This window comes from Spinacia oleracea, chromosome 5, assembly GCF_020520425.1.
Source record: "Spinacia oleracea cultivar Varoflay chromosome 5, BTI_SOV_V1, whole genome shotgun sequence".
In the NCBI taxonomy this organism is placed as follows: Eukaryota; Viridiplantae; Streptophyta; class Magnoliopsida; order Caryophyllales; family Amaranthaceae; genus Spinacia; species Spinacia oleracea.
In genome coordinates, this window is record NC_079491.1 from 58,751,200 (window position 1) to 58,823,288 (window position 72,089).

General features: G+C 37.3%; 2 protein-coding genes across 8 annotated transcripts; one reads left to right on the forward strand and one right to left on the reverse strand.

The window, feature by feature from the left end:
- The first annotated feature begins 23,853 nt into the window (after nucleotides 1-23,853).
- On the forward strand, nucleotides 23,854-27,926 carry LOC110787739 (uncharacterized). Its single transcript, XM_021992383.2, has 3 exons — nucleotides 23,854-23,967; nucleotides 26,094-26,541; nucleotides 26,638-27,926. Exons 1-3 carry the CDS (start codon nucleotides 23,854-23,856, stop codon nucleotides 27,924-27,926), a joined length of 1,851 nt encoding a protein of 616 aa, XP_021848075.2.
- Nucleotides 27,927-28,207: 281 nt separating this feature from the next.
- On the reverse strand, nucleotides 28,208-39,177 carry LOC110787712 (uncharacterized). 7 transcript variants are annotated; one of them, XR_008921520.1, is made up of 6 exons: nucleotides 38,618-39,177; nucleotides 37,646-38,373; nucleotides 30,771-31,122; nucleotides 29,721-29,785; nucleotides 28,796-28,885; nucleotides 28,208-28,559 (listed from the first exon to the last, which is right to left on the reverse strand). XR_008921520.1 is itself a non-coding variant. In XM_056829102.1 (5 exons), exon 5 carries the CDS (start codon nucleotides 35,369-35,371, stop codon nucleotides 34,688-34,690), a length of 684 nt encoding a protein of 227 aa, XP_056685080.1. In that variant the 5' UTR covers nucleotides 35,372-35,379; nucleotides 36,498-36,510; nucleotides 37,646-37,705; nucleotides 38,332-38,373; nucleotides 38,618-39,177; the 3' UTR covers nucleotides 34,522-34,687. The 7 variants fall into 7 exon arrangements, 4 of the variants coding, with proteins under 4 accessions (XP_056685080.1, XP_056685079.1, XP_056685078.1 ...); XR_002533155.2 differs by lacking the exon at nucleotides 30,771-31,122; XM_056829102.1 differs by lacking the exons at nucleotides 28,208-28,559; nucleotides 28,796-28,885; nucleotides 29,721-29,785; nucleotides 30,771-31,122 and adding exons at nucleotides 34,522-35,379; nucleotides 36,498-36,510 and having other exon boundaries at nucleotides 37,646-37,705; nucleotides 38,332-38,373.
- Nucleotides 39,178-72,089: the final 32,912 nt, after the last annotated feature.

Genomic DNA, 72,089 nt, shown 5'->3' on the forward strand with positions numbered 1-72,089 from the left:
TTGCCTTTATAGCCTCCTTTTACGGTGCGACGGTTGGTCAACGTCAAAGCAACCAGTTCTCAAACAAGTAATCTCAAATCACTCAGGTATTGAGGATTTAGTGTCTAATAATTTAATGAAATTTACTTATGACAGATTTTCATCTCTTACAGTAAAGTTTCATAGGTCTTGTCCGATAATAGTCTTCCCAAAGTAAGTATCTATGCAAATGATTATGACATTGCCATGTCCACATAGTTCAAGAAACAGAACTACTAGTCATCTTGCTTTCTAATCGTCTAACGTTTTCTATGCGTCCAATTTTATAGAAAACTCCGATTAGGGACCATTTTCAACTTTTGACATTCAAGTTCACTTGATAGACATTTCTTAGTCACAGGACTGGTCCTGACAGTCTATCTTGAATATATCGTCAAATTGAAGGGACTCATCATTTAATAAACCACAAATTAAATGGAAAAATGAATTCATTTCATTTATTGTGAATGATTAACCAATAATGTTTTACAAAGATTTAAACTCTAAAACTTTAAAACATTAAACAGAGACATCAAAGCCATTCTCCAATATGCTTGATTCCCATAGCTGTAGTGTGCGAGTTGTGCTTCGCCTGCGGCAGAGGTTTAGTTAATGGATCTGATATGTTGTCATCAGTTCCAATTTTGCTTATCTCGACTTCTTTTCTTTCAACGAACTCTCGTAGAAGGTGAAATCTACGAAGTACATGCTTGACTCTCTGGTGGTGTCTAGGCTCTTTTGCCTGTGCAATAGCTCCGTTATTATCACAATACAGGGCTATTGGTCCTTTAATGGAGGGGACTACACCAAGTTCACCTATGAACTTCCTTAGCCATATAGCTTCCTTTGCTGCTTCATGTGCAGCAATGTACTCCGCTTCAGTTGTAGAATCCGCAATTGTGCTTCGCTTAGCACTTTTCCAGCTTACTGCTCCTCCGTTGAGGCAGAAGACAAACCCAGACTGTGATCTGAAATCATCTTTGTCGGTTTGGAAACTTGCGTCCGTATAGCCTTTAACAATTAATTCATCATCTCCACCATAGACCAGGAAGTCATCTTTGTGCCTTTTCAGGTACTTCAGAATGTTCTTGGCAGCAGTCCAATGCGCCTCTCCTGGGTCTGACTGGTATCTGCTCGTAGCACTGAGTGCGTACGCAACATCCGGGCGTGTACATATCATAGCATACATTATTGAACCAATCAATGATGCATATGGAATCCCATTCATTCGTCTACGCTCATCAAGTGTTTTTGGGCACTGATTCTTGCTTAGAGTCATTCCATGAGACATGGGTAGGTAGCCTCGCTTGGAGTCCGCCATCTTGAACCTATCAAGCACCTTATTGATATAAGTGCTTTGACTAAGTCCAATCATCTTTTTAGATCTATCTCTGTAAATCTTGATGCCCAATATGTACTGTGCTTCTCCTAGATCCTTCATCGAAAAACATTTCCCAAGCCAAATCTTGACAGAGTTCAACATAGGAATGTCATTTCCGATAAGTAATATGTCGTCGACATATAATACTAGGAAAGCAATTTTGCTCCCACTGACCTTCTTGTATACACAAGATTCGTCTGCGTTCTTGATGTAACCAAAGTCACTGACTGCTTCATCAAAACGTATATTCCAGCTCCTAGATGCCTGCTTCAATCCGTAGATTGACTTCTTTAGCTTGCATACCTTTTTAGCATTCTTTGGATCCTCAAAACCTTCAGGTTGTGTCATAAACAAAGTTTCTGTTAAAACGCCGTTTAAGAAAGCAGTTTTGACATCCATCTGCCATATTTCGTAATCGTAATATGCAGCGATTGCTAACATTATTCGAATAGACTTTAGCATTGCAACTGGTGAAAAGGTTTCATCGTAATCCACACCGTGGACTTGCCTGTAACCTTTTGCAACCAATCTAGCTTTGAAAACTTCAAGTTTCCCATCCTTGTCCTTTTTCAGTTTGAAAACCCATTTGCTTCCAATGGCTTGGTAGCCATCTGGCAAATCGACCAAATCCCATACTTGGTTTTCAGACATGGAGTCTAATTCAGATTGCATGGCTTCTTGCCATTGCTTGGAGCTAGGGCTCGTCATAGCTTGTTTGTAAGTCGCAGGTTCATCACTTTCAAGTAATAGAACGTCATAGCTCTCGTTCGTCAAAATACCTAAGTACCTTTCCGGTTGAGATCTATATCTTTGCGATCTACGCGGGGTAACATTTCTAGATTGACCATGATTCTCACCAGATTCTTCTAAAGATCTCTGAGTTTCATCCTGAATGTCATCTTGAGCATTCTCTAGAGTTTGTTGTTCGACTCGAATGTCTTCGAGGTCTATTTTTCTCCCACTTGTCATTTTGGAAATGTGATCTTTCTCCAAAAAGACACCATCTCGAGCAACAAACACTTTGTTCTCAGATGTATTGTAGAAGTAATACCCCTTTGTTTCCTTTGGATAGCCCACAAGGATACATTTGTCAGATTTTGGATGAAGTTTGTCTGAAATTAATCGTTTGACGTATACTTCACATCCCCAAATCTTAAGAAAAGACACATTTGGAGGCTTTCCAAACCATAATTCGTATGGAGTCTTTTCGACAGCTTTAGACGGAGCTCTATTTATAGTGAGTGCAGCTGTATTTAGTGCATGTCCCCAAAATTCTAATGGAAGTTCGGCCTGACCCATCATTGACCTGACCATGTCTAGCAAGGTTCTGTTCCTCCGTTCCGACACACCGTTCCATTGTGGTGTTCCAGGAGGAGTCAACTCTGATAGAATTCCACATTCTTTCAGATGGTCATCAAATTCATAGCTCAGATATTCACCGCCTCTATCAGACCGCAGTGCCTTAATCTTCTTGCCTAATTGATTCTCTACTTCACTCTGAAATTCCTTGAATTTGTCAAAGGATTCAGACTTATGCTTCATTAGGTAGACATAACCATACCTACTGAAGTCATCAGTGAAAGTGATAAAGTAGCTGAAACCACCTCTAGCATTTGTACTCATTGGTCCACATACATCTGTATGGATTAAACCCAATAGTTCATTTGCTCTTTCTCCAACTTTAGAGAAAGGTTGCTTTGTCATTTTGCCAAGTAAACATGATTCGCATTTACCATAATTCTCTAAGTCAAATGGTTCTAGAATTCCTTCCTTTTGAAGTCTTTCTAAGCGTTTCAAGTTTATATGGCCTAATCGACAATGCCATAGATAGGTGAGATCTGAATCATCCTTTTTGGCCTTTTTGGTATTTATGTTATATACTTGTTTGTCGTGATCTAATAAATAAAGTCCATTGACTAATCTAGCAGATCCATAAAACATCTCTTTAAAATAAAACGAACAACTATTGTCTTTTATTAAAAAGGAAAATCCCTTAGCATCTAAGCAGGAAACTGAAATGATGTTTTAGTAAGACTTGGAACATGGAAACATTCTTCCAGTTCCAAAACTAGCCCGGAGGGCAACGACAAATAGTATGTTCCTACAGCTAATGCAGCAATCCGTGCTCCATTTCCCACTCGTAGGTCGACTTCACCCTTGCTTAACTTTCTACTTCTTCTTAGTCCCTGTGGATTGGAACATAAGTGTGAGCCACAACCTGTATCTAATACCCAAGAAGTTGAATTAGCAAGTATACAGTCTATAACGAAAATACCTGAAGATGGAACGACTGTTCCGTTCTTCTGATCTTCCTTTAGCTTCAAGCAATCTCTCTTCCAATGCCCCTTCTTCTTGCAGTAGAAGCATTCGGATTCAGAAGTGGGTTGACTGACCTTCCTCTTTACAGATTTGGCGTCAGTTTGCTTAGTTGGGCTGGCCTTGTTGCCACCTTTCTTAGCATTCCTCTTCTTTCCAGATTTCTTGAACTTGCCCCCACGCACCATAAGCACATCCTGCTTATCACTTTTGAGCGTCTTTTCAGCGGTCTTCAGCATACCGTGAAGCTCAGTGAGCGTTTTGTCCAGACTATTCATACTGTAGTTCAGTTTGAACTGATCATACCCGCTATGAAGAGAATGGAGGATGGTGTCTATAGCCATTTCCTGAGAAAATTGCTGATCCAGCCGACTCATATTCTCAATGAGTCCAATCATTTTGAGAACATGTGGACTTACGGGCTCGCCTTTCTTAAGCTTGGTCTCAAGAATTTGCCTATGAGTCTCGAATCTTTCGACTCGAGCCAGATCTTGGAACATGTTCTTCAACTCATTGATGATTGTGAAAGCATCTGAGTTGATGAACGTTTTCTGCAGATCCGCACTCATGGTGGCGAGCATTAGACATTTCACATCCTTGTTGGCATCAATCCAACGATTGAGGGCTGCCTGAGTGACCCCGTCGCCTGCAGCTTCGGGCATCGCCTCATCTAGGACATACTCCTTTTCTTCCTGCATAAGAACTATTTGCAAGTTCCTTTGCCAGTCAAGGAAGTTTTTCCCGTTCAACTTCTCCTTTTCGAGAATTGATCGAATGTTGAATGAATTGTTGTTTGCCATATTAAAAACTACAATTGAAAAGAATAAACAAATAAATAACCATTCACAGTTTCTCTTAATAAACTTAAATTCTAGCATACATGCATAATTCAATGTTTATTAAGCATTTTATTCAAGTTTTGTGTTCCGGCAGGTGTGAATAAAATGATTCCAAGATCCTAAAATCATTGAAGAACTAAGCACAGTTTGTCGACTTAATCCTAGAACATCTTAGGTAAGCAAAAGCTTTTTGCTAATAGTCTAGAAACTATTCTTGGTTGATAGGTACGTCTAAGAACTTATTAGGTAAACCTATCGAATTTGCCACGACATAAAAGGACTCCTTACTTATATCGTTGAGTTTCACCAAAACTAACATGTACTCACAATTATTTGTGTACCTTGCCCCTTTAGGACCAATAAGTAACACCTCGCTGAGCGAAAACTATTACTAGATTGATGTAAAGGATATCCAAGCAAGTGTATATTTTGGCATGGCACCTTTTAACTCAATTTTTAAGTTTGGAACTTAAGGCTCTTACTATGTTGGTTAGATTTTAAGTGAACTAAAATCCTTAATCATGCAACATAATCAAGCTTTTGATCTCATGCATTTTAAGACATATTTAAAAGCAATAAATAACTTAAAACATGCATAAGATATTTGTGATCTAGTATGGCCCGACTTCATCTTGAAGCTTTAACTTCAAAGTCCGTCTTGAAAATCTCCGTGGGAGGCACCATTTTCTTCAAATAGGATAAGCTATAACTAATTACAACTATTTGATGGTACGCAGACCATATTTGAATTGAAAAATAACTTTGGTACTTCAGACCAATTACATTCAAATTAATGGTACGCAGACCATATTTTCTATCCTATTTGGGCCATACTAGTCACTTCATAACCTGCAAAACAGTACATATACAATATATACCATTCACCCATTCATTATCATGAATGGCCCACATAGCTGGTTAGTAAAACACATTATGCATCACGTAAACATTTGCAGCAATTAATCAAGGGCACCAATAATCTACCAATTATTCAGTCCTTATTAATTCTAATCAAGTTGTTTTAACCTTAAGGATTTGTAGACCTAATCAAGAGTTTATGACTAAAAGCGCTCCCACTCAAACCAATAAATTCATATGCTTTACTAATTTTAAACATAAAAATGTATTTCTAGTCTAACCGGAAACATACAATTTTAATTAAAATTTAAAGCTCATATAAATTTATAATTGAATCCAAAAAATTTAATTTAATTTCAGTCGTTATTTAAATTAATTCATGATTTTAATTTTAGTAAAATAATTAGAATAAATAACATTTATTATAATTACAATATTAAAAATTAAAATCCAAGAAAATAATTTAAATTATTAATTTTAAAATTAATTAAAATTACGTGAACTGAAATTTTCAAATTAAACATTCAAAACGATCTAATCGTAACGCAAACACCCTACGCATTGCACGCCCATGGGCCGCACGCATACAGCCATTGCTGGCCATATGCGCGCAGCCCATGCGCTCGTCGCATAGCTGCTGCTCTACCTATCGCAAGCCATCGCACGCTGTGGTGCTCGCTGCGCGCGCGCCAGCGCTCATCGCATGCGAGCCATCGCTCGCAGTGCGCGCGAGCCATCGCTCGCAGTGCGCGCGAGCCATCGCTCGCTGGGCGCGCGACATCGCTCGCTGTGCGCGCGACATCGCTCGCTGGCGCGCGAGCCATCGCTCGCTGTGCGCGCGAGCAACGCTGGGCGCAGCGCTCGTGGCACGCGAGCTTGCGCTCGCTGCGCGCGAGGCTGCGCGCTCTTGCGCGAGGCTGTGCGCGTTGTGGCGCAGCTCGCTTGCTGCCCACACGCGACTGCCTTGGCTCGCCCTTCGCCCATGCCCATTCGTCCATTGCTCGTGGCCCACGACACAAGGCAGGGCTGCTGCCTTGTGCTCGTGCACTACGCCCTTGCTCTTGCATTTATGCCGCACGGGCGACGAGCTCCCTTGCTCGTCGTCGCATGCCCGCATTATGCAACACCCCTTAAGGGTGACACGAAGCGTCCATTGCTTTGTGCGTGCAAGTTATATGAACGAATCGCATAAAAAATTTAAATTTTATAAAATTAATGACAAATTAATAAATATTATTAATTTCATAATTTTAGGGCGAAAAATCGAAAATTTATTATCCAATTGATTTCCGATTGTTATGGATTCAAGTCTAGGTCATAAAAATTTAAAATTTATCATAAATTTACAATTTTTTTTGGTGGTTTTTAATCATAGGTTTCTAATTAAATTATAATTAATTATGAAAATCAAATTAATTCTAAATTATTCTAATTTTCAACAAATTAATCATAATTACAAATTAGATTGCATAATTAACAAGGCTAGGCATTCAAACTTGTTAAACATATACAGTAGGTCAATCAAAAATTCAAGATTTATCAACAAGAATCGCAAATATTTAATTTAACATCTTAAATTTACGAAATTTTGCATTCGAAAAACTAAAACCTTCGAAAAGTCATAGTTAGGCTTCGAATTTGAGAATTCTGGGTTCGGCAGAAAAATACTTTTTTTGTCAAAATTTTAGAATGCCTTTTACATGCGGAATTGACACAAAAATCACTCGATTTGGATGAGTAACGAAGAAACTGCCGAAAAACTGCGTACGTATAATTAAATAAACGCAATTTGCAATTAATTAACAATTACGAAAATTAATCACCCCTTTTAATTCTTGCAAATTTGTAATATTTAACCATGTTCATGCAATTTAGATTATGAAAATAATAAGGGGCTCGTGATACCACTGTTAGGTTATGATACATATGATATTACATAAATCATGCGGAAACAACCATTAACCCAGGAATACATATTATTTACACATAATCATATAGCATAATTTAGATGCATACTCTTTGTTGCGTGCCCTCCCTAGCTGCGCCCGAACCGAACAAGAACAAGTCTTTAGGACTCCAAGTGTCGTCCCTCCGTAGATAGTCCACAGCACGTCCGGATCCGCCTTAAGATTGACCAACTAGAATCGCCCTTAAGGTACTAGAATTTTCGGCACTTTTGAGCAAGATGTGTGGCTGAATTTTTCTCTCAAAAACTCACTTTGAATACTTTGAAACTCGTTATAAATTGTGAACCCAGGCCACATATTTATAGGGGTATGGAAAGGGAATTGGAATCCTATTCAGATACAAATTAATTAAACCTAGAATCCTACAAGAACTCTAATTAATTAATTTATCTAATAGAATTAGGAATTTAATCATTAACCGAACTCTGCATGTTTTAGGAATCGTGCATGAACACAAACACTTACGCACACACAGACGGCAGCCACGATGGGCCACCCATGCGTGCGTGCGAGCAGCAGCCCACGCAGCGAGGCCTGCGCGAGCCACAAGCCTACGCAAGCACCTGCGCGCGCTGCGCGCGCTGTGCGCTGCCACGGCCTGCTGGGCCTGGCCTTGCGCTGGGCCTGGCGTGGCCTTGGCTGTTCGTGTGGCGCGCTTGGCTTGCTGGGCGATGGCCTGGCTTCGTGCTGGGCCCTCGTCCGGCAGGCCTCGTCCGATGCTTATTCGTACGATACGCTTCCGATTAAATTTCCGATTCCGGAATTCATTTCCGATACGAACAATATTTAACATTTCCGATTCCGGAATTAATTTCCGTTTCGAACAAATATTTAATATTTCCGTTTCCGGAATTATTTTCCGATTCCGATAATATTTCCGATTCTGACCATATTTCCGTTTCCGGCAATATTTCCGATTCTGGTAATATTTCCATTTCCGGTAATATTTTCCGATACGTACCATGTTTCCGTTTCCGGCAACATCTACGACTTGGATAATATTTATATTTCCGATACGATCCATATTTCCGTTTCCGGTAATATCATCGTTTCCGGAGTATTCATTTCTTGCCTGTGACGATCTCAGCTCCCACTTAAACCAAGATCCGTCGATTCCGAATATCCATAGATAGAGTATTTAATGCCATTAAATACTTGATCCGTTTACGTACTATTTGTGTGACCCTACGGGTTCAGTCAAGAGTAAGCTGTGGATTAATATCATTAATTCCACTTGAACTGAAGCGGCCTCTAGCTAGGCATTCAGCTCACTTGATCTCACTGAATTATTAACTTGTTAATTAATACTGAACCGCATTTATTAGACTTAACATAGAATGCATACTTGGACCAAGGGAATTATTTCCTTCACAGCGCACCAGCAACAACACAACAGCACAACACCAACAGCAAGGCGTGCTAGCTGGGCGGGCTGCGAGCAAGAGAAGTGGGCGAGAGTGTGCGGGCAACGAGGGCACAAGGCACGACACACAGGGCACGCGAGTGCTCGTGTGCGGGTGTGCGGGTGAGGGTGAGCCGGCACAAGAGAGGAGAGAGAGGAAGAGTGTGGGGCAAGAAAAAGAGAGAGGCTTTAATGAAAAACAAGGGGATCATTTAATGAGGAGAATCTTATTTATAGGCTCTCAAATCCCTAGTGGGCTAGGCTTGGAAATTTGACATTGGGCTTAGCAATTAAATGATTGGGCTAGCCTAGAGCTTAGAATTAATTAAATTCTTTTGATTGAGCTCGTTTAATAAAACGAGTTGGACTTTTATTTAAAAACCCAAACCTTTAAAATTACTTGCAACCCATTAAATTTCCCGACTCGAAAAGTGAATTCGTTTCGTAATTAATTAAAATAATAAATATTCTAATTAATTAAAACACGTTTAAATAATATGTAAATGCGAAATAAATTCTAAAAATCATAAAATGTTTTATAAATATAATAAAATATATTTAAAATTATTATAAAAATACGAGGTATTATAGTCTACCCTCCTTAAAAGAAGTTTCGTCTCGAAACTTGGGTTCGGAAATCAAAATTCAAACTCAAAACTTGAGACTTTATGAAACTTTAATGCGTTCAAATTTTAAGTTGTTGTACTCTTTACATGATTAAACAGGACAATAATGAGTGCAAATTCAATAGAAAGCACTAAATTGAGCATAAAATAGGGGAAAACAAGGTAAAAAGCACGAAATTCTACCGCACTCTACCCCCCTTAAAAGACAAGAGTTACGACCCCGTAACTCAACTAACCTCGGGAAAAAGCTCAGGATATTTCTTTCTCATTTCGTCCTCAGCTTCCCAAGTTGCTTCCTCAGATTCTTGATTAGACCACAACACTTTGACAATTTTCACATCCTTAGTACGTGTACTACGCACTTTACTATCCAGGATTTTGACAGGTCTTTCCTCGAAAGTCAAACTTTGGTCTAATTTTATTGTTTCAGGTAGCAACACATGCGACTTATCCGGAACATACTTTCTCAACTGAGATATGTGAAACACATTATGCACTCTATGCAAGTCCATAGGCAAGGCTAGTCTATAAGCAACCTTTCCAATTCGTTCTAAGATTTCGTATGGGCCTATGTACTTATGGCTTAACTTCCCTTTCTTTCCAAATCTCATAACACCTTTCATTGGTGACACTTTGAGCAACACCTTATCACCTATGTTGAACTCTTCATCCCTACGTTTCAAGTCTGCATAACTCTGTTGGCGATCCTGCGCCGCTTCAATTTTCGATTGGATGGTTCGGATTTGGTTCATGGTGTCCTCTATCATTTGAGGTCCCAACACTATGGTTTCACTAATGTCATTCCGACATAGTGGACTTCTACATTTCCGTCCATACAGAGCCTCAAATGGTGTCATTCCTACGCTAGCATGATATATATTGTTGTATGAAAACTCAATCAAATCCAGACTATCTTCCCAACTTCCTTGAAAATCGATGACGCATGCTCGAATTGAAGCATGTCCTCAAGGGTTTGGATGGTTCTCTCAGTTTGTCAATCTGTGGCTGGGTGGAAGGCTGTACTCATTTTCAATGTCGTACCAAAGCTCTTCTGCACACTTTTCCAGAAGTTCGAAAGAAACCTTGAATCCCTATCTGATACGATATCCTTAGGAAGTCCATGTGATCTCACAACATTCTTAATGTAATCTTTGGCAAGTTTATCCATTTTCCAGGTTTCCTTCATTGGTATAAACACTGCCGACTTGGTCAACCTATCTACCACGACCCAAATTGTATCATTCCCGGTTTTCGACTTGGGCAGACAAGTGACAAAGTCCATTGAAATACAGTCCCATTTCCAGATCGGAATCTCTAAATTTTGGACCTGTCCTTGAGGTCTCCTATGTTCTATCTTAACTTTCTGAGAAGTCAGGCATCTAGCCACAAATTCAGCCACAAATTCTTCATTCTTGGCCACCAATAGATCTTCTTCAAATCCTTATACATCTTGTCACCACCTGGGTGCACAGAATATGGCGTATTGTGTCCTTCTCTCATCAATTTCTCCTCCAATTCACCACACTTTTGAGGCACGCACCACCTGCCTTTGTACCTCAGACTTCCATCATCATGGATATTGAAATCTAATTCCTTTCCTTGCGAAATCTTTTCCTTGATTCGCTCCAACTTTACATCACCAGCCTGATTCTCCCTAATTTCATCAATATCGACGGCTGGATGGTTAAGGCATTCATCATTCCCTCAAGACATTCACCACTCACTATTTCAAGGTTCAATCGATGCATGTCCTTACACAGCTCGTTAGCAAGTACTAACGCATTAACACTATGACTTGATTTCCTACTCAAGGCATCCGCAACTACATTGGCTTTTCCTTCATGGTACTGAATGTCCAGATAATAATCCTTGATTAACAACAACCACCTTCGTTGGCGCATATTCAAATCTTTCTGTGTGAAAATGTACTTCAAACTCTTATGGTCCGTGAATATCCTACATTTCACACCATACAGATAGTGTCTCCATATCTTCAATGCAAACACTATGGCGGCTAGCTCTAAATCATATGGCTTCAACTGCCTCGATGCATATGCAATAACCTTTCCGTTCTGCATCAATACACACCCTAAGCCATTCTTAGAGGCATCACTATATACATCATAGGTACTACTCTCATCTGACAAAGTTAACACCGGCGCGGTTGTCAATCGCGTCTTCAAGGCTTGAAACGCCTCCTCACACTGGTCATTCCATTCAAACTTTGCTTCCTTATTCATCAAGGTTGTTATTGGATTGGCTATCCTAGAGAAGTCTTGCACAAAGCGTCTATAGTAACCAGCTAATCCCAGAAAACTTCGAATGTCAGTCACACTCTTGGGTGTAGGCCATTCACTAACAGCTTTGATCATAGCAGGGTCTACTGCCAGTCCTTCTTTAGACACAAAATGTCCCAAAAATGCAACCTTTTCCAACCAAAATTCACACTTTAAGAACTTGGCATACAACTGGTTATCTCTCAGCGTACTCAATACAGATCTCAACTGTTTAGCGTGATCCTCTTCACTCTTCGAATACACTAGGATGTCATCTATGAAAACCACTACAAACTTGTCCAAATAAGCATGGAACACACGGTTCATCAAGTCCATAAATATTGCAGGTGCATTAGTTAACCCAAAAGGCATAACGGTGAACTCATAATGTCCGTATCTAGTCCTGAACGCGGTCTTTGGTATATCGTGATCAGCGATTCTCAATTGATGATAACCTGAGCGCAAATCGATCTTTGAAAAGATTCCTGCTCCTTTCAGTTGGTCAAATAGGTCATCTATCCTAGGTAAAGGATACTTATTCTTGATCGTGACCTTATTGAGCTCCCTGTATTCTATACAGAGCCTCATACTTCCATCCTTCTTTTTCACAAACAAGACTGGTGCTCCCCAAGGCGATGCACTTGGCCTAATGTAACCTTTCTCTAACAGATCCTCCAATTGGCCTTTCAACTCATTCATTTCTGCTAGAGACATTCGATATGGTGCTTTCGAGATAGGCGCGGCTCCATGCACTAAGTCTATGGTAAAGTCAATAGGTCGATTGGGAGGCATCCCCGAGATCTCTTCCGGAAACACATCAAGGAATTCATTCACTACTGCAATGTCCTCAGGTTGATCTTTGGTCACATGCTCTAGGTTTCTCACATTGCATAAGAAGACCGGGTTCCCTTTACTGACTAGCTTCACGAGTTCCATTGCCGTGATAATCCCTATTTTCTTAAGTTTAACAAAACGACGATACAACACTACTTTGCCTAAGCTAGACCTCAAGTGAACCTTCTGCTTCTCACAATCTATTTTGGCTTTGAACATGGCCAACCAATCCATCCCTAGAGTCACATCCAGCTCTCCTAACTCAAACTCGATTAGGTTAGATAAGAATGTTGTCTTGGCTATGGTCAAAGGCACATCTCTATGGATTTTGGTACACTTCACTATGCTACCAGTAGGTATGACTATAGGTACCTCAATTGCTTCAGGCTCTTTCAAACATAATTTTCCCAAAACGTCTACTGAGATAAAAGAATATGTTGCACCAGAATCAAATAGTATTTTAACTAAAACAGAGTTAATAGAGAAAGTACCAGCTATGACGTCAGAGGAAGTTTCTGCTTCTTGCCTAGATATCACATTCAGCTTCCCTTGGGAAACTCCTTTGTTATAGCCACCTCCATTGGTGTTTCCATTGTTGTTTCGGTTCCCATTCTGCTGTTGGTTTCCTCCAGGCTTTCCATGGTTCTGGTGATTGCCATTGCTATTGTTATTGTTACCACCTTGGTAAATCCTTAGGTTTCCACCTCCATTTCCTCCATTTCGGTTTTGATAGATTATTCCGATTATTGTTTTGGTGGTTACCTTGGTTAGGATTTCCATTTTTAGAATAGCATTCGTACCCCCTATGGCCTAACTTCTGACAGAATCTGCAGGTCACTAGGTTTCTGTCACAATCCTTTCCAGGGTGATTCATGTTACAGCGCCTACAGTCGTAGGTCCTTACTCCATTCCTCCCAGACTGGTTTCCACCACCTTGGTTGTTGCTATTTTCCACCATTGTTAGCCCTAAACTGGAAATTTCCATTCCCTTTGTTCTTCTTAAAATTCCCTTGATTCTGTTGGTTACTCCCCTGATTCGAGTTCCCAACATCCTTTCTTTTCTCAGCACCTCCATTCTTCCTTTGCTGTAACCGATATAGGTGAGCAGCTTTTTCGTACAGGGTGTCCAATGAGGTAAAGGTCTCTCCGGACAACAACAACTATAAGTCCATGGTCAATCCATTCTCAAACCTTTGAGCTCTAAGCTCTTCCGTTGCCACCACTTTAGGTGCAAACCTAGACAGCTCTATAAACTTGGAATAGTACTCCGTTACAGACAAACCCTCCATTTTGAGTTCGATGAACTCCTGCGCCTTTTTCTTCTTCAGGTAAGGTGGGTAAAACTTGTTCCTTAATGCGGTTTTAAACGCTTCCCACCCAAAGTTAGGTGTGGCTCTAAGGGTATTCTCAAATCGTTGCCACCATAAATCAGCTTCACCTCAAAGGTAATACACAACACTATTTACCCTAAGGTCATCGGGGCAATTCACAGCTAGGATAAGCTTATCAAATTCTCTCAACCAGTTTTCAAGTACACTTGGTTCAATCTCCCCGTTATACAGTGGAGGCTTGCTTTGAGCTATTTTCTTAAACATTCCCCCAGCCGGATCATGCACTGGGTTGGCTCTAGTTTGAGCTAGGTCTCGAACTACCTCAGCTAGTTGTCTAACCACTTCAGAAATTTCTTGGTTAGCCATATCCCTTCTCCTGAATAGAATAAAAGACTAACTTTAATATTAGTTGGACAGACATCACTAAGGAACTAGTTCAACAATGAACACACTCACAACAAGAACACAAATTAAACGCGTCCTAGGGGAAGTTGGCACCTCTTTGGGGCCTTCTCTCCCACTTATTCTGTAATACCTCGTATTTTTATGTATTTATAAATATATTTTATTATTATTTATAAAGAATTTTTATGATTTTTAGAATTTAAATCGCATTTAAATATTATTTAAATGTACTTTTTTTAATTAAAATATTTTTTATTTTAATTAATTACAAAAAGAAGAATTTATTATTTCATGTTGGGAATTTAATTGGGTTTCAAAAGTAAAACGATTTTTAATTAATCTAGCCCAATTCAATTCCAAGTTCAAGTCCAAACAAATTAAGCAAGCCCATCTTACGTTTAATGAAGCCCGAAAGGGAATCCTAAAGCCTAGCCCATCTTGGAGTTTCCTAAGCCTATAAATATAGGTGCTCACCCTCAAAATCCCTCACTATTATTCATTAAACCTAAAAGTAAAACCATAACCCTAAATCCCTCTTTCTTTCATCAAACTTATGTTTGGCCGTTTTTCTCCAACTTCCGTTCGTTTTCAGAAGAAGGTTTCTTCTACAAAGTTGTAGATCTCGAAAAGTTCTTGAACTTTTCCCCAAGAATCGATCAACTCCGAATTATAGATTAGAAGTAATGAGCGTTCTAAAATCCTGCTGCAGTAATTTCTCTCTCTCCTCCCTTGCGGCACTCTCTTCTCCTTCGTCCGCCCTTGTCTTCGGCCGCAAGTGTAACACCCCGACAATTCTCTCTTTTCTAAAATAATCTTTTAATATAAAACGTAGAGTCAAGGCATTATCGCCCGTGTGAAAACGTAACGGCTTATTCAGAATTTTGCAGCGGAAAACATAAAACTAACTTTAGGTTTATAAATAATCGATTACAGGTTTCATCCCTAAAACCAATCAAAGAAAATAAGGAAATATAAATAGTACGACAAGTTTAAAGTCCAAATTAACAAACCAAGTCACTTAGCAAAACAAAACTAAATACAAGCTCTCTAATCCCGATCCCCATGATGCATCATCTTCAAACCGTAGATGGACAATGCTTATTGATCCTTAGAGACTGCTCACCAAAGATTGGGTCATCACAGGATCAATAAGGCATAGCCATGATCAACATGCACAAGCAAAAGCACGTAATCAGCAAAGCTGAGTACTACATACTAAAACAAAAACAATCTTAACATGATACTAATAAACGATAAGTAAGGGCAAACAACACATATTAATTTGAATACCACACTTGACTAGACTAGGCTAGACTGGACTAGACTTTTATAACAATAACATTATTTTAATTTAAATAGTCAATGGACCGAGTTGCTACTAGAAACTTCTTCTTCTTCACTAAGGAAGACGAGGTACGGGCGCGACTCCGTAAACCCCAATGACCTGCGATATCGAGGGACTTTTGAATAAAATAGAACCGGTGATCAATCCGGCCCCAGAAAAAGCCATAGGCTACCCATGACCCCAACTCCTGATTGTCCGTCACTTTAAACGTGCACAGTCTAAAGCTATTGCTACTCAGTTTCACTTTACATGATTTATAAATTAAACTATGTTGTGACTCAACAATTACATAAGGCATAAAAACAACATTTATTCACGACGGTTTTTCTCTTGGAATTAAGTAAGTGATCACTCAGATGTCAATCAAGACTTATTCCAATTAATTCAACCTTTCCTTCAATACTGATCAACCCTCTATATGGGCATAAGGTTTAAACTTACTAAACAAGGTCCTCGGCCCTCATAAAGTAGTGAAAAACTAAAAGGGAACAACGATCAATCGATCTGAATCAATGTATATAAAATAAAGTTCCCAATTGACATGCTTGCATCAATAATCCATACTAACATGTTATAATTCTCATAACGAAATATATATGATCAACATGTCCATCCAACAATATTAAACATGCACTTTCAACATAACTAAGTTCATCAACAATTTCAACATGGTTTCAACAAATCACACACATTTCAAGCACACAGGTATGTACGTACCTTGTGTAAACAAACTGATAGGCCGCTTTAACGAATTCAAAAGTCGCCTACAAAGAATTCTCCGCCTAAAAACAACCAATAAAATTCCCACTCAATATCCAACAATTTACAGCAATACTAAAGTACTCTAAATAGACCCTAAACATATTTCGAACCATCCCAGATATGGAAATTTAACTAAATGTCCTCCAAGCATAATAACTATTAACCTAATGATCCCAAATCGTTCTAAACTCCAATAAAACATCCCTTTTAAAATTTCCAGCAATATAAAATAATTTCAAACGTCCACAAAACATAATCAACGTTCTTAAAATCATAAAATTAATAGCTTTAATAATATAAAGTCATTCTATTATGATTTAAATCATTAAAAACCTTAAAAATTCACACTTTAATAATTAAAATCATTATTTCATTTCAATTACCTAATCTGAAAATTAATAATTTAATTATGCAAACCTAAAATTCTGAAATCCACAAATAAATCATAAAACTTATAATTTAAATTCAAGAAACTCAATTTAAATTATTAAAACGTTATTAAATTCATTAATTAAACATAATATTTAAATCTGAAAATTCTAGTTAAATCATAAAAACATATAATTTAAATTCAAGAACGTAATTTAAATTCAAGAGCATAAATTCAAATTAATAAACTTAATTAAAAGATTTCAATAATTTAGGGTTTAAGAAATAACCAAAAGTGAGGGAGAGAGAGAGTTGGCCGGCGGCAGGGGCGGCGGCAGCGAGGAAGTTGAGCGGCGGAGGAAGCTGGGCGGCAGAGGGAACAGCGGCGGCGACTTCTTTGACCGACGGTGGTGGTGAAGCAAGCAAATAAGGGAATATTGTTTGCGCGTTGATGGGTTACGGAGATTGATGTTGGTTGGTCGGCGTCGACACAGGATGGTGGTCGTTGCGGCGAGTTTCGTAGGTAGATGGCCGGTGGTTGCTGCAACAGAACCACGAGCTAGGAGGAGAGGAAAACCAAAGGGAAGAAAACGAAAATAATAGGGGAGAGAAGTTACCGGCGATGGGAAAGCGCCGGCGGTGGCAAGGGAACGACAATCCGCGAGCAGTGGTGGTGGTGCGCCGCTGGTGGTGGCTGAGCAAAGAGAGGAGCAAGATTTTGGGTTTCCTGGTTCACGTGAGGGAGAAAGGGTGAGGAGGGTTTCTGAGTTTTGTTTTTCACGTGAATGTTGAAACAAGGGTAGGGAAATTATGGGCTTATTTGTTTTGGGTTTACCAAGTTGGGCTAGAATTAGGATTAGCTTTTATGATTCGAATCCAAAGCTGAATAGGATCGTTTTCTAATTCCAATTGATTTTCGTAATTCAAATTCTTTTCAACTTAAAATTCTAAAATTATTTTTGATTTCGTAAATCATTAAAAACATTAAAAATGTAATAAATAAATATACGTTAATTATATATTTATTTCTAAAATTCATAAATTCTTATTTAAATATATTAAATATACGTTAAAATATATAAATAACGTTTATAAATTTACGGGGGATTGCAATCTACCCCTCTTAAAAGAAGTTTCGTCCCGAAACTTGATACGAAAATTCTCATATTTTCCCCAAAAGCGTTTAACTTATTCTTACTAGAGAAGTAATTGTGCCACCTATGTGCACTCTTTTGCCAACTCAAAGCTGTTTGTATTACTCATGAACACCTTTTCTTATGCGGATCTATTTGCTTTGCATCAACTTGTAAAATTTGCTAAAATAAGCATAAAAATGCATAAAAATGCCATAAAATAGGTAAAAAGCGCGAATTTCGATCGCATTCTACCCCCCTTAAAGAAAACGAGTTACGCCCTCGTAACTCACCTTAGGGAATAACTAACCAAAAATTTCTTTCGACGAATTCTATCCTCAAAATTCTTGTTTTACTAAAACTACTAACTTTAGACTTTTCACAACAGATGACGAAACAAAAGAACAAGTCACCACGAATTAAATAATGCTTAACTTGCGCGGAGTTATTAGAAAAAGTACCAGAATCTATATTGGCAGATCGTTCATCCTCATTCTGATTCATCATGTACAACTTTCCTGGAGCCTTATTCGGGTTGTTGTGGTCATTTGCAGGCTTATTATAGTTCTCTTGATGGTTTTGTGCCCCTCCAGGCTTTGAATTTTGACCTCCAAATTGGTTAAACCTCACTTGGTTTCCACCTCCGTTACTATTTTGTTCCTTTCTGTGCTTAGTGAAGCACTCATACTCCCTATGCCCCCTTTTCTGACAATAGTTGCAGGTCACTAATTCTCCTTTGCAGTTCTTACCAGGGTGATTGTTACTGCACATCTTGCAATGATGCACTCTCTCAGATTGGTTCGAGTTGTTGTGGTGCCCCTGTTTGTTTCCTCCTTGGAAATTTCCATTTCCATTCCCATTTCCGTTTCTATTCCTTTTAAAGTTTTCTTGGTTACTCCCAGCATTAAAATCTTTTCTCTTTTCCCCAATTACCACAGTTTTCTTGTCCCTTCTAGACTGCAGACCATAAATATGAGCAGCTCTCCCATATACTATGTCCAGGGATGTAAAGGTTTCCCCACCTAATCCCAGTTGGATCTCATCGATCAACCCGTGCTCAAACCTCTGAGCCTTTAACTCCTCAGTAGCTACCACCTCAGGTGCAAACCTCGACAAAGCTATAAACTTGCTATAGTATTCAGCAATAGTCATATTCCCCATCCTAAGGTTGATGAACTCCTGCGCTTTCTGCTTTCTCATAAAAGGAGGATAAAACTTCCCCCTCAAGGCAACAATAAATGAATTCCAATTGAATCCCTCAGTAGCACTTAGTCTAGTTCCATTTTCCTTCCACCAAAGGTCGGCCTCATCTTTCAGGTAAAGGACAGCTTGACTTACTCTCATATTCCTAGGGCAACCCACAGCCTCAAATAGTTTCTCAATTTCCCTAATCCAGTTTTCCAGGAAGGTTGGATCTGCTTGCCCCTTGAAATACGGTGGCTTGACCTTAGAAAGTCTTTCAAATATTTCCCCTACAGAATCAGGGCGCTCAGTTCTCTCCTGGGTTAGCTTTTCCGCCAAGAGGCGAATCGCAGCAGCTAGATCATTGTTGTTGGCCATTCTAGAACGCGACCTGCAATTAGTATACTCTACTTTAGGTTTGAAACATCACCTATACGTTATCCCATACAATTTAATACTTGAATTGACCATAAAGATCGCCTCAACTAACAATGTTCACATTAATACACGTCATTTACGAAGGCACGACAATCGTTTACGAAGGTGCAACGATCGTCTACAAGATGCAATAATCATTGAAAAATAATCATCCTCAATAATTCACGAAAGACATTCACATACTGCACATAAGGCATAACATTTTGAATCATATTGGTCATGAGGGTCTAGATTGGCCCTCACTTCCTTTATGTACTCAAATCATTTAATTTTATTTTTTTTGTGGCAATTAAATTGATCCACAATTCATACTGAGTATGCAACCAATAGAAAAATTAATCTATGACTTGTTACCTAAAGGTTGGGGTATTATGGAATCCTCAAAATAAAATAAAGAACAATTCCTTGAAAACTTTAACTTTTATTGCTAACTCCATAAAGGTTTATTACATCCTTGAAAATAATAAAGAACATTTCAAACTTCAATAAACTTTAACTTTAAACTGTTGTAGCTTTGCTACTTATTCTTTAAAACATAAAAGAGCTAATTAACTATTTATGACTTCAAAATATTTGTGGCCTCTTGCCTATCCATTGCTCCTGAAAGCTTTCGGAGTGAACTTTAGATCTCAAGATCATCGAACTCTTCTTCAGGGTCTTCATCGGGGTCTTCCTCGGGGTTTGCATCTTCTCCCATGTCTTCATCTTGATTAGGCTCACTTGCCATCTCCTGTTCACTTTCGAGGTCTGCATCTGAATCACTAGAAATCTCAATGGTTGGCTCATGGCCGCGGGGTTAGGATTCTCTTCCTCAACACCTACATTCTCATTCTCCACAACTACATCATTTTCCTCTAGGTCATTATTTACACTTATTCCCATAGGTTCTTCTGTAACTGAATCCCCAACATGACTCCCTACGATTTTACCGTCTCTAAACCCACTTTCTGCCGCCTCAATAATGGTGGTTAGAATTTCTGAGTCATATTTCCATCTACCATCCCAAGTCCCATACTTAGGCAAGTTTGGAGTTCCATTATCAGAATGCATGTCTTTAAACTTTTCCTTGAGTTCTAGGTATGGAAATTTTTTAGGTAAGCAATTAATAATAGTGGCTGCTATGGTATCCTTTCTCATTAAGATAGGTTGCCCTTGAACTTTAGCATGATATTCACATCCAAACACAATTTTATTCACGTAAATGTCAGGGGTTTCTATATCAAGTTTCTCGAAGGATCCTATATTGGTGTACTTGGAAAGAAACATTTTATTACTGAAATAAACAATTCCGGGTCTCACTAACGATTTTCCAGCCAAATCATAAACAAATTTCAATAATGCAATAAGTTTGGTGGAAGCAAACAATTCTTTATGCACATTTAAATGTCACATTAAACAATTAGCACACGCACGTACATAACAATCAATTTCTTATGCTAGCCTTGTCTAGCTACTAATGCAAATATAATTCTATCTTATATGCCCTTCTTATACTACTCATCTCTCATAAACTAAAGTATTGAAATAATTTAAATAACAAAGTAAAAGGACGATAATATAAGAAAATTATAACATAGAATAATAACATAAATAAAAATATAAAATAAATAAAGTAAATAAATTAAGGAAATGCGTACCGAATAAATTCGAAAATAAAGTTATTAATTCGAAAAAGATTTATATTTCCTAAATAACGAATTCTAACTCTTGAAACAACTAAAGAAAAACTTTGAACTTCTCTTTTAAAAAAAGTGTACTCATTTTTATTTTTTTATTTTTTTTTTGAATAATAAATAATAAGAAAAATAAAAATGTTGAAACTATACTTTAACTTGAATAAATAATTTGATTTCGAACTTAAACAAGAAATATTATATACTTTCAAACAAGATAAAAGGAAATCGGCCCCCCCAAAAAAAAGTACCAATTTTTGAACACTATAATACGTAGAAGCTCGATTTTTAAGAAATTTATTTTAAATAACTAGATAGTTAGGCGCCTAAATATATATTAAAGTAAAACCTTAGCTTCTAGATACCACTTTGTAACACCCCGACAATTCTCTCTTTTCTAAAATAATCTTTTAATATAAAACGTAGAGAATTATCAAGGCATTATCGCCCGTGTGAAAACGTAACGGCTTATTCAGAATTTTGCAGCGGAAAACATAAAACTAACTTTAGGTTTATAAATAACCGATTACAGGTTTAATCCCAAAAACCAATCAACGAAAATAAGGAAATATAAATAGTACGACAAGTTTAAAGTCCAAATTAACAAACCAAGTCACTTAGCAAAACAAAACTAAATACAAGCTCTCTAATCCCGATCCCCATGATGCATCATCTTCAAACCTGTAGATGGACAATGCTTATTGATCCTTAGAGACTGCTCACCAAGGATTGGGTCATCACAGGATCAATAAGGCGTAGCCATGATCAACATGCACAAGCAAAAGCACGTAATCAGCAAAGCTGAGTACTACATACTAAAACAAAAACAATCTTAACATGATACTAATAAAGGATAAGTAAGGGCAAACAACACATATTAATTTGAATACCACACTTGACTAGACTAGGCTAGACTGGACTAGACTTTTATAACAATAATATTATTTTAATTTAAATAGTCAATGGACCGAGTTTCTACTAGAAACTTCTTCTTCTTCACTAAGGAAGACGAGGTACGGGCGCGACTCTGTAAACCCCAATGACCTGCGCTATCGAGGGACTTTTGAATAACATAGAACCGGTGATCAATCCGGCCCCAGCAAAAAGCCATAGGCTACCCATGACCCCAACTCCTGATTGTCCGTCACTTTAGACGTGCAAAGTCTAAAGCTATTGCTACTCAGTTTCACTTTACATGATTTATAAATTAAACTATGTTGTGACTCAACAATTACATAAGGCATACAAACAACGTTTATTCACGACTGTTTTTCTCTTGGAATTAAGTAAGTGATCACAGAGATGTCAATCAAGACTTATTCCAATTAATTCAACCTTTCCTTTAATACTGATCAACCCTCTATATGAGAATAAGGTTTCAACTTACTAAACAAGGTCCTCGGCCCTCATAAAGTAGTGAAAAACTAAAAGGGAACAACGATCAATCGATCTAAATCAATGTATATAAAATAAAGTTCCCAACTGACATGCTTGCATCAATAATCCATACTAACATGTTATAATTCTCATAACGAAATATAAATGATCAACATGTCCATCCAACAATATTAAACATGCACTTTCAACATAACTAAGTTCATCAACAATTTCAACATGGTTTCAACAAATCACACACATTTCAAGCACACAGGTATGTACGTACCTTGTGTAAACAAACTGATAGGCCGCTTTAACGAATTCAAAAGTCGCCTACAAAGAATTCTCCGCCTAAAAACAACCAATAAAATTCCCAATCAATATCCAACAATTTACAGCAATACTAAAGTACTCTAAATAGACCCTAAACATATTTCGAACCATCCCAAATATCGAAATTTAACTAAATATCCTCCAAGCAAATAACTATTAAACTAAGGATCCCAAATCGTCCTAAACTCCAATAAAACATCCCTTTTAAAATTTCCAGCAATATAAAATAATTTCAAACGTCCACAAAACATAATCAACGTTCTTAAAATCATAAAAATAATAGCTTTAATAATATATAGTCATTCTATTATGATTTAAATCATTAAAAACCTTAAAAATTCACACTTTAATAATTAAAATCATTATTTCATTTCAATTACCTAATCTGAAAATTAATAATTTATTTATGCAAACCTAAAATTCTGAAATCCACAATTAAATCATAAAGCTTATAATTTAAATTCAAGAAACGCAATTTAAATTATTAAAACGTTATTAAATTCATTAATTAAACATAATATGTAAATCTGAAAATTCTAGTTAAATCATAAAAACATATAATTTAAATTCAAGAACGTAATTTAAATTCAAGAGCATAAATTCAAATTAATAAACTTAATTAAAAGATTTAAATAACTTAGGGTTTAAGAAATAACCAAAAGTGAGAGAGAGAGAGAGTTGGCCGGCGGCAGGGGCGGCGGCAGCGAGGAAGTTGAGCGGCGGAGGAAGCTGGGCGGCAGAGGGAACAGCGGCGGCGACTTCTTTGACCAACGGTGGTGGTGAAGCAAGCAAATAAGGGAAGACTGTTTGCGCGTTGATGGGTTGCGGAGATTGGTGTTGGTTGGTCGGCGTCGACACAGGATGGTGGTCGTTGCGGCGAGTTTCGTAGGTAGATGGCCGGTGGTTGCTGCAACAGAACCACGAGCTAGGAGGAGAAGAAAATCAAAGGGAAGAAAACGAAAATAATAGGGGCGAGAAGTTACCGGCGATGGGAAAGCGCCGGCGGTGGCAAGGGAACGACAATCCGCGAGCAGTGGTGGTGGTGCGCCGCTGGTGGTGGCTGAGCAAAGAGAGGAGCAAGATTTTGGGTTTCCTGGTTCACGTGAGGGAGAAAGGGTGAGGAGGGTTTCTGAGTTTTGTTTTTCACGTGAATGTTGAAACAAGGGTAGGGAAATTATGGGCTTATTTGTTTTGGGTTTACCAAGTTGGGCTAGAATTAGGATTAGCTTTTATTATTCGAATCCAAAGCTGAATAGGATCGTTTTCTAATTCCAATCGACTTTCGTAATTCAAATTCTTTTCAACTTAAAATTCTAAAATTATTTTTGATTTCGTAAATCATTAAAAACATTAAAAATGTAATAAATAAATATACGTTAATTATATATTTATTTCTAAAATTCATAAATTCTTATTTAAATATATTAAATATACGTTAAAATATATAAATAACGTTTATAAATTTACGGGGGATTACAACAAGAAAGCCACGAGCTTGGCTCGCCCCTGCCCTTGACGAGTTCTCCTTACCCCACACGCAACACACCCGTGTTGTATGTGTGGTGTTGTTGATAATCAAACTCTGTATACTTTTTAACTTTTCCTAATTCCGTTTTTAAAAATATTTGATTATTTAATTATTTTGGATTATTTAAATTGCTGGGAACGGTTATGAACACCGTATTTTATTAGTGTCGTATTTAAATTTATGAGATTGATTTTAATGTTTGAAATTATTATTTTCGGATTTAATGAAATAATAAAGTGTCAATTTTTAAGGTCAAAACATGGTTTTTATGATAACCTATTATTAGGATTTTAATTCCAATTGTTCAAGAGATTGATTCACATAATTTAATGACGATTTAAATTATGGGAATCAACTTAAATTTTCAGATTTGTTATTAAGCTTTAAAGAGTTGATTTTAATGATTTTAAAGCTAAAAAGTCAATGTTTTTATACTAGGACTTGAGTTGACTATTTGAGACTATTAAATTGATGAATAACGATTAATTTCTAATTAACCCAAGGGTTTTAGTTTCTTAAATAGTTGCTGGAAATTTAGTAAACATGATTAATAATTAAGTTCCTCCTTTGTGTGTATAGGAGTTGATTTCTAGTGAGTCGTGATTCGTACAGTGGCCCCCGTACTTAGGTATTCCAGGTACGTACAAGACTAGGGTGACCACCCATCCCTTGAGGACTTTGTGAAGTGTATTGAATGCGAATCATGTGAACTTATATGTTTGATGATTGAGAATGAATATGTTATTATGGATTCATGTTTGATTTTGGGAACGAGCATGTATTATTATTGTTGAATCTATGTGAATGAGCATGTTATGAATGGAATTATGCTTTATAGATTCTATTGAACTATCATGTTATAGACTTTTATAATCATGGAATTATGTCAAGCATGTTGTTCAAGTTGATTTGCATGTATGAGTATTGCGCATGCAAGTTGTTAGTATTGTTATGCTATAGTACAGGATATCTAGCATAATTATTGAGCCAGTCGAATATTGCCAATGAGCAACATATATTCTATGTGAATTGAAGTAAGGATAATTCGTGCTAAGGGCACACCTCGCTTGTTAATAGGCAATGTCGGGTTATCTCAAACAGTGTTTTGAGAAGGAACAATGGGAGTAATTTCACTTGAGTCTATGTTTGATCATAAGTCCTAAAGGATTAAAAATGAAGTGTCATTGTTGAATTGTTTAATTGTTTAATTGTTTGCATGTTATGTCTTGTGTAGAGTCTTGAGTCGCCTTGAACATAACATACTAATTAACGTAAAGTGTAACCCGAATGAGCTTCAAAACTCTTGGAACGTATATACCTTGAGTATGAACAATGGGGGGAGTCTTGCCGGAAAACTTGTACTCCTTCAATGATACAAGACGTTGTTTCATTCTTCTTTTTATGCCGTTGTGCATAGGAATTCCGTCGGTATGGCCCGACTGTCGGTAGGAGTCCGACTTATTATTATTTGGTGTATGGTTGGCTCCCATCACCCTTTTCTTTCCTTTTGAGGATACTTTATTTTACCCGTTCGAAGCTACTTCTTTATTAAACTGTGAGTCAAGAGTCGTGTCAAGTGTCGAGTCTTGTCTCCATGTTTACTTGTTTATTATATGGCTTTTGCATGTGGATTATTTATTCGTCGAGTGAAGCATGTTAGGATAAGGTGAAGTTGATTATTTATATGGCTTTTGCATAAGGTGAAGTTGCCTAATCTAGGCAAGCTTTACCAGAAGATTTTTCAGAATTGGTGCTTCACTACTAATGCTAGCTATCACAGTGGAGGTAGAATTGTTGTTGCTTGGAAGTTAGGAAGTTTCAATGTTAACATAACAGCTGCTTCTAGCCAGTTTGTTCATTGTCATATCAGTCCAGTGAGTGGTATGACCCCTTTTCATTGTACTTTTATCTATGCTTTCAATGAGAGTCATATGAGGAAAGAGCTATGGAGAGATTTACAATTGCTGAATGTCCAAGGACCTTGGATATTATGTGGTGATTTTAACTGTGTTATGCATATGGAAGAGAAGATAGGTATGCCTGTAAGGCAAGCTGATATTGTGGATATTAGTAATTGTATGCATGTGTGTGGCATGGAAGATATAAAGAGTGTTGGCAATTTCTTTACCTGGAACAACAAACAACAGGGTAGTGATAGAGTTTTTTAAAAGTTGGATAGATTTCTTGCCAATCAAGCTTGGCAGAATGAGTATCCAAATGCTGAAGTCTGTTTTCTGCCTGAAGGGCAATTTGATCATTCTCCTGGACTTCTCACTGTCTATCCTAGAAGTGATGGAGGAAGGAAACCATTCAAGTATTTTACTATGTGGAAATCTTCCCCCATTTTTCTTGATACTATACAAATGGCTTGGAATTCCCAGTGTTTTGGCAGCAAAATGTATGTTTTGACCAACAAATTGAAGAAAGTTAAAGCTTCTCTTAAGGAGCTGAATAGAGTTGGGTTCACTGATATTCAGGCAGCTTATTTGAAAGCTCATCATGGCATGATTGCTGCTCAGGAGGCAATGCATCTGAATCCACATGATAAGGAGTTAGCAAATATGGAGCTGCAAGCAATTCAAGAGTATAGAACCACTCATAAAGCCTATCTAGACTTTCTGAAACAAAAAGCTAAAGTGGAGTGGATTAAAAATGGGGATGAAAACACTTCATTGTTTCATCAGAGTATTAAAAGCAGAAGACTGCAGAATCAAGTGTATAGTATTTTTGACAAGGATGGGGTGTGGAGGGATAAACCTGATGAGGTGTCAGGTGCTTTCTTGGATTATTACACAGAACTTCTGGGAAGTGTTCATGATAATAGAACACATGTTATTAAACAGATAGTTCAGTCTGGTCCTATCTGTCAGAATCATCACAAAGATATTCTCAATGCTCCATATACTGCTGATGAAGTTAAAGCTGCCTTGTTTTCTATTCCAGGAGTCAAGGCTCCAGGTCCTGATGGTTTTGGTTCCTATTTTTACAAAGATGCATGGTCCATAGTGGGGGATGATGTTGTTTCAGCTGTATTAGATGTACTTCAGCATGGCAAGCTACTCAAGGAGCTTAATCATACTGTAATTACTTTGATTCCTAAGGTCAAATGTCCAAGAAATGTAAGTGAGTTCAGACCCATTTCATGCTGCAACACACTGTACAAATGTGTTACTAAAGTTTTGTGTGCAAGACTTAGACAAATTCTTCCTGATTTGATCTTTGAGAATCAAGGGGGGTTTGTTCATGGGAGGTATATTGTTCATAATATCATGGTTGTCCAAGATCTTGTTAGGCATTATGGGAGGAAAGGAGTGAAGCCAAGCTGTTTAATGAAGATTGATCTCCAAAAGGCCTATGACACTGTTGATTGGAACTTTCTAAAGGATATGTTGACTTATCTGGACTTCCCTGAGCAGTTTGTTAACCTAGCACTACTACAGAAATACCATTTAACAGCGCTTGTTTTTGCATTTAACAGCGCTTCTAAGAGCGCTGTTAATCGCTCCGCTGTTAAAAGAAAAAGGCACATTTAACAGCGCTTGCTAGAAGCGCTGTCAAAGGTCCCTTTAGGATAATTCAAATTATTATTTTACAGCACATTAGAAGCGCTATTAAAGGTATGCTGTCAAAACTTTAACCGCCAACTTTTAAATTATTTTGTAATAGCGGATATCCTAGAAGCGCTGTTAAAGTGATTTTTATCATTTTTAAAAATATTTTTTTTGGTTATGCCATATATTTCATTTTATGATACCACAAAACTATACCAGGTTCATAATAACACCATGTGAATAATATAGTGGTTAAACATTAATTTCAAACCTCCAATAATTTTTTTTTTGCAATTGTCATTATAATATAACTGATTACATAAATATGTTCTAAAATCAGACCACAACATTAAACTATGCAAAACACATTAATTAATAGAGTTGTACGGAGTATATTTTTGATTCCTTCAATGCAATCTATCTACGATACATTTGTTGAACAACATAGCGCACCCAATGAGTTCTTGCTTCTGAAGTGAGATGAAATTGTTGTATGACATGTGTCTGATTTATTGGATTCCAACACATAAACAGAAGAGTCTTCACTGGCTGAGATAATGTGTTTCCCATCTGATGTAAATGATGTAGAGATCTGACTTCTTGCATTTCGAAGACCTGATAACAGAAAATAACATAACAGAAATTAGGACAGAAATAAAATTCACTGAGCAACTTTGTACAAATAAAACTGCATAATGTTCAACAACTTTCGGGAATTTGAATTTGCAAAACTTCCTGGAAATGTGATTTGTAACATGCAACCAAACAACTATTATACTTTCAATACTGATTAAGTGAAGATGACTCAGAAGAAGCCTCAAACAGAATTAACTCAGAGATGAGTAACCAACCTTTATATTTACATATTACATTAACCCCAGTATCCGGACCTGGGAATCAGCAATAGTAACCATGAACTTGCTTGGGTCACCAGGGGAAAACTGGGTCAATTATACACAAATCAAAATCAACATTACGAAACACTAGGTAGATAACATAGGAGTTGAACAGAAAAAGGCAAAAGATACTAAATTCTAGATAACCACCTGAAAACCAGGTACTCTTCTCATAGACGCCTTCTTCTTACCATATAACGATATTTGATCAGTCAATTTCAGTCGATTATCTAAATTAAGTTAGATATGTTATTATTTATTATTGTAATTGTAAACATAAATAAAGAGTCTTTTGGAGGTTCTTTTGGGTTACCTAGGTCCATTTTGAGTTATTTGCAAGCATATAGAAATCATCACAGACTGCATCAATATCATCACTTCCGTTTATGATCCAACACAAGCACCCTAGAAGATACACATAATAATAGAGGACATACGATCTGTTACTCTTAATTTTGATTATATTTTGTGTAGGAAAGTGCGTCGTTCTTTATTAATTCAGGCCCATAGCCTAGCTACAACCGCAATACTTTAGCCCTTTTGTTGTTTGTTACGTTGTCAAAACAAAAAATTAAGTCAGATTTAAAACATAACTAAACAACAAGAGCTGCCTGCATTTCACCAGGAAATATACATAAGAGCTGGCTGTAAATTATAGGCAAACTTTTCTAACTAACTTCTAACTAACTGAAGCTCCATTTCTCTTAGTTACGTTCATTTTTAGTTCTTTCCATTAAATTTTACGTCCTTTAGGTCTGATGCATCACCGTATCTTTATATGCATTTAGACTGATCAATTAAATGTTAGGCAGAAGAGGTTATAAATCACGGCAGCAAATATGTAAGGATGTATACTAAACAAACAATGAAGAGGAAGTACCTTCATGAAGATTGCATCACCAGAAGGAATCAATTTGAACATGTCTCCACCCACATGAGTCACACCTACACTTACAACAAGAAAGTATCACATTTTCACCCTTAAAACCAAACCAACACTTGAATATCGATACAAACATAAAACATCATTGTTGAGGCCTGAGGGAGATAAAGTGTAAATCTACTCTGTTAAATTTCACAGTGCAATATATAAGTGAGAAAAATGAAGAAGCTACTGCAAGCTTGGGTTATAGTTGCTGTGGCAGAACTGCCATTGCATCTGAACCTCTTCACTGATTACTATTGGGTTATAGTTGTCTTTTGTGTCAGCATAAAGAAGCTACTGCCAGCTTGAAAAAGAAAGTAACTTCTTTATGCTAACAGAAGAAACTATAAGGGGTGGGTGTAGGGGGGGGGGGAATCTCACTAGTCCCTCTGCAACATGGCAAAGCCAGCCTATAAGGCTCTTGTTAGAAAAACATAACTAAGTTAACTTCCTGATCCGTCTAAACATGGAGTACTAAGTAACTCAAATTACTATGTACTAAATTAACTTCCTGATCCGTCTAAACATGGAGTACTAAGTAGCTCTTGCAACCCTTTTCTTTGTATGTAAACTGGTTGTTTCATTCTTCGTACTTCATTTGGGTCGTTCACTCAGATATTTTTGTAAGTAGGACATTGTTGTTTCCAGAGTTGGGGGAGGTTCTTTAGCTGCAGCCATTGGCCAAGTTGTGTGCATTAATCTCAGCTCCTCTAACTGTGAAAGATAGAGCAGTTACCAGTTGTGCGGCTCGATTTAGTTGATGCAGTCTATATACATGTTTCATGTCAAAGCACTAATCGTCAATTCCCAAAAAATGAATCAAGGGAAAATTTTGGAAAACGAACCATAATCTGGTGCAACTAATATCAATAAGCTCACATACATTACAAACACAAATCAAGTATATTTCTCACAAAAGGTATAAAAAGGCAAGCTAAGGGAAGAATATTAGTCTATAGTTAAATACTTTGTACTAATCAAAGGAAACATTTTAGAGTACTTCACCTGAAATACAACTAGAATGACGGCCCAGGAAGGTGATTTCGTATATTTTACATACTGCTCGAATGCAAACTGTACAACAATACCAACCAAGTAAGGAGCTAGAGAAGCTGATGCTGCAGGACCAGTCCACGGCCAAACAAAACCATTGTCACCATTGGAATAATAAGACTAAGCTGTCTAAGCATCAAAATAGCAACTGAAGATATACGACTCCCCATCTGAGTGGTTAGCTTTCCACAACTGCTGGCAACAGGAACACTTTTAGCGGGGCTACGCAGAGAGTGAATAAGGAAAAGAAAAATTGCGACACCACAGTAGAAGAGAGCCTCTGTGAAAAATAGTATGAGAAAATCTGCATTGAAAGGATGAAGAGAACTTAATAGTGTACCAGACAAACATAAATAGAAACTTTGACTGATTATGCAACACTGGAAATTTGGATGGAGCACTAATGGAGTGGTGCTGATATTTTCAGGACAAGTGAATACTATGAATAGATAAGAGAACTTACTTATGAGCTTCCATAATTAACTTGGATATAATTATCCCAATTCCTAACCCCTAACGACCTAATGGACAATTCATGTGCAAAACCTTGCATATCAATTAGTATATTCAGACTAGTGCAACGAAATAAGAAGAAATGACTAGAATTAGAGTTTTCATTACAAATTCGGGCTTCAAAATTTAAACCCTTGCCCAACAAATTGAAACCCCAAACCCTAGTTTTTATCAACGAATCAAAGAAACAATGTAGATAAAAAGGAGGAGAGGGAAAACGACCTCGCCCTGGGAAATTATGCGACGGCATTCGCGAAGAACGACGGGAGTGAGGAAAACCAAAACCTAAAACCCATAATTAAAACAATCGTAATTGAATTCAAACCCCCTTCCCAACAAAACCAATTCAAGAAAATTAATTAACTATAATCGCACACTTAAAACGCAAAATTAAAAACAACCCAAACATAAATTAGCAAAATTCATTGAACTCTATGGAGTATACCTTCCAATTCGATTATTCAATCTTGCCGTGAGAAGGGAAGCGCCGCCAGGCGAAGGGAAACACCGCGTGAAGGAAATCTCCGCCGTGGGTTTCGCCACTCCGGTTGTGATCGATTGAGATTTGAGAGTATTGACAGTATAAGGGTTTTGCAGGGAAGAAACGAGGGAGGAAAAAGCGGTTATTTTATGTTTTGAGAGTGTGTTAGGTTTTTTTTCGTATATTATTTGACAGCGTTGGTTGTTGGAGCGCTGTTATACATCTGCAAATATGACAGGGCATATCGAGTAAGCGCTGTAATATGAGCATTTATGATAGCGCGTTTATTATAAGCGCTGTAATATATTATATTTGATATCTTTAACGGCATAAGGGTAAAAAGCGCTGTTAAATTAACGCTGTTAAATGATATTTTTGTAGTAGTGTAGTAATGGAGTGTGTTACTACTCCAATGTTTTCTCTCATGATTAATGGTTCAATGCATGGCTTTTTCAAGTCTAAGAGGGGACTGAGACAAGGAGATCCAATCTCTCCTCTCCTTTTTGTGGTTTGCATGGAGTATTTGTCAAGGATATTGCATAAAATGGGTAATATGAACCAATTTCAGTATCATCCAAGATGCAAAGAGCTTAAACTCACACATTTGTGCTTTGCTGATGATCTTATTCTCTGCTGCAAAGGTGAATTTCCATCTGTTTATCTTATTTTGCAAGCTTTCAAGTTGTTCTCTGCTTCCTCTGGTCTGAAGGCAAATCAACAGAAATCCTCCATTTATTGCCATGGTATGAGTAATGATGTCATTCAGAGAATCATTGATGTTTCTGGTTTTACCAGAAGCCAGTTGCCTTTTAGGTATCTTGGTGTCCCCATTTGTGCCAAGAAAATTTCTGTTGCTCAGTGTGGAATGTTAGTTGACAAGATGACAGCTAGGATCAAGATGTGGAGTTCTAGGAATCTGTCTTATGTGGCTAGAATGCAGCTTATTAATTCAGTCCTGTTAAGCTTACATATGTATTGGGCACAAATATACATTTTGCCTAAGAGTGTGTTGTTGGAAATCACTAAGATCTGCAGGGCCTTTTTATGGAGTGGTTTAGCTTACAGCTCTAAACCTAGCAATGTTTCTTGGCATAATACATGCAGTAGTAAGCAAACAGGTGGGCTAGGTTTTAGAGATGTTGTTCTCTGGAACACTGCAAGCATGGGTAAATATGTGTGGGCTTTAGCTACCAAACAAGATAATGTTTGGGTTCGATGGGTGACTTCTGTGTACTTAAAGAATGGGGAATGGTGGGGATACCAGCCAGGCAATAATGCAAGTTGGTATTGGAAGAAAATTTGTGAAGTAAAAGAAATACTGAAGCAAGTATATTCTGAGAATGAGTTTAGTAATATGCCTCACTACTCTGTGAAACATGTGTATGAGAAGTTATCAGTTGATAAACCTAAGGTTCACTGGGACAAATTAGTGTGGAATAGGCTCAATACTCCTAAACATAGATTCATTGCTTGGCTTGCTATTCAGGCTAGACTGCAGACTACAACTAAGCTTGCAAAAATTGGGATTAGTGCTTCTGCTACTTGCCTGATTTGTGGTCAGGGGGATGAGATTCATGATTATTTATTCTTTGGGTGTACCTATAGTAACATGTGTCTGACATAAATGAAGAAGTGGTTGGGTTTGCAGTGTGGAAACAAGTTGCAGCATATCTTCAGCAGCATCAGTCACAGTAGAAGGTCCAAGTTCAGAAAACAGGTTGTTTTTGCAGCTGTTGTGGCTCTTGTGTACTTGATTTGGAGATGCAGAAACACTAGTTATTGGGAGCAGACTATCCCTTCTGTCAATAGTACAATCAGTAGTTTGAAACAAGTAGTAAAAGCTAGAATTCAGACAGTGTTGCCTAAGAGTGTTAGTAGGGCTGATAGCCACTGGTTTTTGGCTTTATAGGTTGTAATTGTGGTGTGTGTATGCCTGTTGGCTAGTTTGTTTGTGCTAGTTCCTTGGTGAGATGGTCCAACCTAGTTGGTTTGTCTCTCTTGGTTCTAGTTTAGCTTGTATCTTGGTTTGAGCTTAATAACATTATTCTCTCTTGCTTAGCAAAAAAAAAAAGCATGTTAGGATAGAATGTTATTCTAGCTTGTTCGTACTTAGCTTTTGCTGACTTCGTGCTTCATGTCTTCTGGTCATGGCCTTCGCCTTAATGACCCTATGATGATCCACCATTTCATTTGCGTTCTTGGGGAGTAGATTTTTAATAAAGCAGGTTTGTAGAGATAACTTGCGGGAGAAGTTATCATGGGAATCGTGTTGAGAGTTTAATCTTTCGTATTTTTATAAACTCTACTTTTATTTAGTCATGACTACTACTATTGCTACTATTTATAGTTAGTGGATTTTTAAATGGTTTAATACTTTTGTTTTGGGCCTCAGTGGTTCCAACTTGTTTTAATAACCATTAACTATAATTATTTAATATGCTTTGAAAGTTAGTTAAATCCCGTTGCGTAATTCCGGTAAATAACCTTAGCCGTTATCACGGTGGCGGTAATATCTTGGTAATTCCTGTGTTTTAAGTCGGAAAATATTTTATAAAAAGCAAGTAATTATTAGGGTGTTACATATTCGATGCATGTTATTTAGATGGTTGCTAATTTGACCACCTTCCACATAAAATTTCATTGAAGAAATAACAATTAATCCCTTTGCGATACTCACGAAACTTATAATCGAAAATTGAACTTAAGAGATAACAAAAAGAAAATTCGATGTTTTTATTAATACTTCAATGATAAAGTCTTACATCCATCAATAACATTACTTTTACTTCTCCAACCATAGTTGAACTAATAACCATAAATAGTAGCTTTGCCACTTTATTATTCAACGAAATAAATAACTAAGGATTACATTTCTCTAAGGACTAATGTCATCACGACGATCATTCCTTTCTTTGTATTGCTCTGGAGTAAAGTCTTGATCATTAGGATCATCCAACTCTTCTTCCACATCAAAATCTTCATCCATAGCCTCATCATCCTGTTGTGGCTCACTATCAACCACATTGTACTCTTCAAGCTCATCCTCAGATCCACTAGATATCTCAATTGTTGGTTCAGGAACTACAGGATTAGGATTTTCAATCTCAACTACATCATCATCATCCTCCTCAACATCATTAGCTTGCTCATCATGAATCATGCCATCTTCACCATCACTTTCTTCTACTCCATAGCCCATACCTAAACCCGTAGAGTATTTTCCATCCTCATAGCTATTCCCCGCAACCTCTAAGATAGTAGTGAGAACTTCAGTATCATACTTCCACCTACCATCTCCAGCCCCATACTTGTACCAATTATGGGTACCATCATTATAGTGCATGTCACTGAACTTGTTCTTAAGGTCTATGTAAGGGTTATTATGGGGCAAGCAATGAATAACCATACTAGCCATCATATCCTTTTGCCTAAGATGTGGCATATCCTTGGTTGAAGCAAAGTAGTAGCAAGCAAACACAATCTTCTGAACATACATATGAGGAGTCTCGTTATCCAGTTTCTCTAGATATCCTAGACTTGAGAACTTAGAAGGTGGCATCTTAAATCCTGAAAATTCACAACTAAAAAGTGTTACTAACGCGTTCCCAAAGAAATTCCAACCCAAAAAGGATACAATAAATAGTTCGTGGAGCCATACAATTTCAATGCACAAGTATATGCTCAACATGAATTATGATGCAAATAATCACACAAAGCAAGATAAAACATGGTCAAAACATATACATGGCAATTAATAAAACACATAATCACATAAAATGCATACTTAAACTAATATGTCCTTCTTAATCTACCCATTCCTCACTTGGAAGTAATATTAATTTTCGAAATTAATTAAGAAATAACTCCTAACTTAGTTGAAATTATTAAAATCGAAAATTAATAAGAATTATAAATTAATTAATTTCGGATATTTAATAATAAAAAGAAAATCCGAAAATTAAAAAAAATCGAAAAAAATTCGAATAAATAAATAAATAAAATAAAATCGGATATTTAAATAAAAGAAAATCCGAAAATAATAAAATATTTCGAATTTAATTCGAAAATTTCGAATAAATAAAAATTTCGGAAAAATTTAATTAAATTAAATAATAATCCAAACTTTTCAACTCATTTCAAACGACCCAAAATAATTGGTATTTGACCTTTAAAATATTGAGTACTAAAAATAATACGTTTTGACTTTAGGAAAATAATATTTAAAAATCCTAAAGTTCCGCAAATACCACTTTGTAGTATGAATTACTACAAAGAAGCATTAGTCTCCGATTACCACGTTGTAGTATTGCTTACTACAAAGAAGGAATGAACCTAAGCTCTAGTATACCACTTTGTAACACCCTAATAATTTCTTGCTTTTATAAAACCATTTTCCAACTTAAAATAAAGGAATTACTAAAGTATTACCGCTACCGTGATAACGGTTAAGGCTAGTACCAGAATTACGCAGCGGAAATTAATGTCAACTAACTTTCAAACCAACATAAATAATAATTATTGATGCCTCCTACAAGTTGGAACCATAACGGCCCAAAAACCAAAGTATTAAAATCCAATAAACCCAAAACATAAGTATAATTTAAAATTAGTTTCAAAGCACAAAGAATGCAACTCTCTCAACCATCCCAAGCTACATGATTTCGTTCGTACTTTGATCTACCAACCTGCTAAATTAATCTACTCCCCAACAATGCAAGTGCAAATGATGGATCATCATAGGGTCATTAAGGCAAAGGCCATGACCAAAAGACACAAAGCACGTAGTCAGCAAAAGCAGAGTACTTACAAGGCTATAGTGAAATAAAACTATAAACATGCATCACTCGCTAAAGTACTAATCAACATGCAAAAGCCATTTAATAAATAACAAGTAAACCATGAATACAAGACTCGACTCTTGACTCGACTCTTGACTCACAATTTAATTAGAATAAGCTTCGAACGGGCCAAAAGATTATTCCATAAAGGAAGGGTGTTGGGAGCCCACCAAACACCATAATAAATAATAAATATCGGACCATACTGAGTGTCGGGCCATACCGACGGAATTCCAGCGCATAAGTTAAATGAAACAACGTCTTGTATCATTAGTAGGAGAACGAGCTTTCCGGCAAGACTCCCCCCATTGTTCATACTCAAGGTATATACGTTCCAAGAGTTTTGAAACTTGTTCTGGTTGCACTTTACGTTTATTAATATTTTATTAATGGTGACCTCGAGACTCGAACACACATACATACATACAATAAATAAACGACAACCCAAACAATCTCATTTTAATCCTTTAGGACTTGTGATCAATAAATCAAGACGTATTGAAATTAATACCAAGTTCCTTCTCACAAAAAGGTGAGATTCCACATCATGCCTATTAACATGAGGGTTGTGTCCTTGCACGACAAATCCTAATTCATTTCATATAAAATATTCCCAACTGAACCCTACATGTGCGGTGGCTTACGTGAGCTAACCTTTCACATGTGGTAAAATAAATAATACAACGAGGTACGAATAATTGGCTCAAAAGTATGCTAGACATCCCGTACAATAGCATAACAATAAATAATTCATCCCTTGCATGTGAAACAAACCATACATGCATAAATATTGAACAACATGATTGACAATGAAATCCATAGTCACAATAGTCCCAACATGCTTGTTCAATCAACAAATCCATAATTCCAATATAATAGTTCACATGATCGTTCACCAAAACAAACATGAATCCACCAAGTTCACATAATAAAATTCACATCAATAACAATCATGTAATGTCACTTGACAAATAATGTGGTCGCCCTGTACGTACCTTGGATACCTAAGCGTAGGGGCCACTTTGCAAAACGATCACTTACTTGGAAATCACTTCCTATCATCAAAATAATGAAACTTTAATTATTTCCATGTTCATTAAATTTCCAGCAACTTTATAAAATATAAAACCTTGTTAATAATTAGAATTCAATCGTTCTTTAATAATATAATCGTCTCAATTTGCAAAACTAATCCCTAGTATGAAAACATACTTTTTCCATCCTTAATATCAATAAAAATAAACACTTTAAACCTTTTTATAAATCTGAAAATATAATTGATTATCATAATTAAATTAATCACCTAATTATGCTAATTAATTGACTCATTAGCTCTAGGTTAAAACCAGGGCCGGTCCTGAGAATTTGAGGGCCCTAGGCGAAATTGAAAAAAAGGGCCCCCTAATAAAAAAGACTAATTTTTTTTCCAATCAACATAGTAGTACATAATAAATAAACTTAGTTTTGCGAATGATTACTCCCAAAAATGACAATTACATATTTTCTCGCTCATTCACTACTTATCAAAACATAAAAATTGATTTCTTCGAGCATTTTGGGATGCAAAATCGTTTACGATCACGTCACATCAATGTTTTCCAACATATCTTTCCAGATAACATATTCAATAAATTAAATAAAACACCAAGTAATAAATCAAAGATTCAAAGAACAATAGCACCTCCTTGAATCTCCAAAATCCAATTGGGCAACGATTCTCAATCTGTTACAAAATATGAGAATTGAAAATAATAATTAGAATAATATTAACTAAAATTCAGCAAATAAAACATCATAATTCACAAATCCTCAATGCTTGAATCTCTAGATTAAAACTGAAATTAAAAGAATCGAAAATCTGAAATTAATTAATTAATTAATTAATTGAAAGTAAAAGAATCAAAACTGAAATTAAAATAATTACTAATTAACTAAAATTAAAAAAGAATAAGGAAATGAATTCATACCTGATTGCTGAATCTGCATTCTGGAAAAGCGGAAACAAGAAACAAGCCTAGATTTTAGATTATTGATTGAATCTTCCGCAACCCGCAGTGTCGTGGCTGGCGGCTGCCGTCTACCCTTGATGCATCACTCCTTCTCGCACCCCACCTCTGCGTCGCCGGCCGTCGCGCCGCCGCGAAAATAGAGAAAAAGGCAGATAAATTGAGGTCGAAAAAACCACTACCAAAAATAAAAGAGGGGAGAAGGATTGATGATTGATGTATAATTTCCCCTATATATCTTGATAAAAAAATCAGTTGCCATTGTTGTTTTAATTAGAGAGCTTGAAAATTGAAACTAGGGAATTGGAGAAGAAAGTGAATCAATTGATGATTCGATTTATGAATTATGACTTAGCTGTTGAAAATTAATTGATTCCATTTTCCAAATTGATGATTGAAATTTGGAAGGAAGAACAGAAGAGGAAGGGGAACGATGACTGGTAAAAAAAATTCCCGTGATTTTAGCATTGGAATTTGGAAAGGAGTAAGTGATATTTTTGTGGTCTTCCCGTGATCTTTTCCATGACTTTTTAGCTTTCCCAGTACACTAAATATAGCAATCTATTACGGCAGTAAGTAAATTTTTTTTTGGCCCCCCTTTTGGCTTGGGCCCTAGGCGGTCGCACTCCCCGCCTACCCCCTAGGGTCGGGCCTGGTTAAAACCCTAACTTGAATTTCCCAATAAAACTAATTTAACATCACAAAAATCAATTCTTTATTACATAAACAAATCTGAAATTTCATGCTTACGCCTCATGAATTAAAACATATAAATCCTCAAAATACGGTGTTCATAACCGATTGCCAGCATTTTAATTATTCAAAACAATAATAATAATATGATTTAAAATACGGAATTGAAATAGAATAGGTAAGGAAGAAGATAATTATACCAATCCGGCCTATAGCACGGAACAACCACGAATTAATTGTGATTGGGCGAAAGAATTGAGCAACGAGCAAGAACACACACACACACACACACACACACACACACACACACACACACACACACACACACACACACACACACACACACTCGTGAGTGTAAGCGCGCGGCAAAGGGGCGACGAGCAGGGCAGTAGCGCTGCGGGACGAGGGACGAGGGGCGCGAGGCTAGCGCGCAGCAAGAGGGACGAGGGCTGGCATTGGGCGCGCGAGAGAGACGAGAGCGAGAGGTGTGTGTGGCTGGGCGAGAAGCAGCGCACCAGCAACAACACAACAGCACAGCACCAGCAGCAAGGCGTGCTGGTTGGGCGGGCTGCGAGCAAGAGGAGTGGGCGAGAGTGTGCGGGCAACGAGGGAACAAGGCACGGCACACATGGCACGCGAGTGCTCGTGTGCGGGTGTGCGGGTGAGGGTGAGCCGGCACAAGAGAGGAGAGAGAGGAAGAGTGTGGGGCAAGAAAAAGAGAGAGGCTTTAATGAAAAACATGAAGGAAAAAATGCCCTTGGTTCAAGTATGCATTCAATGTTAAGTCTAATAAATGCGGTTCAGTATTAATTAACAAGTTAATAGTTCAGTGAGATCAAGTGAGCTGAATGCCTAGCTAGAGGCCGCTTCAGTTCAAGTGGAATTAATGATATTAATCCACAGCTTACTCTTGACTGAACCCGTAGGGTCACACAAATAGTACGTAAACGGATCAAGTATTTAATGGCATTAAATACTCCATCTATGGATATTCGGAATCGACGGATCTTGGTTTCAATGGGAGCTGAGATCGTCACAGGCAAGAAATGAATACTCCGAAAACGATGATATTGCCGGAATCGGAAATATGGATCGTATCGGAAATATAAATATTATCCTAGTCGTAGATGTTGCCGGAAACGGAAACATGGTACGTATCGGAAAATATTATCGGAAATGGAAATATTGCCGGAATCGGAAATATTGCCGGAAACGGAAATATTGTCAGAATCGGAAATATTATCGGAATCGGAAAATAATTCCGGAAACGGAAATATTAAATATTTGTTCGAAACGGAAATTGATTCCGGAATCGGAAATGTTAAATATTGTTCGTATCGGAAATGAATTCCGGAACCGGGAATTTAATCGGAAGCGTATCGTACGAATAAGCATCGGACGAGGCCTGCCGGACGAGGGCCCAACACGAAGCCAGGCCATCGCCCAGCAAGCCACACGCATCCAACAACACGCCAATGCCTCGACCAGGCCCAGCGCAAGGCCAGTCCCAGCCAAGGCTGGCGCGCGCGCACAAATGGGCTGCGGGCAGTGGGCCTATGCGCCGTGCGCACAGCGTGGGCCGCAAGGCTTGCGCATGGGCGTGCGATGCTCGTGTGGTGCGTGTGTACGTGCTATACGAATCCTAAAGCTATCAGAATTCGTGCATAGATTAAATCCTAATCCTAAAAGATTAAATTAATTATTTAGAGTTCTAATAAGATTCTAATTAATTAATTAGTATTCTAACAGGATTCGAAATCCTTTCCAAGGTTCTATAAATATATGCCTAGGGTCATAAATTTATACACAAGTTTTCAAGTATTCAAAGCTAGGATTTTTAAGCAGAAAAATCAGCCATAACTCTTGCCCATTTAGCCGAAAATAAGTAGTACCTTAAGGGCGATTCTAGTTGGTCAATCTTAGGGCGGATCCGGACGTGCTGTGGACTATCTACGGAGGGACGACACTTGGAGTCCTAAAGACTTGTTCTTGTTCGGTTCGAGCGCAGCTAGGGAAGGCACGCAACAAAGAGTATGCATCTAAACTATGCTAAATGATTATGTGTAAATAATATGTTTTCCTGGCTTTATGGTTTTTCCGCATGATTTATGAATTGTCATATGTATCATAACCTAGTAGTGGTATCACGAGCCTCTTATTATTTTCATAATCTAAATTGCATGAACATGGTTAAATATTACAAATTTGCAAGAATTAAAAGGGGTGATTAATTTTCGTAATTGTTAATTAATTGCAAATTGCGTTTATTTAATTATACGTACGCAGTTTTTCGGCAGTTTCTTCGTTACTCATCCAAATCGAGTGAATTTTGTGTCAATTCCGCATGTAAAAGGCATTCTAAAATTTTGACAAAAACAATATTTTTCGGCCGAACCCAGAATTCTCAAATTCGAAGCCTAACTATGACTTTTCGAAGGTTTTAGTTTTTCGAATGCAAAATTTCGTAAATTTAAGATGTTAAGTTAAATATTTGCGATTCTTGTTGATAAATCTTGAATTTTTGATTGACCTACTGTATATGTTTAACAAGTTTGAATGCCTAGCCTTGTTAATTATGCAATCTAATTTGTAATTATGATTAATTTGTTGAAAATTGGAATAATTTAGAATTAATTTGATTTTCATAATTAGTTATAATTTAATTAGATACCTATGATTAAAAACCACCATAAAAATTGTAAATTTATGTTAAATTTTAAATTTTTATGACCTAGACTTGAATCCATGTTAATCGGAAATCAATTGAATAATAAATTTTCGATTTTTTCGCCCTAAAATTATGAAATTAATATTATTTATTAATTTGTCATTAATTTTGAATATAAATTTTAAATTTTTATGCGATTCGCTCATATAACTTGCACGCACAAAGCAATGGACGCTACGTGTTACCCTTAAGGGGTGTTGTATAGTGCGGGCATGTGACGACGAGCAAGGGAGCTCGTCGCCCATGCGGTACGAATGCAATGAGCAAGGCCATGGTGCACGAGCACAAGGCAGCACCCCTGCCTTGTGTCGTGGGCTGTGTGCAATGGGCGAATGGGCGAGGGCGAGAGCAAGGCCGAGCAGTCGCGTGTGGGCAGCAAGCGAGCTGCGCCACAGCGCGCACTGCCTCGCGCAAGCGTGCGGAGCCTCGCGCGCAGCGAGCGCAAGCTCGCGTGCCACGAGTGCTACGCCCAGCGTCGATGCCTCGCGCGCAGCGAGCGCCAGCTCGCATACTGCTGCCTCGTGCGATGAGCGCAAGCTCGCGTGCGGGAAAGGCAGGCGCGCAGCGAGCGATGGCTCGCATGGATCGAGCGCTGGCGAGCGCGCGCAGCGAGCGATGGCTCGCATGGATCGAGCGCTGGCGAGCGCGCGCAGCGAGCGATGGCTCGCATGGATCGAGCGCTGGCGAGCGCGCGCAGCGAGCACCAGCTCGCGTGATGCCTTGCGAAGGTGAGCAGCAGCGATGCGACGCAGCGCATGGGCTGCGCGCACATGGCCAGCGATGGCTGTGTGCGTATAGCCCATGGGCGTGCGTTGCGTGTGATTTTTGCGATGCGATTAGATCGTTTTGAAATTTTAATTTGAAATTTTCAGTTTACGTAATTTTAATTAATTTTAAAATTAATAATTTAAATTATTTTCTTGGATTTAATTTTGAATATTGTAATTATAATAAATTTTATTTATTCTAATTATTTTACTAAAATTAAAATCATGAATTAATTTAAATACGACTGAAATTAAATTAAACTTTTTGGATTCAATTATAAATTTATATGAGCTTTAAATTTTAATTAAATTTGTATGTTTCCGGTTAGACTAGAAATACATTTTTATGTTTAAAATTAGTAAAGCATATGAATTTATTGGTTTAAGTGGGAGCCCTTTTTAGTCATAAACTCTTAATTAGGTCTACAAATCCTTAAGGTTAAAACAACTTGATTAGAATTAATAAGGACTGAATAATTTGTAGATTATTGGTGCCCTTGATTAATTGCTGCAAATGTTTATGTGATGCATAATGTGTTATACTAACCAGCTATGTGGGCCATTCATGATAATGAATGGGTGAATGGTATATATATTGTATATGTACTGTTTTGCAGGTTATGAAGTGACTAGTATGGCCCAAATAGAATAGAAAATATGGTATGCGTACCATTAATTTGAATGTAATTGGTCTAAAGTACCAAAGTTGTTTTTCAATTCAAATATGGTCTGCGTACCATCAAATAGTTGTAATTAGTTTTAATTAAGCTTATTCTATTTGAAGAAAATGGTGCCTCCCACGGAGATTTTTAAGACGGACTTTGAAGTTAAAGCTTCAAGATGAAGTCGGGCCATACTAGATCACATTTATCTTATGCATGTTTTAAGTTATTTATTGCTTTTAAATATGTCTTAAAATGCATGAGATCAAAAGCTTGATTATGTTGCATGATTAAGGATTTTAGTTCACTTAAAATCTAACCAACATAGTAAGAGCCTTAAGTTCCAAACTTAAAAATTGAGTTAAAAGGTGCCATGCCAAAATATACACTTGCTTGGATATCCTTTACATCAATCTAGTAATAGTTTTCGCTCAGCGAGGTGTTACTTATTGGTCCTAAAGGGGCAAGGTACACAAATAATTGTGAGTACATGTTAGTTTTGGTGAAACTCAAGGATATAAGTAAGGAGTCCTTTTATGTCGTGGCAAAATCGATAGGTTTACCTAATAAGTTCTTAGACGTACCTATCAACCAAGAATAGTTTCTAGACTATTAGCAAAAGGCTTTTGCTTACCTAAAATGTTTTAGAATTGAGTCGACAAACTGTGCTTAATTCTTCAATGGTTTTAGGGTCTTGGAATCATTTTATTCACACCTGCCGGAACACATAACTCGAATAAAATGCTAATGACTTGTTGCATGATTGCTTTAATTTTCAAGTTATTATTCATGATAAATGTTTAGACTTTGCATGCTTCAACGTATGTTTTAATTATTGTTTATAATTAAATATCTTGCACTGCAATAAATCCTTTTAGAAAGGTAACAGTAAATTTCCTCGATTGGTAGTGAATCCAAGAACGATTCACGGAAATGAGAGAAAATGAGCAATTTAAAATGTACGTTTCTTATAGCGACTTTTATGGTTGTTTTCGAGTATCAAAATCGAATGGCAAACCAATTGGTGCTTGTGAATTCAAAATACACTGTAGTTTTGAGATCATAAAGCATTGATCTTAAACGCTCAGGTTTACCAATGGTTAACAACCTAAACATCTTTGTCCATTTAATTCTCGAATGAGTCTAGTCCCTAGACATTCGAATAGATCGATGCTTAGAGAACTTTAGAAGCTTCTGGTAAGATCATCTAGTTGAAGCAAAATATTCAACATAAATTAAAATGGTAAAAACCTTGTTGGTGACATTGGACATGTCTAACAAAGTATAAAAGTCAACACTAAAGAAATCAATTCTTAAGACTATAAGAAAGGGTACAAGAAATAGGAAAACGAGGAACAAATGAAAGGAATTTACGATTCCGTTTCTACCTATAAGTTTATGTTTAAAGAGAAGTGACCTAGCAATCAAACTTCCTTGGTATCATATACCGCTTGAGGTTCTTACTTCGGTAATAACTCAAACAATGGAAGCTAGGATACACTAATGACCTACAAGTGGGAAATGAAGCATGGCAATGCTACATTAGTTGTAGGGTCATCTAGTTTGTTTTAAGTCCTTTCAAAGGCTGGAACTTAATGGCTATTTTGTTCCATAATCAACATACCTAAATTTCTGTTTTCAAACACAGAAAGACTCACATTCAAGAGAAACAAAAACAATGTTTGTTTGTTTATTTGAATGAAATGGTCAATTACAGGTTGAGTCAATATGCTTGATTAAAACAAACAACTCTTTAAAGAACTTTACTAGGTTCAAATCAACCCCTTGATTTGAGTTCCACTAATCTTTGGCATTGTTGCTTAGACCATATCAACAAGTTAACATTCAAAAGCTCTATTTTAATGGACTTTTGAAAGTTCATTGATTTCTAGATCAATTTAAGACGACTAGTCTTACTTGTTGAAAGTAACAAAAGATATGAACTATTGTTAGAACGCCTAGACAATAGAGTTCAAAGCTAAAGAAAGATTTTATGACTTCATTATTTCACATGGATTTGAGTGAATATAGGTTTATTGACTCAAATGTGATATAAGTTGAATCTGTTTGGCTAGTTCAAAGATTCAGAAGTATAAATTCCACTTGGCAAGAAATCATAAAGATCTAGGTTAATCATGTTGATGATTACTTGAGACCAAATATGTTGATGATTACTTGAGACCAAATATGATCATCAATGATTGTGTGTTGTAATTTCACAATCTAGGTCCATAAGATATGGCATATCTTAGTTGGAATAATCGAAGTCAATTAGTACTTGATTCGATCAATGAGGGATCATAAAGACTTTTCCTATAATTTCTAAAACAAAATGCTCAACTACCACCAAACTAAACCAAATTCCTCAAAGCTATTGAAAATTAATTTCAAAATATCTTTTCATAATATATCTAAAGAGTTCCTAAACTCAGTGGGAGCTTAGTGTTTGTTATTCAACAAACTAAGGCCCCAAGTATAGATATATGTTTCATTGTGATTTATTCAAATGAGACACAAGGGTATTGTTTCTACCACGAATTTTTGAGAACATAATGTTTGTTTGCTCGAAATGATGTCCTTTTGGAGATTCGTTTCCAAAATGACAAGTGGGAGAAAATAGACCTCGAAAGTCTTCGAGGCGAACAACAAACATAAATGGAAATTCCGGAGGCTTTTCGAAGTTCTTTAGAAAATCCGAACACGTATTCTTTAAGGACTTTAGAAGTGGCTTTAACGAATAGACATCTCTTAGAAGACTTTACAAGTGCTTCAAGGAGAACAGAATATTCAAAGGACTTTCAAGTGGCTATTGATATTCTATTGTTTGATGTTCTATACCCAAAGTAGGCATAGAGTTCAAGTCACTGGAACTATGATATTCTTCTATTGGATAGTGAAGAAACATGGAGTTCAGGTCACTAAAGCTATGCGATTCTTCTATTAGATAGTGAAGAAACCTACAACTTGCAGTCAAACTATTATCATATAGATTAATGAGTTTATAACCTGTGAGAAAGCTATGACGAAACCCAGATTCCCTAAAATGGTTAGAGGCCATATATAGACTCAAATGTTTTAAATGGTTAGAGGCCATAAAACATACTCAATGTTTTGATGACAAAATTGAAATTTTGTTGATTTGCAAGAACACTTTCACACCTATTGGTTGCAAAGTTTGTTTTAAGGATAAAAACCATCAAACATGAAATTTTATTCACACACAAAGCTAGATTAGTTGCTAAAGGTTACAAGCAAATTCACGATGTGGATTGTGTTGAAACCTCATGCAAAATCGTAATGCTTAAGTCTATAATTCAAGCAATGATTGCATATTGGTACATATGGCAATTGGATGACAAAACATCTTCCTCAGTCAAATGTTGGAAGAAACTATGTACATGGTATGTCATAGGATTTGTGGATCCAAATAAATGCTTGAAAAGAAAAGCTAGTTTATAAAATCTAAGTACAGATTTAAGCAAGCAATTGGGAATTAGAAATGTATTTTAGTGAAGGTAATAAGTATTTTAGTTTCATAAAATGTACATGATTCTTATAGATATATAAGAAGTTTAGTGGGAGTACATAAAACTTAATTGGTCCTATATGTATCACACACATATCTCTCTATTGTGAAATAACATTCAAATGCTAAATACTTAGATTTGAGTTTATTCATCAATGATGGACCAAGGCGAAACTTAGTACATACTGGGTACTAAGATCTATTTACAAAGATCTTATAATATTGTTTTGGATTAAGTAATGGCATTTACTAAATCAAACACGAAATACTCCATTGGAGATATTCGACCCATGTGAATAAATCTAAGTAAAAGAATGTTTGAACTATGTCAAAGAATTTAGCTGGATTCAGTATCTACTGAAATTGAATGAGCTAAAGTTACATGAATACAATTCAATTGAGAATTATTCTGCAAAAGAATTTATCATGTATGATATAATATAAGGATCGCCAAAAAGGTATCGTATGACTTTAGGCATGACGAACATATACCAATCTCTATTGATCTAAGTGAAGATCAACTAGATTGAGATCAAGAACACTTATGGTACTTGAAAAGGTACATAGGAATAGTTCTTGATTCAAGGAAATAAAGATATGCTAAATATTGATGCTACACGCATAAACACTGGGAAAGGATCAAGCAAGACCCTTTGGAGTTAACCATTGACAAGGACGAGCTAAAGAGCATCGTGTTTTGAAATGGCAACATGGATTGAAGACCATGAGTTGTTGCGTGGGAAATTAAAATAATAATTTCTATGTTCTAAGATATAGTTGGAGAGTCTTCCACATATCTGTGAACTGCTTGGATAAGTAGATCCAAACAAAGCATCACTAGCAACCTATAAAGTTGAAGTAAAAGTAATTATTGCCTAAGAAGCAATAAAATAGAGTTGTTTATATGAGTTCTTCATTGAACTTGGGAAGATCACATGTCTGTTGACTTAATGGTTCTTCATTGCAAAATGCGTAGAACCACTAATGTAGCAAGAAAGACTAGATCACAAAATAAACATACTCAAAAGTTCTTATCATCATATCTCGAAGAACATTCGATGAAAAGGATATTAAGATTGGCAAAGCATGATAACTAAACCTATGCAACAAGTGAGAAACAACACTCACATTGTAGCACTGGAAATCAAGCATAGCTTTGAATTCCATGAACTGTTTTAAAGATGGGTTTGAGGCCCATGGTTGTAAAACAATAGGGTTGAACATTTATCATATATGAAATGTATTTTCATATTCCATTTAATCTTGGTTTAGTATTAAATGATGAGTCCCTTCAATTTGACGATATATTCAAGATAGACTGTCAGGACCAGTCCTGTGACTAAGAAATGTCTATCAAGTGAACTTGAATGTCAAAGGTTGAAAATGGTCCCTAGTCGAAGTTTTCTATAAAATTGGACGCATAGAAAACGTTAGACGATTAGAATGCAAGATGACTAGTAGTTCTGTTTCTTGAACTATGTGGACATGGCAATGTCATAATCATTTGCATAGATACTTACTTTGGGAAGACTAGTATCGGACAAGACCTATGAAACTTTACTGTAAGAGATGAAAATCTGTCATAAGTAAATTTCATTTAAAATTATTAGACACTAAATCCTCAATACCTGAGTGATTTGAGATTACTTGTTTGAGAACTGGTTGCTTTGACGTTGACCAACCGTCGCACCGTAAAAGGAGGCTATAAAGGCAATGCTCAGGTAATCACCTATCAAACGAAGTCTAATCTCAAGATCGCAAGATTGGGATTGTCCTCCCATAAATCGGGATGAGATGCTTAGAAGTTGTACAAGGCCACTCGGAGAGCTAGAAACTGTGAAATGCATGGCCGTGCTCGGATGAATCATAGGCTATGATTATTTGTTTATTTGATCAGTTGAACTCTGAAACCGAGGAACACCTCTGGACATAATAAGGATGACAACTCTTACCTTATGTTCAAGAGCGAGCATCGAACGACAAAGGAATTAGGAAATGCACACTTGTCCCTAAGGACAAGTGGGAGACTGAAGGAAAAAATGCCCTTGGTCCAAGTATGCATTCAATGTTAAGTCTAATAAATGCGGTTCAGTATTAATTAACAAGTTAATAATTCAGTGATATCAAGTGAGCTGAATGCCTAGCTAGAGGCCGCTTCAGCTCAAGTGGAATTAATGATATTAATCCACAGCTTACTCTTGACTGAACTCGTAGGGTCACACAAATAGTACGTAAACGGATCAAGTATTTAATGGCATTAAATACTCCATCTATGGATATTCGGAATCGACGGATCTTGGTTTCAGTGGGAGCTGAGATCGTCACATGCAAGAAATGAATACTCCGGAAACGATGATATTGCCGGAATCGGAAATATGGATCGTATCGGAAATATAAATATTATCCAAGTCGTAGATGTTGCCGGAAACGGAAACATGGTACGTATCGGAAAATATTATCGGAAATGGAAATATTGCCGGAATCGGAAATATTGCCGGAAACAGAAATATTGTCAGAATCGGAAATATTATCGGAATCGGAAAATAATTCCGGAAACGGAAATATTAAATATTTGTTCGAAACGGAAATTGATTCCGGAATCGGAAATGTTAAATATTGTTCGTATCGGAAATGAATTCCGGAACCGGGAATTTAATCGGAAGCGTATCGTACGAATAAGCATCGGACGAGGCCTGCCGGACGAGGGCCCAGCACGAAGCCAGGCCATTGCCCAGCAAGCCACACGCATCCAACAACACGCCAATGCCTCGACCAGGCCCAGCGCAAGGCCAGTCCCAGCCAAGGCTGGCGCGCGCGCACAAATGGGCTGCGGGCAGTGGGCCTGTGCGCCGTGCGCACAGCGTGGGCCGCAAGGCTTGCGCATGGGCGTGCGATGCTCGTGCGGTGCGTGTGTACGTGCTATACGAATCCTAAAGCTATCAGAATCCGTGCATAGATTAAATCCTAATCCTAAAAGATTAAATTAATTATTTAGAGTTCTAATAGGATTCTAATTAATTAATTAGTATTCTAACAGGATTCGAAATCCTTTCCAAGGTTCTATAAATATATGCCTAGGGTCATAAATTTATACACAAGTTTTCAAGTATTCAAAGCTAGGATTTTTAAGCAGAAAAATCAGCCATAACGCTTGCCCATTTAGCCGAAAATAAGTAGTACCTTAAGGGCGATTCTAGTTGGTCAATCTTAAGGCGGATCCGGACGTGCTGTGGACTATCTATGGAGGGACGACACTTGGAGTCCTAAAGACTTGTTCTTGTTCGGTTCGGGCGCAGCTAGGGAAGGCACGCAACAAAGAGTATGCATCTAAACTATGCTAAATGATTATGTGTAAATAATATGTTTTCCTGGCTTTATGGTTTTTCCGCATGATTTATGAATTGTCATATGTATCATAACCTAGTAAAACAAGGGGATCATTTAATGAGGAGAGTCTTATTTATAGGCTCTCAAATCCCTAGTGGGCTAGGCTTGGAAATTTGACATTGGGCTTAGCAATTAAATGATTGGGCTAGCCTAGAGCTTAGAATAAAATTCTTTTGATTGAGCTCGTTTAATAAAAAGAGTAGGACTTTTTTTTAAAAACCCAAACCTTTAAAATTACTTGCAACCCATTAAATTTCCCGACTCGAAAAGTGAATTCGTTTCGTAATTAATTAAAATAATAAATATTCTAATTAATTAAAACACGTTTAAATAATATTTAAATGCGAAATAAATTCTAAAAATCATAAAATGTTTTATAAATATAATAAAATGTATTTAAAATTATTATAAAAATACGAGGTATTACAACTATTTTAAAGAATACTCGGCTTGCATGTTGGACATTCGAGACATGAATGATAAGGATCGGTTGTTCAAATTTGTTAACGGGCTGAAGAATAGGCGCAACGTGAAGTTCTGAGGGCGAACGTTGACACCCTCTTGGCCACCATGACTGTTGCAGAGTGACTAATGGACTACTCCGTAGGGAAGGGCCATCACTCGGAAGAAGAAACAAGGGGGACGCCTACAAGTTTGGAGAAATGACTCAAGGGTGTCGTCCAGCTCAGATGGGGAATACAAGAAAAGAAATGTGGGAGGAGACTCGCAAGAATCATGGTCATCACCTTCCCTATCCACAAATGAATCCAAGATTAGCACTCCCTCGGGAATCATTAGTAGGCTTAATTGTTTGCTATATCGAGGCCTACACAAATGGTGGGAGTGCAAGCACAAAATGGAGATCAAAAACCTGCAGAGGAAGTTGTCCACCATGTCCGTAGAGGAAACCCCAAAAGATACATAAGAAGAAGCATGCAGTAAGGACGATGAGCCTCGCAGAATTAGTTCCGTCTACATGATGTATGCAATGGGGAAAGAGGCCCCGGAGATAAGAGAAAACTCCACAAACATGATGTATGTGGACCTCTTAGTGAATGGGAGGAAATCTCGATCTATGGTCGACACCGACGCCTCTCACAACTTTGTGACTCAAACAAAAGCCCGAAGATTGGGGTTGGTACTCGAGGAAGGAGGCGGTAGTATGAAATTCGTCAACTCTAAAGCCAAGCCGATTCTCAGTGTGGAAAAGGAGGTGGAAACCAAGTTGGGATAATAGGAAGGGAAAATGAACTTCACTGCCGTCAACATGTACGACTTCAGCGTGTGCTTAGATTGGAGTTCCTCTGCATTAGCAAAGCAGTTGTAATGCCTCACTTGAATTCTTTGCTTGTAGTAGGTGGACAAACTCGCATGGTTTGAAGTATAGGTACTCCCACAGAGAGAAAAGAGAAGGTTCGATACCTTTCGGCAATGCGAGTGGTAAATCCCTAGAAGAAGGCAACATCCCAGAAACAACCTCGCACCAGATACCCAACAAAGCGAGTGATGGAGCCAACTAGAAAGGCGAAATATCAGATACCCGCTCATCACAAACACAAGAATCAAGAGGCAAGCTCAAGCCCAGCAGCTCCGAGCAAGAAACCAGAAACAAGGAAGACTTGGATTCACAATCAAAAAGAAAAAATCATCAAGATTCCCACAAAAAACTCACCAACCAACCAAGACAAAACAAGATTCAAGAAGACTCCAACAACCGCCATCAACCAACGGCGCAAAAGAGAGTGCAAAATTCAGGATAAGAGCTTTTTCTTTTATATATTATAACTCTTGTAAGTCGACGAGGACATCGACAACTTAAGTAGGGGGGATGTTAGAATCCAACCTTCCTTTACTTGTATTTCTCTTATCTATTTCTTTCTAGGACCTTTTTAATAGTTTTCTAGGCTTTAGAGAGAATTGTTATGTTGTTGTAATTCAGTGCTCACTGGCAGTTTTTAGCTAATTCAAAATAAACCTCTATAAGGGTATGGACCAATACCTCTCATCAGAAGTAGCCTTTGCTTGATCACTTGCGTTGTTATTAGAATTCATAGGTATTGTGATATCGCATGTTTTTAAGCTTCTCAAGACTCACCAAAGTCTCCCTTAAAAGAGATACATTCTTGTCATCGGTCTCGCTTTTGCCTATTGTGCGCACACAAGAGCCCCGATCGACCCTCGACCCTCACTCTTGTTGACAAAAAGCAAGAGTGCCCATTATGAAGCAAGCACTCATTCGTGCCCCAAGCCTTAAGATTCACTTTTTGCATAAGGCTTGCGCCCTTGCCACTCCATAGACAAGAGCGCGTCGTACGATCCAATGTCAAAACACTCGGACCGTGACACACACGGGCTGCGTGCCTGCGTTGCGCTCGCCAAAGCCCGTGGGTGCGGGATGGGGTGAGGGAAATCCCGCGGGTGTGGAGCAAGACCCGCACGTAGACAACAACAATGTAAAACTTACAAGGAAAAAACCCGCAGGTGCGGGGTGGGGTACGGGCTATGCATGATGAATCCAGCGGGTGCGGGCAGCAGACGCGACACTAGGCGCGACCCTACAATGCTGAGCCATATGATGCTTGACAATGCTTGAAATGATGAGCTTGACGATGCTTGCAACGATTAGCTAGACGCTTCTACTCGATCACAACTCTTAGAAAATCAATGTCATTCTATTTTCTCGACCAAAATTATCGTTTTGAACACGAACAATCCGATAGTTGTCGTATCAACTCTAATACTGCCAAAGCATTCAAGTGACTAAAAAATCACCTAAATTATTAAGAAAAACACAGATGGAGCGTAATAGAGTACAACAGTGACGACTTATGTAAATACGACCCTAAATGCAACTAAGATGAGACGAATGCCTAGAAATGCAACCTGAATACGTCTAAAATACCCTATACATATATGATTCATCAATATCACAATCCCATTAAACTGTCTCATATCCCAATAATCAATTGTAAAATTAACAACTAAACTAAAATGTATTAAACTAATCTTTATAAAATAAAAAATTAAGTAAGCTTGTCTGCTTGTGTGCTTGTGATTTGTGTCTTGCGGAAATGTCGTTTACTGAATGACTGAATTTACTCCATTGTTTTTCTCAGTTATTAATTTTGTTAAGTTGTTAAACAAGAAGTTGGAAAACAAATCAAAAGATAATTTAATCAACCAAAATTATAAATCTTTAACATGAATTTACCCAATTATAATACGTAAAACGTACCTGATTACCGTCTAAGATCTTGATCATACAAATAATCCCTTCATCCTACTCTTGGCTCGTATAACCAATTGGAGGTTTAAAGTAAATTTATTTTTAAATTTAAAACTTTTTTACTTTTCGGAATTTTGTGGTATAATAGTTTTACAGAGCAGAAGAGGTGGTGTAGAAATTAGGAAATTTTGTGAAACACTACCTTAATGGTTGGACGTTTTGTGAAATACTACCTTATAAAAAAATTCTATTTTCCTACCTTATAAGTTTCATATATTTGAGTAACACTACCTTGTAACATCAAACGTTAAATTGCTCCGTTTGTGGGCCCCACCCTAACGAATTCCCTCCATTTTTTAACTTGAATTTATCCCTGTGTCCTCCCTTTACTTTCCTACCAACAACTTTCTATATTTTCCTTTCTCTTTCCTCTTTCCTCTTGCAGGCTTTTAGAATGGTCTCTGCAACTTGATTTCTACTGCTAGCTTACACCTACCTTGTGTGTAAACCTGCCTAAACTTACACCAACTCGAAACCCACCTGAACAACTGATATGAAATGCCTACTTATGGAAGATAAGACACAGGGGTATGCCGCCATCTGCATGCCAATATGCCATAGTAGAAAATGCAAAAATTAATATCAACTCTGACAAATTTTTTAAGGTTCTTTTGTTTTAATTAATTTCAATGAAATGGAAGAAGGGTTTTGAATAATCAGAAATTTTAGAGGATATTAATTTCAATTCACTGGTAATTTTTGTGGATTTCTGAAATGGGCAGAGGCAGAGAAGGGTAAAATTTATTACCCAAAGAAAGTTGAAGAATTACACAAAAGAGCAGGAGAATGATGTTGATGTTATTGATTGCTCGAATTCGTCAGCACTTCCTTGTATGGATCGTCTTAGACGTGAACTTTCATGTGTTGTAAGTGAGCTCAATTTAGTTTTACCGCTATGGATCATCTTCATTTAGCCTTTGGCGCCAGTTAAAGCAACAAATTTTTGTTATTCGATTTCTCAATCAAAAACCCCCAAATTGCAAACAAAGACCAAAATTGAAATTTTAAAATACGAAAGCACAAATTTTTAATAAATTCCAAAACCATAATTTTTTAATTAAGTTGTTTTCACATGTGAATTCAAAGGTTTCTAGAGGTTAATTTAACAAATTGCTTCGAACTTACTTAAATCCAACAAGAACAAAAAACCCTAATTTGAAAGAAAATACCCAGAAATTGAAGATGGAGAACAAAATTAATTCATTTATCTTTTGATTACTCGAATCCTTTACCAAATTGCGCAACTTCCTTTACCATGAACGATTACCCATATTTTTTGAAATTTCTGAATGTGGTTGAATGTGGATGAATGTGGTTGAATGGGGGTTTAAATAAGGGGGAAAAGGGAGATAAAGCTGTTGAAGAAAACCGTTGGAGGTGGGGCCTACAAATGGAGAAATTTAATGTTTGATGTTACAAGATAGTGTTACTCAAACATATGAAACTTATAAGGTAGGAAAATATTTAAAAAGTTTTTATAAGATAGTAATTTCCAAAACGTCCAAAAATTAAGGCAGTATTTCACAAAATTTCCTAGAAATTATGTGGAAGAACGCAAGAAGTTGTGTGGGGAAAGGGAGGAGCCGAGTGGTTTATTGGGGTAGGTAGTCTATTTCTTTTGGAATTCATTTTCTTAGATTTATTTATTTATATATCTATTTTGGATTTTAGTCTTTAACAGATCTTGTAGTGGGTTTAATTAAAGGGGAAATGGTTTTCCTTCCCTAAAAGGGCCTGACTTCAACCAAAGTTTGCAAGCCCTAGTGGGGTCAATTGACCCCAGACCCAATACATTGGATCTGCCTCTGGTGTCTGGTATAAGATAAGAAGAGGGAGGAAGATGGTTAATATATAAGGGTATTATTGTAAATTTATCATGAATTTCAATCATATTCATAACTCATATTAAACAAGGAAAAATACTTATGTTATCATTTATTCTCTAACCTCAATAAAGTTGGTGGGACTAGTGCGTACACCATATTTGCATAAAATTTCTAATCCACTAACCAAGCCGATTAAATATCCAACATTCATAACTTTCTAAATTGGTAAAAAATCACAATCCACGTATCCACCCCACCACCTAAACATACCGGTAGACTCTCCGGAATTTGACATCTTACCCAAAGTTGTTGCACAATTATTGTTATTATTATTTCTTGACAAAAGCTAAAGACAAACTAAACTAACGAAAAACTACTACTACTACTACTAATAGAAGTACAAGAAATACGACATATATTAGCGATTTTATGTGTCCTTTTGACTTGCTCCCTATCCACATTTAAGAAGGTGCATTTGTTGAGAGTCTATGCTACCCTTCTTATAGATGCAATTGTCCATACCATGGGAATGTTGTTTATTGTCTTTAAATAGAGCTCATTTACCAATTGTGTCGAATATGTGAGGATTAGTTCTTCCTTCCTACCTATTGTCGCTTCCCATTTAAGTGCTTCATGGGTTGCCCTTGCCTCCAAAGATAAGGTCGGGTGCGAGAGACCATAGTTTCCTCCACAATCCACCGTAATTCTAGTGGTAGTATCAACTACTTTCCACCCCCCCTCCAAAGTGCCTAGTCTTCTTCTCCCAAGAGCCATCAACCTACATAACAAAGTTAGAAAAATCATGTTGTTTTTTCCCTAGATGTACATGATGAAATCATGTTGGTTGTACCAATTGTTTTGATGACAAAGAGCTATCCACAAAGAATTTGTGCGGCAGCTTGAAAATTCTTAAATCATGTAGGGCACGTTCTATGTACAAAACGACCATTCTTGTGTGACCATTTGTATTTTGAAAGACCCTTTCATTACGAGTGATCCAAATACTCCACAACATCGCCAAAAAATCTCTAGGCGATTACTATTCTTTCAATCCTTGCTATAGAAGAGCAGGATATAGCTTTGAAACCATTTATCGAATAGAATGGTTTCATCATTATCAGAGCAAAGGGATAACGGAAAGAGAGCCCATGAAAGCTTTGTTATGCTATAATACCGAAATAAATGTTGTAAATCCTCCGTATCTCCACCACAGTGGTCACATTCTGTGGCAATATTAATGCCTCTCTTTGCCAAATTTTCTTTGACAGCAAGAGAATTATAAGACAATTTCCAAAGAATGGCATGATGTCTAGCTTCCAAATGAGCTTGAGAATATTAAGTAATTCTTTAAAGGGAGACTAGGTGGCTCCTTATCCAAAGAAGAGATGAAAAATACCCCAATTTTGTGGTAAATCTCCACTAGGGTAGGACTTCCCATAAACCCTATTTTATGGCAGCTTCATCGCCAAATTAGAAGAAGCATCCTTCTATTCAAACCCTTCCCGAACTCTAGCCATATTCAAGATATTAGAAACACTGATAAGGTCTTTCACTCTCCACTTACTAGCAGGTCCTATAAACTGATTAGATTAAACCTAAGGGATAGCTCCTTCAACCCAAGGCATTGACAACGCCCGCACCTTTTCTCCACTCCCAATTTTTCAAGACATACCCGGAGCAAATTTCTTATGGCTTGGAAAAGACCACGCCTCCCCATGAGCATTGTTGTGGCATAGACATGATATGATAGGTTTCTTATGGCAAATAAAACATCCTTGAGCACTAGCTATGTCCTTCAAAACAAGGAGATTTGGGTGCTGATGGAGCCGCATCATTTGTTTAAATAACATTGAATCATTTAGAAGTTCCAGCTATCACAGGCCTATGCCTCCCATGCCCTTGCGTAGTTGCATTGTTGCTCTATTAACCAAATGCATTCCCTTTTCTCCTTCATTTACCCACCAAAACCTCATAATTAAGGAATCAATTCTATTCGCAATTGAAACTAGAAGTTTGAGGCTTCGCATGACATGAGAAGATAAACTCGTTAGAATGGAGTTTATAAGTATCAACTTTTCCGGTTGAGAAGTTCTTAAGTTCGCCCAAGAGACAATTTTTGAGGCAGTTGAGTTCACCAAGGGTTGAAAGAAAATAACATTTTTTCCATAATATCAATTGGAACACCAAGGTGGGTTCCCAAATTTGGGACTTGTGGAATTGCTAGGATATGTTTTAACCCAACCATTTCTAACGTATGTAAACTTGGAGAAAACTTAACGTATGATTTATGGAAATTTAATTGTTGCCCTGACATTTTCCCAACGAGCTTAAGATGTTCACCAAGTTAATTACTACTATTTCGGTTGTGAGCTTTGAAAAATAGCATTGCATCGTCCTCAAAGTGTAATACCCCGAATTTTTTAAACTTTTATTTATTAAAATTAAAAACATTCATTAACTTAATTTCGTTTTTAAACATTTAGAAATAATTAAATTTTGTTATTTTAAACATTTTTTCGAAATATTTTAAACGATAACTCATAATCGAAAATTAATACTTCCTCCATTTTTTTATAATTGCACCGTTTTCCTTTTTCGGAAGTTGCATATTAATTGCACCATTTCCTTTTTTGGTAAGTTTATCCACATAAAATGACATTTCTATCCTTATCATCATTTGTTAAATCACATTTGTACTTAGATCACATGGGTATTTGTCATTTATCACCTTTTAACCCCCATTCTTAAATCTTGTGCCCAACCCAAATGGAGCAATAATAAAAAAAATGGAGGAAGTATATATTAATGATATTTTATAAATAATTTTTCAAAAACTTTGTTTTAATTAAACATTTCTATTTTAATCAATTACTGAAAATAGAAACCAAATTTCAGAAATTTTGGACTAATTATGTTAAATTACCAAAATGCCCCCAAGAGCAAAATTTTCCATTTTCTTCTTCTTCCTTTCTCTCCGCGTATGTTCATTCCCCTCTTCCCTCAATTCGGTCCTTGTTCATTCCTTGGAACCTAAATGATCTCTCCTTGTTCTTCACTCCACGTGTATACAAAATCAGCGATTTCAATTGAATTTCAGTAAATCAACAAAATACAATTTCAATCCCACCTCCCTTGCTTGTTCTTTGTTCGAACCACCACCATCGTCTACCACCACCACTACTTCTTAACAACACCACAACCACCCAGCACCACCACCGCACCCCCGCCTCCCTTGCTATTTCCCCTCTTCGCACCTCTCTACCTTTTCACCCTCGCGCAAACCGCAACCGCAACCACGACTCCCTGCCACCATCGCCATCGCCAGCTGATTCCACCACCTCCCCTACCCCCGCCGACACTGTTACAACCTTCCCCCATAACCACCCACGTCACCGCACAAAATCCCCTACTTCTCCTTCTATTTTTCGCACGACCTCCCTCCCCTCTCGTTGTTCTGTCGCCCCGAACCACCACAACCGTCGCCTTTCCGGCTTTCGCGGCCCCGTGCCACCCAAGCCCAGACCAGAATCGTCACCTCCCTTTCTCCTCCTCCCCTGCTCCTTCGTGCCTCCCCTGTTCGTGCCCCCTCTTCCCATAAACCAAGTTTCAATTTGAAACTTTGGTTTTCCTTAAACCCATAATAAAGTTGGGCCAATTCTAATAATTTGGACTTTGGGTAAGACATATTTGAATTTTCAAATTTTTAACATAATAGTACTTATGTTTCGATGAATAAGGTATTAAATAATAATTAAATATAAATATATATATTTTGACTGAAATTTCGTTTAATAATATTTTCATTAATTTATGAAATTATATTTTTATTATATTCATTATTTATAAATTCGTTATTTATAAACATTGGTTTTATAATTTTTAATAATTTAATATTTTGAAAGAAATCGGACTCGGAGCTCGGGAAGAACGAACCAAGGAAAAAGCTTAGCAAAATCGTGGAATTGAGGTAACGACTATTGCTAGTACCGCAATTCCCTTGTAAATGTGATTATGAAATTATGACGTTATGATTGAATTTATGAATTAAATGTTTTGACATGTTTTATGAATTGAGGGAATGAAATATGATCTGATTGAATTATTTCTTATAATACGATGTTTATGAGAAACCATGAAATAAATGATGTTTTATTGATCTCATGATCTAAATGAGTTATGTTACTTCAACTGAAGTACAAAAGTCAAGAAAAGTAAAATTAAATACAACATGATAAATGAAAATGAAAGACCTAGTTTGTTTGGCAGTATATATACTATCATGTTTCTACTTCTCGATCATGTATGTACCTATGGGACACCTGTCCACCCATGTTGAGCCCAGGCTCCCATGGATTATGAGCCCAAGCTCGGGCTGAGGCCCAATGTTACCCGTTCGATTATGAGTCCAGGCCCTTCGTGGTTAATGTTCCACCAGTTCATACGTGCAAATAACTAGCATGTTAATAAAAAGTTATGAATGAATTAAATGTGATGTTTTATTAAATGTTTTACATTATTCTATTCTCCCTGTTTTATCAACTAAAATGAGTTGAAATGAATTTACGTTACTAGAATAGCTCGTTACTGAGTCTTCGGCTCACCGTTTTTGTGTTTCTGTTTTAGGTACTGTTGGAGATGATGGAAACTAGTAGTGGCGAGGATTTCACCTTAATAATGTTCACCCAGGTAATGTTCTAAGCTTTAATAGTTTAATTAAAGACTTTTAGTAAGTTACGTACTTTTATTATGGAAATAAAAAGGATTATTATGTTAACTTGGAGATTTAATAGCTTACATTATGATATTCTCCTTGTAATTCCCAAGAGGGAGTTACGGCAGTAATGTCCCGACCAATTTAGGTTAATTTCGCTGCTTAATTACTTGAATAAGAGGTCGAGGCGTTACAGTTTGGTATCAGAGCAAAGGTTCTGGACCATAAGTCCTAAACCTTACGATTTTTGCACGAAATAGAATTCATTAGGCTTTAAGCAAAGAATTTTAAAGAATAAGTTAAAAATGGAATACTCTTGAAAGTTTGTTAAAATGAATATGAGTGTGAGTGTAGGAACGGGATAAAAGGGCTTATTTTCTATTGTAATTCTTTCAATCTGATAAGTCATGTTATGCAGAATGTCGACTATTGATGCTATCAATGATGTTACCAACGGGGCTAACAACGAGCACCATGTTCACGACGATAAAAACATTATCCACGAGGATTATGTCCATGTTGATGGCCATGAGGAGAGAATAGAACGGTTGGAAAATGTGAGTGTGATGTTGGTCGAATTAGTCCATGATTCTCGGAAAAAGAAGATGTAAGTGAAAACGAGAGCGCATTAATGTTCAAGAATTTTTCATCTCTCAACCCACCATCCTATGATGGCAAGCCTGGTCTAGTTGAGTTCGAAGATTTGATAAGTCGCATAGATCAGTTATTTGAAACCTTGCAATGCCCTGAGAAATGGAGAGTTGATTTGGCAGTATTTTACTTAACTGGTCAAGCAGGATTATGGTGGAAAGTTAACAAGGAACGAAAGAATGAGCATAGGTTTAGTTGGAACCAACTTCAGAAGTTAATGAGAGATGAGTTTTACCCACCATCCTTGAGGAAACAAAAGTAAGATGAATTTCTCCACTTTCAACAAGGAACAATGAGTGTTCTAGAATACGCAAATAAGTTCATGCAGTTGTCAAGGTTCGCACCAAACCTAGTATCGATAGAGCAATCCAGGATAAACCGTTTTGAGCGAGGTATTCACCTTAAGTGCCAAGATAGGTCTTCCACTCAAAGGTTTACTTCCTATCAGGATATGGTTGACATTGCAGTTAATGTAGAGTGAGTGTGTTATTCCAGTAGGAACACGCACAAGAGGGGGGGGGTGAATTGTAATTAGAACTTTGATAAAGTTTCTTGCGGAACTTAAGAAACAATCAAGAAACTGAGAATAGAGAAGACAATAACAACAATTGTGAAAACTTCTTGATACTAATCAAGAAGAGAATTCTTTTATTATGGTAATGCCTCGATTACAATAATCTCTCCAACACAAGTTCCTCTCAAACTCGTGTTCCTCACAGTAATCTACTTCGATTACAACTCCTTAACTTCTCTCTCTCAGACTTAAACTCTAAGTCTAAACAGGATAACTCTATCCTTACTAATACAAAATATAATTCGTGTTTGGATAACTCTAGATATTAATAATGCTTTTGTGTGGATATAAGGAACTTAGGAACTTTGAATTAACTAGGACACAAACTGTTTTAGAAAATCTTAGACAAAACGTTTTTAGGAAAGCAAGAACTCTCAGAATGTTTGTGTGCTTTAAACCAAAAACGATTTCCCTTTTATAGTGTTTATCCTTAGGGTTAGTTCCCTTCAAAACCTCAACTGCTAACTGCCAGCACTTTGGTCTCCACGTCCCTTGACTTGAGGAACAAGGGGAAGACCACTTCCCACGTTCAGCCATAAAGCAGTTAGTGATTTGACTCAATCAAACCCTAAAATATTTCTCTAAAACAGATTTTATTTATCTACAAAAACTTAGGAGAATTTTTAGGAAAATAAGTTTTGTTTAAATAAAATAAAACGTAAATCTATTTTATATTAAATATGCAAAACTTGTTTTTATTTATGAAAATGTTTTCCATAAAAATCGCTTCCAATAAAATAAATGACCTAATTAAATCATAAGTTCCTTGGGTACTCTATATACCATTAGCATAATTAATATTTACATAAAATTCTAAGTACAGTGGACTACCTAGACTTTATGTCTTCCCTTTGTCTGGAACTTGCAACTCAGAAGCTTCAGACGTTCCAGTCAAGGAACATTGATGAGTTCCTCTCTAGCTAACACAGGAACTCTTGGCTATGAGTCTGTAATAGTTCTTGTGGATATTCGGAACTCTTGATATGTAACTGTGTTGCTCCTCTTGTGACTTCAAACTGGAACAGATACAACTTCCAGCTCTGAAACTCCATTGACTGTTCCAAGTGTACCTCAGGAACTTCACCAGTTTATTCAAGTTCCTATCCTAATAGAAACTTGGGCATATGCCTGTTCAAAGTCATTTAGCAACCATAATCAGGAAGTTTGCAATATGTGTGTGTCATCAACCAAAACTTAGGAACAACAATATTCCCCCTTTTTGGTGATGACAACACTTGCAAACTTTTTACAAAGAGAGTAAGTACAAACAAACAAGAACTTATACAGACTATTGTGAAACAGAACATAAAAATTGAAAAACAAAAGAGAAAGATTAGAGAGAAGAAAGAGGAGCACCCTTGGCTTACAGAGAGATTCAGAGAGATTGATTCAGGAACTGGATTGAGTGTGCCTTGGAAGTTTGCACCCATGACTTCCCCCTGTTGACATCAACAAAAAGCATAGCACGAAATATAGCCATTCCAAACACAGTGCCCCACGATCAACGTTTGGCAAGTTAAGCTAGCCTCAAAGTATTAAACTAACTCATACAATAAATTGAAAGCAAGCAGTAATGATCAAGACTAGAAAGCATAGATATGTGTAACCAAGCAAGTCAAAATAAGATGGAACAAATACCCAAGTTTAAAAATTATACAAACCGAAAGCAAATTAAAAAGATTGTTCCATGGCAAAAGATAAAAGAAACATGGGATAGGGTGATTTAGGCTTGGGATGGGGAACCAGAACCAGCAGTTTCTTCTATCACAGTCTCCTCAAAAGATTCCAGATTGTTGATCTTGGTGAGGATTGTGGCACGAGTTGCATTGGCTTGTTCTGAGTAGTGGTGAAGATCGTTTTGGAGAGTCTTGACACTTGTAACCAATGCACCTATGTGGGCCTGCATTGAGCTAATCCTGTGATCTGTTCCCTCCTGTAGTTCCACCAGACGAGCAACTGTTGCCTTTAGCTCCAATATCTGATCATCCTTTGTGTTCCAGGCACCCCCATGATCTTGAACATGTTCCTGTTCAGATGGAACACGACGAGCTTTGGACTTTTTGGAGGATCTGGGTGTCCTTTTTCTTGGCCTAACAGTTTCAGGCAGTTCCTCTTGATTCAGTGGAACAGCATCCTCCTCTATGGGCATCTCCTTGACATCCCCTTCCTCATTTATTTCCATGAAGACAGGCCCTCTTTTCTTGTTCTCCTTCATTGCTACCCTCATGCTCTTTCTTTTTCCTACACTCTTCCTGTTCCCTCGAGGTAAAGGGACCTCTATTTGTTCGAGTTCCTCCTCCTCCTCCACTTCTTCTTTAACTGCAATTCCTTCCTGATCTTCCTCATCTTGTTTCTCTTCCTTTCCAGCCCTAATGACTTTACCCTGAACCACTTTAAGATTTAATAGATGGAGCATTTCAAGTTGAAGGATTTGGGTGGATTTTAAGGGAATCACAAAGTATGGGCTAAGGTCAACTGAGAAGCTTTTGAAGATTTCTGTAAGAAGGGAGGAGTATGGAATTTTGAATTTGGGGATACAGGTGGATAAGTGTTTGATCATGATTGCAGGAAAGTTTATGGGAATTTTCCTTTCAAGACAATACATGAGACATGCATCAAACAGACTTGCTATGTTCCTTTTCTGAGTTCGAGGAACTACACCTCTCCACACAATATTAAACAGTAATTTTTGAAGAGGTGAAAAGCAGTTGTGTGAGGTGGAGGTGGATACTTTAGAATCTCCTCCAATGGAACCAACTATATCTTTCTCATCTACATTATCTATGGTCACTGTGATTTGACCTTTGAGCCACATATCAAAACCCCTATTGGGTGTACCAAACAGCTGTTCCAGATAAGAGGCATCAAATTCGATGCGAGTTCCATTCACTTTACTTGAACATACATTATCAACACATGCAAAGTTCTTGCAGAATTCTTTCATAGCTTCAGGAATTAAGGGGGATTTGGCATAGGTACTCAACAGACTTACCCACTTTTGTTGTTCAAGGATTTCCATCAACTCTTTAAATTTCGTGGCTTCACACCATGTTGAGTTGATTGCGAACCCCTCGACCAGATTGTTTTCCTTTGCAGTGAGTTTCTTGGACCCTTTTGCTTCCCCCTGAGTTTGAGCATTCTCCTCTGTTTCCTCGATGTTTTCACCAGAAGCTTCCACTCGTCGTTTTTTGGATTTTCTTGTGGAGGATCTAGGGTTTGAGATTGGGGATTTCATTTCGATGTCAGTGTTGGTTTGTTCCCCCTGAGTGATTGCGAGCATTGGATTGTGGGATCGAAGAGGAATTGGCGATTGAATGGGTGAGGTATCCATGGGAACAGGAGATGAAGGGTTTCTCTTTCGTTTGAGGGATGTGAGATCAGTGTTGTTGCTTGTGAGAACCATGGTGGAGGTTTTTATAGGTGGAAGGAGAGGTGATGTCAGTGGAGAAGGCGTGTGAGAGAGAGAAAGGGGGTTGCATGGATTGATTGTGGAAAGTGAAGAGTTTCTCCTATTTATTGCCAATGGAACCGTTCCAAACATTCTTTGAATATGGGTATTCGGTTTTTAATTAAAAAAATAAATAGATAAAAATAAAAGGAAAATGAAAAAAAATTGTGTTTGACTTTGACTTGCTTAATTTCGTATCTCTGACTTAACTAGTTTGAAAGGAACTGCTTACCTTGCTCATTTGAAGTGTGAGTGAATTTGCCACGATGGTAAGCTTCAACTATGTTTGCACACAAGATTTTGTGTTTGTAATAGTCTATATGTACCATGATTTTTGCTTTTGCCTTAGAGGAACTCCAATTTGGCAATTACCTTAGCTTGATCATTCCGAGTTCCATTCTCATTTTCTCATGTTTCTCTCTGTTCAAAGGCTTAGTTAAAATATCAGCAATTTGGTGATCAGTTTGGCAAAAATCTAATTTGATCAAACCTTTCTCAACATTATCTTTAAGGAAATGGTGTCTGATGTGGATGTGTTTGACTCGGGAATGATGAACCGGATCTTTTGAAATACAAATAGCACTAGTGTTATCACAATAGATAGGAACACAATCATAGATAATACCAAAATCTCTTAGCTGTTGTTTTATCCATAGAATTTGTGAGCAACAAGCTGCAGCAGCTACATACTCAGCTTCAGCTGTGGATAGAGCAACAGTATTCTGTTTCTTGGAACCCCAAGAAACCATGCATGGACCTAGGAACTGTACCATACCTGATGTGCTTTTTCTATTCACTAAGTCACCTGCATAATCAGCATCTGCATATCCTCTTAGCTCGAAGGATCCACTTCTTGGATAGTAAAGGCATAGGTCATCAGTTCCTTTGAGATATCTTAGTATTCTTTTCACCGCAGTTAGATGGGACTCTTTTGGATTTGATTGAAATCTTGCACATAGTCCTACACTAAAAGAAATGTCAGGTCTACTGGCTGTTAAATATAATAGAGATCCAATCATACCTCTGTATTTTGTTTGATTCACACTTTTCCCATTTGGATCAGTGTCTAATCTGGTAGCAGTTCCCATGGGAGTGTGATTTACTTTGGCTGATTCTAGCTCATATTTCTTTAGGAGTTCCTTCACATACTTTTGTTGGTGTATCATGATTCCCTCCTCGGTTTGCTTGATTTGTAAACCAAGGAAGAAGTTGAGTTCCCCCATCATACTCATTTCAAATTCACTGCTCATCAAGCTTGCAAAATCCTTGCACAAATTTTCATTAGTTGCTCCAAATAATATATCATCAACATAAATTTGAACTACTAACAAGTCAGTTCCTCTAGATTTTAAGAATAAGGTTTTGTCTATTCTACCTCTTTTAAAATCATTTTGAAGGAGGAACTTTGATAATCTCTCGTACCAAGATCTAGGGGCTTGTTTTAGTCCATAGAGAGCCTTATCTAATTTGTAAATGTGATTTGGAAATTCGGGATTTTCAAATCCAGGGGGCTGTTCCACATAAACATCTTCCTCTAAGAAACCGTTTAAGAAAGCACATTTAACATCCATTTGATAAAGTTTAAAACCCATGAAAGCAGCAAAAGCAATTAAGATTCTAATGGCTTCTAATCTAGCAACAGGTGCAAATGTTTCTTCAAAGTCAATGCCTTCCTGTTGATTATAACCTTTGACCACTAACCTTGCTTTGTTCCTTATGATTGTTGCATGTTCATCTTTCTTGTTCCGGAACACCCATTTTAGCCCTATCACCTTCTGGTGCTTTGGTTTGGGTTCCAAGTGCCATACCTTGTTTCTTTTGAATTCATTTAATTCTTCTTGCATGGCAATGATCCAGTCAGCATCTTCCAGAGCCTCAGTGTGATTTCTTGGCTCAAATATGGAGAGGAACGCGTGGAATGCGCAAAAGTTCCTTAGTTGTGACCTTGTCTGAGTTCCTTTTCTGATGTCACTCACAATGAGTTCCATTGGGTGGGACTTTAGATGCTTCCAAGGTTTAGGTTGAAATTGAGCTACTGGTGTTGTGGCATTTTCGTCAGTTCCTTCTATGACCTGAGTTCCCTGTTGGGGTTCCTCTGGTGTTGTTTCTGGATCTTCTTGGTTTTCTGCTTGTTCCTCTAGTACGGGAACTTCTTGATTTTGTTGAGCAGTTCCTCTTGCTGTGTGTTTGCTTATTTGGAACTCCTCATCATTTTCTGCAGCACGAGATAAACCAATCTCGAAAAATTCTTGTTCCTGTACTATGTCAGTTTTGTTAGATTCATCAAATATTATATGTACACTTTCCTCAACACACATAGATCTTTTGTTATAAACTCTATAAGCCTTGCTATTTAAGGCATATCCTAGGAACACTGCCTCGTCGCTTCTTTCATCAAACTTCCCCAAGTTCCTTTTTCCATTGTTGTGGACAAAACATTTGCTCCCAAAGGCTCTAAAGTAAGAGATGTTGGGTTTTATACCTTTTAGTAGCTCATAGGGGGTTTTGTTTAGGATTGCTCGAATCATAACTCTATTTATAATGTAACAAGCAGTATTGACTGCTTCAGCCCAGAAGTTCCTAGGCAAGGAACTGGCTATTAGCATGGTTCTTGCCATGTCCTCTAGGGTTCTATTTTTCCTCTCAACAACTCCATTTTGTTGTGGAGTTCTGGGAGCTGAGAAATTGTGGTCCATACCTTGTTCCTTGCAGTATTCATCGAATTTGTAGTTTTCAAATTCTGTTCCATGATCTGATCTTATATGGATCAGTTGGTGACCTGTGGTTTTCTGGATTTTCTTTGAAAATGTAACAAACTCATCAAACGTTTCATCCTTGCTTGTTAGAAATATGACCCAAGTAAAGCGAGAGTAATCATCAACAATAACTAATACATATTTTTTCCCACTTCTGCTTTGAATTCTCATTGGTCCACATAAGTCCATATGGATGAGTTCCAATGGTTTTGTGGTGCTTACCAATTTCTTAGATTTAAAGGAACTTCGGACATGCTTGCCTTTTGCACATGCATCACACACTTTATCAGTTAGGAACTTGATTGAGGGGAGTCCTCGAACCAGTTCCTTTGATCTTAGTTTGTCAAGCAGCGAGAAACTAGCATGTCCGAACCTCCTGTGCCATAGTAGGGAATTTTCTTCAAGGGCACTGAGGCAGGTTAGATTGTTCCTGGGAACTGTATTGAGATCCACAGAATATGTGTTCCCTTTACGAGTTCCTTCCAAAATAACCTTCCCAGTGTTATTGTTTATGATTTGACAGTTTTCAGAAGTAAAACTTACAGAGTTTCCTTTGTCACAGAATTGAGAGATGCTTAGTAGACTGTGCATCAAACCCTCGACTAAAAATACATTTTCAATGGCGTAGGAACTTGACCTTCCAACTTTTCCAATTCCAATAATTTCTCCTTTCATGTTGTCTCCAAAGGTCACAGTTCCTCCATTGTAGGCTTCTAGTGAGAGGAATTTAGATTTGTCTCCTGTCATGTGTTTGGAACACCCGCTGTCGAGATACCACGAGCTGTTCCCCTTCACTAGAATCTGTAAAGAGATCAAAGGTTAGTTACAGGAACTCGGGTTTCCTCGAGTTCCTTTTCAACTATAACTTCAGACTTCTTAACCCATTTTTGCTTTACATAATTTATGTTTCTTTGATCCTGTTCCTTCATCTTGGAACACTCAGTACTTATGTGACTTCCACTTCCACATGAGAAGCAGACTTTTACACTAGGAAGATCCACATACTTCTTCTTATGACTATTTTTATGGTTAAAGCCCAATCCTTCTGTTCTCTTAGATTGAGCATTCTCAATCCATTTGGGAGGAACTTTAGGTGGTTGTCTCTGTGCCCTGGCCATGGATAGTTCCCTTTCCAGTTTCTCTTTTTGTTCCTTTGTGGTGATCAGATCTTTGTTTAAATTTTCTAAGTCGATGTTAAAAATTCCCATGTTGATTTCCAAGGATTTTGTAGGATCTAAACTTAAATTAAACATCTTATATTGACTGAGTTGAACTTGTAGAAGGATGTTTTCATTTCTAATTTTTTCGAATGACTCATTAATAGAGGTATTTCTATCTAGTAATTCAAAGAACCTGCCTTGGACATCAGATCTAATATTGTTCAGATAATTTATGTGGTCTTTACTGAGTTCCAAGGCTCTATCACTTTGTGCTTTTAATATACTTAGCTTTTTGTAATCATCTAGAGTTTCTAGCAACAGTTCAATTAGTTTTGACTTTGAGAGACACTGAAGAGTGGAGGAACTTACTTCTTCTGATGGAACTTGATCAGTTCCTTCTGTTCTAGCCATAAGGCAGAGATTTGCAGTTTCTTCATTTGGTTGTTCCTCATCGTCTTCTGAGTCTGTTGCTTCGCCCCATGCAGCTATCATGGCCTTCTTGAAGTTTGGTCTGTTGAAGGTAGACTTGTTAAAGCGATCTTTGACCTGTTCCTTCCCTTTTCCTCTGGTCTTGTCGTTCTCCCACAGAGGGCATTCACGAATTTGATGATCAGTTTCTCCACATTTGAAGCAACCTTGCTCAGTTTTGGAACTAGTGATTTTCTTGGCAAAGTTCCTTCCTTTCTGGTTTCCTGGTTTGAAGTTCCTATAGAGCTTTCTCATTCTTCTGACCAGCATGGCAGCCTCTTCTTCATCTGGTTCAGATTCATCGAGTTCCTCAGCCTTTAGAGCAAGTCCTCGACTTCTTGAGCTCTCGGGAACAGCAGCTCCAAGATGCAGTTCGTGTGTCATCAAGGAACCAGCAAGTTGTTCAATGTTGAACTTGGTGAAGTCCTTGGTCTCAAACAGTGCAGTGACCTTTGTTCTCCAGCGATCATCTTGTGGCATGCTTCTTAGTATTTTTCTTACCTGTTCATCTGTGGGAATGATTCTACCAAGAGAAACTAATTCATTGGTTATGTTAGTAAATCTAGTGAACATTTCTTGAATAGTTTCTTTTGGAAGCATCTCAAATCTTTCATATTTAGACATCAAAAGGTCAATTTTGGAACGCTTAACTTCATTAGTTCCTTCGTGGGTTACTTGAAGTAGTTCCCAAATCTGTTTTGCGTTCTTGCACCCCATGACTCTGTTGTGTTCATGAGGTCCAAGCCCGCAATGCAAGATTTTGACAGCCATGGCATTCATCTCATATTTATCAAAGTCTTCTTTAGAAAATTCAGACATTGGTTTAGGAACTACCTCGTTTTCAGCATTGGTCTTTGTTACCTCGAAGTCTCCAACTTCAATTACACGCCAAACTTGGTAATTTTCAGCTTTGATGAATATCTCCATTCTATTCTTCCAGTATGAGTAGAACTTGCCATTGAACATAGGTGGCCTTTGTGTCGAGTAACCTTCTTCCAGTTTCTCTTGTGAGTTCATACTTTCAGGAACTTGACTCAAACAGGGTTTCCTGTGTTTTAGTGAGTACTGGCTCTGATACCAACTGTTATTCCAGTAGGAACACGCACAAGAGGGGGGGGGTGAATTGTAATTAGAACTTTGATAAAGTTTCTTGCGGAACTTAAGAAACAATCAAGAAACTGAGAATAGAGAAGACAATAACAACAATTGTGAAAACTTCTTGATACTAATCAAGAAGAGAATTCTTTTATTATGGTAATGCCTCGATTACAATAATCTCTCCAACACAAGTTCCTCTCAAACTCGTGTTCCTCACAGTAATCTACTTCGATTACAACTCCTTAACTTCTCTCTCTCAGACTTAAACTCTAAGTCTAAACAGGATAACTCTATCCTTACTAATACAAAATATAATTCGTGTTTGGATAACTCTAGATATTAATAATGCTTTTGTGTGGATATAAGGAACTTAGGAACTTTGAATTAACTAGGACACAAACTGTTTTAGAAAATCTTAGACAAAACGTTTTTAGGAAAGCAAGAACTCTCAGAATGTTTGTGTGCTTTAAACCAAAAACGATTTCCCTTTTATAGTGTTTATCCTTAGGGTTAGTTCCCTTCAAAACCTCAACTGCTAACTGCCAGCACTTTGGTCTCCACGTCCCTTGACTTGAGGAACAAGGGGAAGACCACTTCCCACGTTCAGCCATAAAGCAGTTAGTGATTTGACTCAATCAAACCCTAAAATATTTCTCTAAAACAGATTTTATTTATCTACAAAAACTTAGGAGAATTTTTAGGAAAATAAGTTTTGTTTAAATAAAATAAAACGTAAATCTATTTTATATTAAATATGCAAAACTTGTTTTTATTTATGAAAATGTTTTCCATAAAAATCGCTTCCAATAAAATAAATGACCTAATTAAATCATAAGTTCCTTGGGTACTCTATATACCATTAGCATAATTAATATTTACATAAAATTCTAAGTACAGTGGACTACCTAGACTTTATGTCTTCCCTTTGTCTGGAACTTGCAACTCAGAAGCTTCAGACGTTCCAGTCAAGGAACATTGATGAGTTCCTCTCTAGCTAACACAGGAACTCTTGGCTATGAGTCTGTAATAGTTCTTGTGGATATTCGGAACTCTTGATATGTAACTGTGTTGCTCCTCTTGTGACTTCAAACTGGAACAGATACAACTTCCAGCTCTGAAACTCCATTGACTGTTCCAAGTGTACCTCAGGAACTTCACCAGTTTATTCAAGTTCCTATCCTAATAGAAACTTGGGCATATGCCTGTTCAAAGTCATTTAGCAACCATAATCAGGAAGTTTGCAATATGTGTGTGTCATCAACCAAAACTTAGGAACAACAGAGTGGAACTACTTCGAGAAGCGAAGAATATTGGGTATAAAAGGAGAAATGAAAACCAAAACCAAGGAGGAGCAAAGAGGCCTAACCAAGGCTATCGGGGAAATCAAAGGAGGAATGATGTTTGAAACAAAGACAGGGTTATCGTGGAAATCAGAATAATAGGCAGCAAGAATGTGCCAAATGTGTAAGAAGGGGCCACATCAAGAGCGAATGTCGTGTAGGATCAAACACTTGCTTCCGATGTGAGAGCCATGGTCATTACATCAGAGATTTTCTAAAGCAAGTAACACCAACCACGAGAGGACCAGTTCAACTAAAAACGATCTTGGTCGTAACAACAACAACACATGAGGTTCAAACTGCAATCTACCACGACCACCGCCAACTGGAAGAGTTTTCGTGATCAGGCAAG

What these genes read in the sequence shown, in the direction of transcription:
- LOC110787739 (XM_021992383.2), top strand. Translation starts at nt 23,854, where the DNA reads ATGGGAAAGCGCCGGCGGTGGCAAGGGAACGACAATCCGCGAGCAGTG. An exon ending in TTTTGGGTTTCCTGGTTCAC is followed by an intron (nt 23,968 to 26,093) that starts GTGAGGGAGAAA and finishes CTTTTGCATAAG; the next exon opens with GTGAAGTTGCCTAATCTAGG. An exon ending in CTGGAACAACAAACAACAGG is followed by an intron (nt 26,542 to 26,637) that starts GTAGTGATAGAG and finishes TTCTGCCTGAAG; the next exon opens with GGCAATTTGATCATTCTCCT.
- LOC110787712 (XM_056829099.1), bottom strand. Translation starts at nt 37,712, where the DNA reads ATGATAGGAAGTGATTTCCAAGTAAGTGATCGTTTTGCAAAGTGGCCC. An exon ending in CCTACGCTTAGGTATCCAAG is followed by an intron (nt 35,380 to 37,645) that starts GTACGTACAGGG and finishes GTGAATTTTCAG; the next exon opens with GATTTAAGATGCCACCTTCT.